General features: G+C 38.5%; 1 long non-coding RNA gene across 1 annotated transcript; it reads right to left on the reverse strand.

The window, feature by feature from the left end:
* Positions 1-16,015: 16,015 nt before the first annotated feature.
* LOC148189524 (uncharacterized) lies at positions 16,016-39,447 on the reverse strand. Its single transcript, XR_015776518.1, has 3 exons — positions 39,091-39,447; positions 17,280-17,366; positions 16,016-16,811 (listed from the first exon to the last, which is right to left on the reverse strand). It is a non-coding gene; the product is annotated as an uncharacterized LOC148189524 (long non-coding RNA).
* Between the last annotated feature and the right edge of the window lie 32,642 nt (positions 39,448-72,089).

Below are 72,089 nucleotides of genomic sequence, written 5' to 3' on the forward strand. Positions count from 1 at the left end.
TCTCCTACATAAGGGCTTTCTGATATTTCTATTTCTTTATGCATATTTTGCAGGTTTTGTGTCTCTTTGGAGTATTTTTTTTTTTTGTTTCTTTTTGAGTGTTTCTAGTCTCTTTCTTGTGGGTAATTTAATATTTGACCTTATTACAAGTGAAGGCCAGGGGGGGGGCCCTGAAACGTTGGGCCTCTGGCCCTGTGCCTGGTAGGCCTGTTCAGTAATCCATACATGCCTGAGGGTCTTCTGTTACCTGTGTATTTTCCCACATAGGCAGCATTTAATCCACCACATATCCAGCCACAAACATCATCCGTTCTTTGTCTCCTGTAACCTGCAGCTTCCCACAATTAAAACCCATTTTTGCCGTTTAGCTGTTGTAGGGCTGCACGTCATCTGCAGCTGGTGAGGGATCAGCTTTGGTGGGGTGTGTTTGAGCTATACGCTGTTGTGCTGCCATTGGTTGTAGAAGGTTTGAGGTTGTATTTTTTTCACAGTGGAAAGAGTCTCACTTCCACTACCTGCACAACATTTACATTTGACAACAATGTTGTCCATTTTCTGAGCTAACTTGCTGCTGTGTGACTCTAGTGAGAACAATGAGGAAAATGAATCCAAGGATGTGATCAATTTTTAGATTTCAGATCAGTAGGCAGGGTTGGCATCAAGAGAAAAAATAAAATGAAAATAAATAAATAAAATAATTAATAAATTAAATAATAATAATAATAATAATAATAATAATAATAATAATAATAATAATAATAATAATAATAATAATAATAATACAGTTAATATTACTGACATTATGTCAGTAATGCCCTGGGCTACTGATACTGGGGAAAGTATTCTAACTTGTTACTGCCCATCACCGGTTTTTGGTAAGTTATAATTATTTTGCGAGCTAAAAGTTTTTCACAGAAAATTCTGTAATAATCTTCATCATCAAAAAAATATATAAAACCAATTTAAAGTAGTTTGAATTGGCTCTAACTCATCCAGCTGCATTTTTAAATTGCCGTGCCTCTTCTTTTACCGAAATAAAAGATCTTCCATCAGGACTGCTGTGTTTCAGGTGTGAATCCATTTTCTCTATACAGCTCCAGGCAGTTGGTGTCTCTTCATTTCTGGGTAGATATAAAAGTCTCTGTTTCAGGGAACATTAAGTCTGTGTTCATTTTTGTCAAAATTGCATTAGAAGGTAAAGCAGTGCAAACATCGCAAACCAATTTGCGCTTTCACTGCATGAACTCAGAAATGATCAGCATGACAATGTAAAGTCTGCATGATTTGTAGGTAAGGAGCGATGCCAAGTTCCCTTTTTCATATTATTTTATTCTTTCAGTTTCGAGGAGAAAAAAAGCAACAGAAAATCAGCCTTAAAAAAAGTCTGAAAAATAAACATAAGTTTGAACTTTTTTCTTATTTTATTCTCTTTATTCTCGCTGATTATCTTGCATCGCCTTAGTTTCATCCTCTGAGCTCTTGAGTGATCCTGCCCCCACTGTTAGACCACCGCAGTATATACTACACATATAACCTCTCCCTCAGTGACCATGTTATGCTAAATAATCAATGTATCCTCTCCACCCCCTGGTGCCTTAGTTGCGCGGTGTCCTTCTCCTGTCTGTCTCGACTGGTCTTTATGGTTACGGCTGTCTGACTTTTCCTCTTGCCTGCTGTCTTTGTTTGAGGACTGTGCCTCTCCTGCCTGAGCTCAGGCAGCAACGGGAGCTGTCTCAGTAAAATGCTTTTATTTTTTAAAAAAAAAAGGCAATTAGATGCTCAAAATTGTATTTCAAATAGGTGCAGAAAATGTAGAAAAATATGTGTTTATAGTCGCTGAATGTTTGTTGCAGTGTAATTTAATGATTATTATTATCATTTTTTTTAATGATGTTCAAGTTGTAGACAAATTTCCTCTTATCACATTTTTTGTTTTGTCAATAAAATGAACCCAGGCTATAAGATCATGTGTTTAATTGGATTCCATGTGTCAGATTTCCTCCTCCAGGGAGAAATATGGATTGTCACCAAGCCACACTTTTTCTTTTTCTTTTTTCATTTTTGGCCAAAAAGGGCCATCCCCCACATATGCCACGACTACAAAAGGAGGAGACAGAATTTGTAAAATGATGGTTTTGAAGAAAATGACAGGCATTAAATTTTGCCGTGGGTTGCGTTATGAAAAGGAGCCAAAAAACATGTTTTTTTTTCTGCTTGATTGCTTGCATTTGAATTCGGCGTGTCTCATTCAAAAGCTTGTTTGGTAAATTAAAGCAAAAAAAAAAAAATGTTTTCTTACACAATGCTTAATTGCACTGCCTCTTCCTCTTTGTAACTCCACATTTGTGAAGCCTGTCAAGGAGCACAGCGTCTTTTTTTTTTGCAAATAATTAAGAGACCACATCACCACCTTAACGCCTTGACGACGTTCAAGAAAAACAATTTGCCTTCCCACGTTTCCTATTATCTCCTTTTTCCTCTTTCTTTTCTCTTCACTGCCACACTGAGTTTGATCTGGACATCTTGCTCCAGTCAGTGAAAAGTAACATCTATTGGAGGATGGGAAACAGCCGTGGCTGGTGGGTAAGGAGTGCTGCTGCTCCCTGGTAATAGCTTTGGACACAGCTGTGTGCATGGCTGACTCCTCAGCACTGCCGGGCCTTATCTCCAGAAAGGAGATTAGGTTTCTGGGGGTTCACGACGTACGTCTATAGTTGAGGGGAGGCTTGTGAGTTGGTCCACTGCGCAGTAGCCACAGATAAAATGTTTGAGGCATTATTCCAATTCCCTGCAGTTTTTGTTTACTTTGGCTATGTTGATTCTGAATAATAGTGTGGGACGCCAACCCCTGAATGTGGGCTAGTTGGAGCTGATAAGGAAACACAGTTTTCAGACTTTAATTTTCACCCTGTTCCACTCTTCTTATTAGCCTCATTCTGCTCCCCCTACTCTGCTGCTAGTTCGATTTGTTTTTCTTCTTTTTTTCCCATAAAAACATCTGAAGCAATGAAACATCTGAAACAACCCAAATTGAGGCTTGTTTACTCTTCGCAGCCCATGTGCAGAGTGGTGTAAATATAGAAAACAAATGGCTTTTTCCGCGTTTACTCCAAACTTCACGCTGTTTTCCCCCCTCTCCGAGCACTTCCTTCCTCCGCATCACGAGGGTCTCGATGCTTTTTGAGCCGTCGAGAACAAAAGCAGCACAAGGCAGCTCTTGACAGAGTGACGGAAATGATGGGGTAAATGGCTGCCACGCTGCTTGGAAGTTAAAAAGATGAAAACTCTCCTCTTTCCCATCTTCCTCTCACTGTGTATTTTGAGGTTTTCAGTTTTTGGATCAAGAGGAATTTTTCAGTTCGTCAAGAATTCTAAATTGAGCTCGTCTCCCTCAAGAGGAAGATAGGCTTCTTCCTTTCTGACCCATTTCCAATCTCCATCATCTCTCCAGCTCTGGCAGCCTCTGGATCCAAAGGATGCTGCCAGTTGTCTGTTACCTCCCTCAGTGAGACGGGAGCCAATTCTTTTTCTTTTTTTGTTCCTCCACCATGAATCCCACTTGATGCCTTTTCTCCGAACGTAACTCAAAATAAACAACAAAACCTGGGGTTGTAGGTACGCGTTGGGGGCTCATCTTTCTTGGCAGTGTGTGATTGCTTTCATGACGCTTCCATGCTGTGTGCTCATAACATTCATTCAAATCCCTTGACGAATTGGATAAACAAGCAATTTAGGTACCCGTAATGTTTTAGAGTTGTTTTTCAAAGACAGCTGTTTGAGAAGAAGTTTTTGGAAGCCGCGATGAAGAAATGAAAGGTGACTGAATTCTGTTTACATCTTAAAGCTGTGATGAAGGTGGGGTCGACTCTAATTTTGTAGCAGTTTGTTGTTTAAGTGACAGCGATGCCTGTGAGTGCACACTGAGGGAATATTGCTGCATAGGAGACTAACTTAAATATATCATCTAGTTCGTCCTGCATTCAAAAACATTACTATGTAACATAGGTTTCCACTCAAAACACAACTGGCACAGCAATCAGCAGCATATAAATTTAATTTCTAGGAGAACAGGTTGATGGGTTACATATGTACATTTTGCCTCAATAGGAGGGGGGAAAAAAGAAAATTAATTTAGAGTTTCAATATAATTCTAAAATCAATAAAAATAAAAATATAAAAAAAATTACTGGAATTTTTAACAACTATCTTTTTTATTGTCATAGTTATTGTGAAAATATATACAGTGCAGTGGTCATAAAATAATCTTACTGCAGCAGCAGCTGTGCACATATCTAGGAGCATCAAATCTAGGGTCATCGACTATATGATCAAATCTAGGGTCATCGACTATATGATCAAATCTAGGGTCATCGACTATATGATCAAATCTAGGGTCATCGACTATATGATCAAATCTAGGGTCATTGATTATGATGAAATCTAGGAGCATTGACTTTGATCAGATCTCACTGATGCACACTATTCTAATCACATGTAGTGCACAGATGTCTGAAAGTAATGTTGCACCTGTATTATTTATATGCAGTTTTTCTAATAGCCACCTGAGGCTGGCACCAAATGCAAGTCAATCCCCACAGACACCGACATTCAAATGCCCAATTTCACAGCAGAAAGAAACATGTTGGCCTGGTTAAAAAAAAAAACAGTTTCGGTCTCTATAGCTAATATTGAATTTTTATACATCCTACCCGTTTGAACTTTAACAAGGCTTTAAGTTACACATAACCAAGGGAGCTTCCGCTTTAAGTTACAGACTGTCTGTGATTCATATCCAGCCCTCGCTCTTCCAAAGCTTCAATCTCTTAATATAAAAATATTTGCATTTCTGACCTCAAAAAAACGAGATGCAATGGCCAAAACCATTGGATGATGTCACGTTAGCTACGTTCCTTTTTTTTGTCTATGATCTGAACCTGCAAATACATCAGAATTGAGAGTTTTCTGGGTTTTGGCGTATTATCTCAGTCACCAACTTTGTCACAGCTCTCAAGAGGGTTTGTGATGCTGTAAGTTTGTCCTATTTTGGTCATTGGTGGATAGTTTGGGAATGTATTAAAGGCAAAGAGGCAGGCGATGGCTTTTTCCTGGAAGCAGCATGCAACAGTGCATCCCCGACACACACCCAACTAGACATAAATCAGCACAAAAGTTATGTGTTTGTTTTTGTTTTTCTCTTTTTTTGCCAACACTAATCAAGTGGCATTCTTTGAGTTTAAGCAATGAACAACAGGCTTTTGCAGCTCGCTTTGAACATCCGCTCCAGAAAACCCTGTCACAACAGAAGCAAGAGAGATTTAGGATGAGAATGTAAAAATGTCCGAGGATGAGACCCAGTGATTCTTATCTCTTTCACTCAATCTCAGTATGTCTGGCATGCTCTCTCCTCAGGCAGATCATTGGAAATGAGTTAATCCAGAGGTGGCTAATTTGTCTGAAGCATTCACCTCCATGCTCAAAAGCTGCAGTAACAGCTCCAGTCACTGCGAATACTCCCTCTCATCACAATCCCTCACATCTTATGGAATCCAAACTGGGCGGGAGCAGCGGGGTGTGCCAACGAGAGAGAACTGGAGAAGCAGTTGAGGTTAAACACAGAGAAGGGTGTTGAAAGGCAAACTGAACTTTCGCTCCGACGGGAGATTGCAGACAGATGAAATGTTCATAGTTGTCAGGGAATGGCAGCTGTCTTAAGTTCTGAGTTCACGCTGAGCTCAGTAGTTGCGGTGCGGAGGGAAAAAAAAAAAAAAGTCGACTCAAGTGGAGAAAAACAAAACCAGTCATGAGGTTTTTGGCAAACATGTGATACAGAGTCGCATTTTTTGACAGCTGTTTTCTCTTGTAGCAAGGAGGGAAGAAGTTTTCTGCAGCACGATGTTGTCAAAGCATAGCCTCGTATCGAAGTGGTATCATTAGTGAGCGCACATCAAGGGCTCAGTCCACACAGGGTGAAGATATGTATGTTATCATATGGATATTTTTAGCAGTTACTCTTTTCCCAGTGATCCTGAGGACCAGATTTACATTTAGCATCTGTTTCATCTTGTTTCAGGAGCGTTCTCTGCCTGGAGAAGTGGCGAAAAAAAAGCAGCCTGGACCTATGTCCTTAATGCATATTCATTTCAGGGAGATTAGTCCAAATAACAACAGCAGATATGACGGAACGTGTGCATTCTGCTTGATTTACCAGCTTCATTTGAGAGGGTCAGTTTGCCGCCTCTGAAAAGCAGGTGCAGATTTGCGTAGGTATATTTAAAGAAGGTTGTGGTGGAGGAGATAAAATTTAATTCACCTGTTTCTTGCACAGATTACCATAAACCCACTGCTGTAATTACATAAGTAAAATATGCCCAAATGATTTTTTTTAATTCAGAGCAGTGACTGTTTTTTTTTTTTGAATGTCACTTAATTCATTAGCATTTCTATTTCAGAGGAACTGATTTATTTTCTGAGTTTACCTGCAACAAATCCCACCACTGAACTGCACCTTATGAGGGCAGTCCCACTCAATGATTGCATAATTAGCCGTCTGCATTAGTAAATCAGATGCTAATTTCTCACAGAGACTTAGGCTAAATTGAATGAAAAGAGCAATGTAAATTTGCCAGGTGCTTTTCTGTGTGTTGCCAGGTGATCATAAGTTGCATTTGGCCTCTCAATCCTTCCTTCATCAGGCTTTAAGCAAAACAGAACTACGTGACACATGCAGTTTCTTTTCTTTCTGTTGAGGTGTGTATTTAGTAAGCAGCATAACTTTTTGTTTTTGGTTCAGGATGGCTGAGATGGATTTGGGAGATTATTTGGGTTAAGATAATGAACTACATTTTAGTATCCATTTGATACGCTTCTTAAAGGGATAGTTCAGGGTTTTTTTGCGTCAAATGTATGCATATTATCTCATTTAAATTCTTGCAAATAGCACAGGAGTGCTGAGATCCTGTTTGTTTGGGTTGCATTTTACCCTTTGCAGCTTTGAGAATTAATCGGTTCCTTCTGGTCTTATTGGTGTAGGTTTGGCAAATACGAAGACAACTTGTTGTCACTGTGGTATGATTAGCACCTGGCAGCGGCAGTTTGTGGCATCACCAGAGAAAGCTCAAATAGGCACGGTTGGGTTAGACAAACACTGGACTTTCACCTAGTAGCCCACTATTTGCTTCCCATGAAAGTAATTTTGAACGGCACACAGTAGTGTCCATGGACACAATGTATTGTTTATGCCTTGTCAATTTATGCTTCTTCAATCTCCTCATAGTCTGTACGTCTGTACGTTACATTATTGTGTTCATTAATGCACATCACCGACACTGCTGCTGGTCATGTGGCACATCCACACCATAAAGTTGCACTCAAACCTGTATAAATGTGAATTTCAATGTAAATATCAATATATATCTTGCACTCCAAACATTCTTGTATATAACTTTAATTCCATGGTTCTGTTTCTTGCACTGTTACACTGTTACTTGTGTTACTTGTTTTGTTTTGCACTGTAAGACTCGTACTTTTTATATTTTATATTTTATATTTGTATCTTCTATTTTATCTGTTTTCTTTTTCTATATTTATGTTGCACCAACCCACCAGAACAAATTCCTCGTATTGTGTTAACTATACCTGGCAATAAATCTTTTTCTGATTCTGATTCTGATTCTGATTACAAACATAAACTTACATGTTGTCCTTGAACGTCTAAAACTGATGCAGAACGATATTTACCATATCAGATTTTGAATTTGACATAGCCACAGTATTTGATGAGTTGGCAAAAACTACATAATCTTTTTATGAATTTGCACCAGTGTTTAAAGCATTTTTGTTGAAAACTGCTGCTTTCTGTGGTTTTAAAACAAAGCTATGAGAGTGAGCCAAAACAGTAAAGTTGTGCCGGACAGCTGAAAAATGAGCTTCAGCTCACTATAAAGGTTTTTGAAACCAAAGAGAGCTGCAGATTCAGGTGATATTTATCTGTAGTTTCATCACCACGATCACCCCTTTCACACTGTCACATTGTGTCACATTCTCCTTTGATGCATTGTTATAAATATATCGATTTGAATCCAACTTTGATACATGATATGAAAAACACACACATATACAACTGCTGTTCGCTTTCTTTTGAAAAACTTTGTTAGCACAAAGTCAACAGAAATCTCTCCTGAATATTTTATTTCTTCGGGGGTAGACTTTGTCTGCCACTTTTCTGTTTCTCTTTTTTCTCGTCTGTGAACGTGCGGCGCATACTTTGCCGCTAACTGTTGACCAGACTAGAAGTGAATATCAATTTTTTGTAAAGGAATGGAAAGAGAAAAACACAGCTTTCATGCTAATGGTGGGGATCTAGTTGTCATAAAATAGAATTAAACTGTAATGAGTCTTTGTTTGAATTTTATCTTTTGCTGCAGGTTTACTTTGCATTCATCTCTAGTCATTTCTCCGTTTCATCTGAAATGAGCCTGTCTCAAATTTATCCTCCTTAAAGCCAACAAGACAGGGGATCTTGCCCGTGTAGTCAGCGGCTGTCGGCTGTCACCAGTTAAAGTCCTCTCTCAAGCCGGTGAATGTGTTCATTTGTGCTATATCCATAATCTACTTGTAGCCCACTGTAAGCTTGAAAGAAAGACGGTCTCGGAGGGCGACGCTGGCCTGCTTCCAGTCAGAACACCAGTGTCAGAGGAGCTCGGCTTTGAATCTGCGAGGGGTTCATCATTAGGAATAGTGAGCGAGGATGATTCCCAGGCAGGAAAAAGTGTCTAATGGAATTGAGTGGTGACTGCGGCCCTGTGGGAGATTATGCCAAAGTCTGTCCGTAATGAGCAGCGTAATGGCACGATTACAGCAGCACTTAATGACTCAGAAACGGCCACCACTGTTAGTGTGTGGACACCCTCTACTGTATATCCCTTCTCTTACCTCATTAGATGAAGCGCTGCACAATTACTGCACAGTTTATAAGCCATCATATTGACAGTTGTGGAAGAAGTATTTTTTTATCCTTTATTGAAGTAAAATTACTAATACCACACTGTAAAAATATTCTGTTACAAGTAAAAGTCCTGCATTGGAAATTTTACTTGAGTAAATGTAAGTAGATAAGAAAAAGAAAATCTCAACAAAAAAAAACAATACCCAAAATTGTAAAACACAAAACAAAAACAAAAACACCCCAAAAACTCAAAAACAATAGAATACATTATCAGAAAAACTGTTATTAAAAAAAATTGAAAAAAAACTCCCACAAAGCCTAAAATCAAAAACACAACAACCAAATAAATACAAAAGTCCAAATTATTAAAAAAAAAAAACTCTGCCAATAGACTTATTGATTAATCAACTTATCATTACAGCTTTATTTTGTATAAACTGTAATTTATAACAAAACATCATATTTTATAAACTCTTCTTATGTGTTTTTTAATGCAAAAATCTTAACTACTAAATAAATAAAACGTTCAGATAAATTTAGTGAAGTAAAAAGTACAATATTTACAAGTACCTCAAATTTGTACTTAAGTATAGCACTTGAGTAAATGTGCACCACTGCATAATGACAAGAAGCGGCTATCTTTTTCTGAGTGTTTTTTTCTGCCGTTGCCCAATTTTCTGCCTAAAAGCCCTATTAAAGTACACCAGGATTTAAAAGAGCAACAGTCTGAATTGCCATGATCAGCCGGTCTGCTCACCGAGGCACAGAAAATCCAGGCTTTAGTGACACAAAAACTCATATCATTGACAAACTGCAACCTTTTGGAAAAAGAGACCCAAAATGAAAAATCATATTAGCGGTGCCATGCATTCTAATTTTATACAAGCCTGTTCCGCTGAAGTATAAACTGCTGCACAGTAGAGGCATCGATTGCAGTCAGCCATGAGAGAGCAGTCAGTACATCTCTTGAATAAACTGTGTGAAGCTAGCTAGCCTGCTCCATCACCAAGTGTCAGCCCCAGTTATTTTTGTAAAGGAGGCACTAATTAATTTTGCAATGCCAATTTCTAGTTCTCTGGATGTCTTAACATGTCTCTGAATGAGTTTAGTCACACATGCACATATCATTTGGCACGTTACTTGCTGGTGCTAAAAAAAGGCAAAATCTGTGTCCAAAACTGTTCACTGAACAATTCAATTAAAAACCAAATAAAAGATGCAAGTTTAATTCAATCCTTCATCCAACAGTCATCTTTTTCTTCAATCTGCACAATGTGTGAAGGTTGTTCTTTAAGGCTTTATTAGCAACCACCATATATTGCACTATATATGGTAAGATGATTTGCATTAGACATTCAGAAAACACTACATAAAGTGTTAAAATACACTAAAAGACTGTAAAAAGCACAATTTTGGACACAGAGGAAGCTTGTCCTGCATATTGATTTGCTTTGCTTGATTAAATTACCTTGGGGATGTTAAGATAGGCTAATTATTATTGTTATTATTATTTTTTCAAAATGTATTCAAGTGGAAAGCTATACATTTTCAGCTTTTTAATTCTACCTCCACCAAGCATCCTCAAGTGGTGTTATTGTTGATGCCACCATCTAGCGGGATACCTTTCCATTTTCCTCAGAGCTTAGCAACTATCCATAGATGAGTGATCGACACTACACAACATCATCAACATGTAACATTGAATAGAGAAGAAATGTTTTTAATTCATTTAGTTATATTTTATTTCTTTTAAAATTAAAATAAACCAACAGTTTCTGTAATCTAGCGTTACTTCATTTTGGCTGTTGCTATAGCAAAGGCAGAAACATTTTGATTCCCAAATTGGAATAGAAATGCCAATTTTAGGTCTATTTAAGATGGAAGTTAAAAACAGCTATGTTTGCAGGGAGTGGTACTTAGCCATCGAACAGGAAAAATGCCAATTCATTGTCGGTTTTAAACCCTCTCAAACCCTGAGACTTCCTCCATTATATAAGTGCCCTTCTAAGATTCCCCTGCGTTGTACTCCGGTTTCGGTCATTCTCTTTTTGCCTTTTTTGCGTCCTCAGGTAATGGGGCTATTTTCCTCTCTCAGTATTTACTTCACTTGTTCCACCCTCTGCCATTTTCATTACTGTCCACAGTAGTAAACTGCAAAATCACTCGCTCACTGCAAAATGACTCCTTTGTTAGCAAGTGCTGGACCTGAAAAACAAACAGCTCATGCTTTTATCGTGCAATGTTTGATACACTTCCTTTTAAAAAAAAAAATGTATCCTTATTTTTCCATAGCGATTGTACCCGGAGGTAGGCAGAATTGCACAGTGAAAGCTAAGCTGTTAGCAAACCAATTTTAACACAGTTATTTCATTGTTCTATGGGCACTGCATTGTGCAATCAATATTAAGTTTACAATTAAATGTTTATACCAAAAGGTTACCTCTGGAGGCTTTAATTTAATTTCATCAATTACTATAAGTGGGCAGATGATAAGTGGAAAATTACAGTATTTTTTAAACCTTTTTTTAAGTTTAAAGTTGTTGTTTTTTTTCTCTCTCTGTCTTTTAAAGCCATGACAAAGGCCTACAGTTGTTGAAACATGGTGGTTCTTTTAAAGACTTAGCCATTACAATAAAGGCTTCTCGTCAATCTGTTTCTGGTCTGCCTGGATTGCCTTCCTGTGTATCCCGCTGTTCCCCATTTCCATGAGCGCCCGACATAAGATTTGATCTAGGTTTAATTATACTGAGCAACTAGTCATATTTTTTGGCTCGAAGACTTTTAGCTTTAACTTATCATTATGATGTAAATGTCAGTTGCACAGTATGTTGGTTCTAGAATAATAACACAATTGGCATTTAATTGGTTCCCTATAAGTCTCCATTTCACAATACAATTCTGTCTACTAGCGGGAATGATCTACTGTGAAAATAAAGGCTCAGTTTAGGGCACAAACTGACTGTCTCAACCACGTCATGACCAAAAGACAGAGAGGATAGTGCTTTGTTGTCTAGCTATCTGCTATCCCCAGTTACCAAAGATTATCGATAGAAGTTCTTTCTTTCTAGACAAAACCACTGTGGAAAACTAAATACAGTGTGGCCTGTGTTGTTGTTGCTAGGCTCTTTAGGAATTGAAATTAATCGAATTGTCTTTGTGACAGCGGCACCAATAATAATGACTTTAGTTATTAGTTATTATTTAGCTTTAGTTATTTTACAAATAAATATTTTTGCATTAAAAACACATAAGAAGAGTTAAAAGAATATAAATAAAATTACCAAAGAGTTACAAATACAGTTGCAACATTTAGTTGATTTATCATTCAGTCAATAAAAAAAAATATATATATATATATATATATATATATATATATATATATATATATATATATATATATATATATATATATATATATATATATATATATATATATTATATATATATATATAATTGCAAACTATTTTGATAGAAGTATTCTTTTCCACTTTTTAAATAATTTTGAGTTTGGGGTTGTCTTTTTGTTATTATTAACTTTGAAGATTTGGATGATTTGTTCTCATTTTTGTAAATTTTGACTTTTTGGATTTTTTTTCTTTTTTTAAATGTAATTTAATTTTTTTTTTGTATTTTTTTGGCATTATGCACTATTACTTTTAATACTTTAAGTATATTATCCTGATTGTTCTTACTTACATTTACTTAAGTACCATTTTCAATGCAGGGCTTTTACATGTAAGTCAGTATATTCACAGGATGGTATCAGTACCTTTACCTCAGTAAAGGATCTGAATAATTCTGCCAGCACTGGTCATCAACTACAACCACTAAATTTTGAAATGAATCCAAATCATGGGACAAATACACTAATCACTTGGTTCTTTTGCCAGATTTGCAAATTTGATATTCATAGTCTGGGCAATGAATGTCTGCACCATGGGGGGAACCCTGAAGGATGCGCATAACTCTTTCTCTGAAATATTCCTGCCACTGTGAGTTGGGACAGCATCCGCGGACTCATGCAATAAAATGTACACACAGCCGGTCTGACTACCAAAACAAAGAAAAGAGAAGGGGGAGAAGGGAGAGGACTGAGTGTGACTTCATTCTCTGCTCAGGACACCATCACTCCACTATATCTTTACACAGCAAATTGAGCTTTGCTGCTATATAAATGCTATGAATGTCGTATATTGGACCTTTGACATTGCAAGATGGTGCATTTGGCCTTGGCGGAGGCCTGCACTCTCCCAGTGCCCTGCCTGTTAGAGATTAGATGTTGCTTTTATGCAGCACAAATACAGGTACATGTGTTATGACGGGTAACATATTGCCTTTTAAATGTGTCGGCAGCTCTCTGGGGAAATCCACTTGACACTGCCTAAGGATTCTGCTCGACACAGCTAACAGGATCGGATGTGATGTCAAGCAAAGGTGCAATTTTCATTAACCTCCAGCGGTGCTGTGATTTGAATGTGCCAGCCCAGCAATTAGCTGATTGTGACTGATTGACAAAGCCTCTGTTTCTCTGCTCTGATGAGAGATGGGAGTGTGAGAACAAATGTACAGTTGTTCCCTGGGTTTGGGCCTTTAACATCACAACACTCTGATTTCCTCTTTTATGGTGTTCGTTTTTCTCACGTCCGTGAAAGCTCTAGACAGTGAAGACAGATTTAAGGGTGGCTCAGATGCATAAAACTCTAAAAAAAAAACAAAAAAAAAACATCTTTGTAGAGACTCATAACATGACAATATTATAATCAGCCTTGTGCTTAATGTCCAACAGCATATTTTGTATGTATACAGTTTTGTATATTATGATTTAGAGCAACTATCTAAAATAGAAAATGTCATTACTTTTTATTTTACATCACTTTTACAAAACTATGATCAGAGATAATTATCAAAATTACATATTTAAAATTATATTACAGAATTATTATAATGTCTAAGCATTTTCCAGGTCATTCCCTTTTATTCATCATTCATTTATTTATTTATTAAATAGTCTATTTTCTGGTAATTTTCTTGTACTTGTTTAATCATCTCTTTCTGTCTCTTTTTGCTGCTCATTGCCTTAATCTCATGTTTTTGAAAGAAATCAAGCCAGTTTGCTCAGGTTTCAAAGGGTTAAAAAGGTTAAAATATAATTATTAATGACTTTTAATTTAGTTTACAACATTGAGCCAATGCAAAACAATTACAGTAAGATGCAAAATAATAAAATAATGTAGGCAAAATAAAACAAAGCCAAAGTGAAAATAAAATGAAATGAGAATAATTAAAACATCCACCAAACAAAGGCAATTAATTCCCACTTGACAAATGTGCATTTTGTTTGGCATGTAATAGATTGCATGGACTCCAAAACATTAATACTCGCCCAGTAAAATGGGCTCAGCAACTAAAAGAATAATGTTTATTAATAAGAGACGCCATCATATTAGATCTTTTTCATTATTTATCTCTCACCTTATTGTTTATTTTCACTCAACAAAAATAAATGCATGCTGGTCTGCAGGATGAAGAAGGATGCTGCCATTCTCACTGTACATCTTTCGCTTATAAATACTGGTTAATGCATGTGGGAATGGAGTTTGCATTGTTGATTGTGCATGTATGGGGACAATACATGCACTTTGCTTGGCGTGGCAGCAACAGGTCATGGACTCCACTCTCAGATCTGTTTGTAGGAAAGGGATAATGATTGGTCTGAAGTCTCTGGCAGAAGATATTTATCCTGCTGATAAGCTTCATCAATGGGCTGAAATGCGGCGTGAAGTAGCTCATCAGACGAACCTGCTTGAGCTCTCCCTGGGTGGTCACTCTCCTCTCAATGAACTCCTCAGTCAGAAGCAATTGAGTGTATGCATCACATGCAGCTTCAAGAGGATACAGGGCCCTAATGTGCTATGATTTGCATACGCGGTTGTGCAAGACTGTATCGCAACAAGGGAGCCCGTCTAAAAATAGAGTGTCTATAGTGAAAGAAGAGCTTTAAACTCCAGTCCATTTATATTCGAGACATTCAATGGCGCAAAAGGTTGTAGAGGAATCCGGGCTGACATTTGAATACACGGACTGCCTCTCAATTCTCTCCTGTAGCCTCTTTTCTAGGGCATTTCACCAGACTTTATATTGAGCTCATGCACCTCTAACACGGCACCTGATCGATATGTTATTGCAGCATTGTCAGGGACATATCTGCCATTTAGATTCCACCCGGGCAGCCTGACATTCTTCCCTCCTTGCATCTGGTCGGCTGAGGTTTTTGCAAAATTGGAAATCTCTGGAGGTGACATCACAGGCGTATTAATAAAGCTACAGCCTCACGCTCTGTAAAGGTTGTCACCAGCATCACCTGGATGCAGATTTGCTGCAGGGGAAGGGGGCAGAAAAAAAGCAAGGTGGCAGAGCTGGCGCCCGCTCTCCCTGGGAACGAGAGAGTGAACACAGCATTAAAAATCCTTTAATTTGTTAATTGCAGAAAACGATTTCCCCAGCCAATTATCCAAATGCCACAGTGAAACATTGCAAGACTTTGCTGAAAGTGCTTGGTATCATGCCTCATGCATTGGTAATAGCAAAATCGGGAGTGCAAATTGCCTCCCCCATCCCCTCCCTTCTTCCCTCTTAGAGTTTTCAAATTGTTCAAGCTGCCTTTCCCATTTATCTTTAATGCCTGCTGATCCCCTATTGTGTGGGGGGAAAAAAATCACTCTTCAGCAACTGTAGATGTGTCTGTATAAGCAGGAAAGCAAACATGATGTCATGCTGGGAGAAATTACACACTGATGTAAAATGCAGTTAGGCCGTTGTTGGAAACCGTAACAGTAAATATTTTTACTTTCTTGTTTCTTATTTTTCTTATTTTTTCTTATTTTCTCTGAGCCATATAGTTCACTGCATGTGTCCAATAGCTGACCAAATTAATCTGATAAAATTACTTTTTTTCCCTCTGAAGTCTGGAAAATGTGTACCATTATTATTATTATTATTATTATTATTATTATTATTATTATTATTATTATTATTATTATTATTATTATTATCATTATTATTATTATTATTATTATTATTATTATTATTATTATTATTAACAGTTTATTACTGTAAAATGCTGAAAAATTTATTTTCAAAAATGTAAAAAGTGTCTTTTATTCTGTCATTAGAAATTCTCTAGACAACGAAGCCATTTTTTTTCTTCCCTCCTTTTCTTTGTACCCTTGGTGTCAAGGGCTCCTGCAGTCATATTAGCTTGTCAAAGCAAGCCTTTTGATCTATCTCCCCATTTTAAAATAAACAATTTGAAGGCAGGTTCTGGCTGGGAGAGAAAACGCTCCTAAATCAGCAGTAAGATGATGTGCAGTGCTGTTGTGGTCCGGCAGCTTTGCACGGTGAGATTGACGGCGCTTAGATTGGGGAAAACATGTCTCATTTTTGATTGGCATCATGACAAAACATTTAAAGGCTTTTTTTTCCTCCTGCTGCTTCCCCTGAAAGCTCTTTATATACACTGTGTGGGCTCCCTCCCCAGCGCTGCAGGTCAAACTAATTCTGCATTTGTTATATTTGAGGAAATTGCTGGCGGATTGGAGGTAAAGTGCTTGTAGCAGGAGATCAGGAATGTGATCCTAAGGGCAGAGGGTAGAGGCTGAATACAAAGGAGATTGCGGCACCGTGTTGACTCAAATTTGAGGTTTTAGTGTTTGTCCCATTAATCCGTGATGCCGATAACCTCTGATCTGGGCCAACTCCAGCCTCCTTATCGAGGGCTTTGTAGATGTTAATCTTCACAGTGTCTGTTGGTGTTGTTGTCACATTAAGGAGAGCAACAGGATATGTTAAAGTAACCTTTCTGCAAAGGCTGAAATAGAAAACAAATGTAAGTGCATTAGAATAATGTCACAGAACAGCTGCAGTTTGAGAAGTAATGGTAATCAACCCATAGTCCATGGGTCAAGCAGGTTCAGTTAAGCTTACTAGAAAGAGGTTTTGGGTGGGTGGTAGGGTTGGTCGACTCAGATGCAAAGAGTATCTTGTAGAGATAATGCACTTTTTACAAGAACAAGTTTAATTAGAGTAAAATGTATTGATACAAGTATTTGTGATGAAAGAACATAGATCTCAATCTTGATCCTGAGATTGTTCTTTTCAAATAATCTGATCAAACCATTTCAATTGCAGATTGGTTCTTGAATTATTTGGTGTGAAAATAAAAATTAGATTTAAAAAAAAAAAAAAAAAATCTTATATTATTATGACATAGTTTTTATAGACAGTTAGGAAGATTTAGGGGATAAAAGCAAGCTCCATGAGGATGTAACAGACTGACCTGAAAGAGTGATCAACAGATGAGGGGGACACTGCGGTAGTGTTGGCATCAGATGAGAAAGAGACCACCGTGCGTCCCGCTGCTTCACTGTCAGGTGAGGGAGAGAAGATGGTTTTGAACAGTCACTTATCCATGTAGTGGTTGTATGTTCATTGAAAAAGCAATTGCATTGACACTTGAGTTTAATTTGGTCACAAGGCATGTGGTCAATCGGATCACAATCCTTCCTCAATGCGTTTTGAGTGCATTTAAACCTGTGCTTTTATGCGGTCAAGCAGTATCAAATGGCAAACCAATAACCCAAAATGCATTTTAATGCAGGTGTAGAGGGGTCTTATTCACTGAATCTTTTTCCATTGCACTTAGTTACATTGACTTTTATTGATACACCCCCAAGTGTTTAAACTTTTTTGCAATATATTAAGATTTCTTCCCCCGCTCAGGTTTTTATTATGCACACATTGAAAAGATGCATAAAACAGTTGGATGGAAATGCACTGACTGTCACTCTCGCTCTCTATTTCAAAAACACGCATGCCCTGGAGAGTGCCATGACACTCAGTATTTATCTCAGTCCTGAAAATTATGCCATTATAATGCATAAAGTTGGCACTTTTGCACTGAGAAACTTAACAAGAAATCACCCCAAAAAACAGCTAAAAAGTAAATGAAAATTAGCAAGGAAAGAAAAATAAAAAACAAAAACAGGAAAATGACTTGGAAAGAAAAGTGCTAAAATTAAATTTGACAAACATACGTATAAATATATTCTGTCACATAATTTTAAACATAATATTTTCATAATCATAAATATATATTTTCTGGACATTTTTGCCTTTTTTGATATGTTTCTCATAACTATCTCTCTTTACCTCTTTTTTTAAAACTAATTTTGAGGTCGTTTTCTTGTCACCTTTTACCAGTGTCTTGCTCACTGCCTTTTTTCCAGGTCTTAAATGTTTGCTTGTGATAGGCATCTTAAGGCAGCACAAAAAAAGTAATGTCGATCCAGGTTTCAAAGGGTTAAAGGTTCAGGTTGGTGCAGGTATTAAAACCTTGACCCATACATCATTAATGAGAAAGTTATTATTTTTTTGTTTCTGGTTTCTTTCTATCTGCAGTATATTTTTACAATAATCATGTGAAGCCAGAGGTGTTTTTCTGTTTTTTAATTTTTTAATTGCCCAAACTCTATTTTATCTGGAATGCACACACACACACACACACATACACACATATCTATTTTTTTTTGTCCACCGTTTTACTCCAGGTTGAAAAAGTAAAGCAGCAACAAGAAGCAGATGGTTAGGAAGAGCATGTAGTTAATTATACTACATCAACTTTTCATTTCTGCAAGAAAACTGTGGAACTCAGGCAGAGTGTTTCTGATACTTTTCACCCTCAGAGCTCTCTCTCTCTCTCTCTCTGTCTGTCTGTCTGTCTCTCTCTCTCTCTCTCTCTCTCTCTCTCTTTCTTTCTTTGTGCTCTACCATCTGTAATGAGCTAAGCAGTGGAGTGTAAGCAGCTTCTTAGATAATGAGGCACAGTTCCCCAGGGAGTCAAGCTGGGCCCACAACTTTAATATATCATTTCTTCATCCTTAAAATGAAAGCCATCAGAATGGAGAGACGGAGCGGAGATGTACATGCAGCTCGGGTGTCAAGAGGAGCCTCACTATCTCTGTTTGGATCAGTAGCCACCATCCGCAAATACGATTTAGGATTCGATAGCCCAAATACTTATTGGTATTGCCCAATTGAGGGATACAAATGCTTCCAAGTCTGGCAGATTCAGCCTTTTTTAAAACAAAAATGCTCCAACAGGCCCTCAAACCACAAGGCATCCATTTTTCATTAGATGCTGTACCAAGTAATGATAGTCACATTTGTGCATCTACTACTTTACAAATAGCACCAAATGCATTGGGAAAAGTCCCCAGCTGCAATGCATTGCGGATACATAAATGCTATAGTTTGTTTTATGGTTGGAGATAGCCGCTTGGCAATCTACCTCAGCACTGGGAGCCGAGACCTCTCCAGCTTTTCTTGGAGGATATCTCCATAATAGCCTCATTATTCAACTGTGAGCCCAGGAACACTCAGGCTGAAGTAATGAGCCCCTCACTAGTTGCTGAGTATCACCTTTTTGCAAGAGGTTGCATGGTGAATGCATCCCGATTAGAAGTGCTGTTTAGCCAGTTTGTAGCAGAAATGCAGTAAAGGTCATGATCTTTATTTTAATTTTTTTTTCTTACCATTAAAATTGGGACCCGAAGATTCAAGAACAATCACTCCAAGTGTCCCAGCCAGGAGTCCTAGATTGCAGACTGCAGTGCAGTGTAAATAATTCAAGCAATGGTTCAACAGGATGTGCCGCTGAAAGTCGCAGACACTCATTAAGAAATGCCCTTCTGTGTTTTTCTGCCTCGCACAACTGACCGGAGCAACCGATGCCAGCGAGGACCAAAAGTTAAAAAGTTCTCTCAAATATGCGCTCAGTGTAAAATATTTTGACTGGCAACATGATTTCATGTTTGCCAAGTTTGTGTGGAAAATGTGTGTTAGGGAAAAAAAAAAAGGTCAAGGATGTTTATACTTCCTAACATTTCAGAGGGCAACATAGGGTTCCTTTATACATTTGACAGTCAGTTACAAACGTTTGCTGATCATTATTTTTACATATGCGATTGAAAAATGTTTTGCTGTTAAATGTTCGGGATATAAGAATCTGTTACTAATGAATAGAAAGAATAAGTCAAATCTGCTCCACCTCCTTCAACTGCATCCTGGCAGAGTGAGGCAGCTTTATTTGTACAGCACATTTTATATAATGGAGGACTTCACAGTGCTTTACATTAGTCCCGCCCTTAGTGCAAATTGAGTGAGTCTCATCATGGTGCTCATTGGTTGTTTTTTTTATGTTAACCCTGAAAACTACAGTTTAACATTACAATGTCAGACCAATCAAACTCGAACTTGATGTAGTAGCCGAATTCAAAGGTCTGGACTCAGGCAAGTTTAGAGGAGCTGGAAGGCGGGTTTGTTGCCTTTGAAGAGAATAAACATAGTGCTAACAAGTCCTGTAATGTCCAACTTCATCTATTTTTGCAGTCAAAGATCATGTTGAGTTTGTGTTTTTTTAATTGTTGTTCATTGCTTATGTTTTATATGGAAAAGAAGGTAAAATCTTCAGTCTCTCAGCCTCTGTGTAGGCGGTCCGTCTACGTGTCTGACTGTCTGACAGGACGCAGAGAGACAAGTAAACAAACTTTTTCCGGTAGCGTTCAAGCCATGAAGGACATGCTGTGTTTCGCTAGCTGTGATGTCTAAGATTAAGACCCACTTCATCAGCTTCCTCATCCCACAGCATTTAAACTAACATATGTTGGCATTTACAGGTACGATTTCAAGGTGTGCTGCTGACAGCTAATTAGCTAACTAGCCTGCACACTGACGCTAGCAGCGCTCTTTTCTCTGGAAGATGATCGGTTGATGTCCCTTTTAACGAGCAAAGATGCAACAGATGACATGCGACCGTGTGTGTAGATAAGACTTCACTGTTGCAGACTAGTGTCACCATGAGCCAGTTATACAACTGCAACATTGCTGATTTATGCATATGCAGTTATGAAATGATTTGTTTGACTATAAGACAATGAGTTCCTCATATAGACAAATGAAGAACCAACGTCATTTTGACTTAATAATGCGAAGACAGAGAGTGCCATCATGACATAAACAAATATGAAATATACATTTCTTCCTTTTGGGTTCTTTTTTTGTCAAATGGCAACACAGGCAAAAATTATGCAATTTAAGCTCAACTGAATTTAAAATACAATATCATTAATCACAGCTGTAGCTTTTAGTTACTTTGCAGACTAACACCTTGCACACAAAACATATATACAATACAAATAATCTTACAAATACGATGCGTTGTTTCAGATTAGCCCACATAATGCTGCAAAACAAATGCTCTGCCAGTGCTTGCATTAGTATTTTCTTTTATTGTCATTTTTTTTAATATTGTCAAATGCTCAGTATCCCTAAAATCTGTTCAACTTAAGCTAACAGGTCATGCAAGTCCATAAACCATATAACTGATAAATGTATTTGCAGTGCAAACACGTTTTGATAGTTTCATCACTTATTCTGCTGGCAGCAGTGGAGTGTTTTTGTGTGGTTTTGCACCACAAGTAATGACTGATGTCATTACAAGTTTTATAACACGATGACAGAAACCTTAGCTTTCTGCTACATAAAAAAAAAAAACTCACATATTTTGGCTTTTTTTAGTTTTAATTTTAGATCAATGTAAAGGATGTGGCCATTACAGGGAAATCCAGCTTAATTCTGGTGAAATAGTCCTTTTCACCACATGTAAGGTGAGGCTAAGGTGATGACGTGATGACCAGAGAGACAGAAACCTTAGCTTTCTGCTGCATTAAGAATGATTACTCTAGCTATTATGCTTTATATTGGAGATTTAAGCAGAATTATGCAAACAACGATTTCCCACAGTCATGCACAGGATGTCTGTTTTAACCCTATACCTTTCATGCCATACAAACTTGGTATTTTCCTTAATTACTTTATTTCCTCGCAGTTTCCATAGTCCTTTATATATTGATCTAAAATTTAGAAAAAGCATAATAGCTAGAACATTCTCTCCTTTTGTTGTAGAAAGCTGAGGCTTATGTTTCCTGTAGACAAGATGGCGCCGCGGATGGCTGCCTCGGTGTGTTGGTGCGCACTGTTTTGTCTTGTTTTGTTTGTTAATTCTGCGTTTTGCCAGTTTTCTGAGAGCTCCTACACCAGAGAAGAGTTTATGCGAACATCATCAGGGCCCCAACCCCTGATGATTTATTCCCAGAGTTTATTGCGCCTTCCGTAGATTTATTGGACATTCTGGTCAAAAGTGCACTCACTTTGGCTCATGCAGTGAAGCGCCGGAGGAGAGGGAGACGCGTGCGCTTGTGCGCTCCGTAAGCGCGGACGTCGCACACCTTTACCTGGGATATTTCTCTCCAACGTGCGCTCACTGGGAAATAAACTGGACGAACTTCAGCTACTGTTGGGGAAGAACAGAGACTTCTCTTCATCTTCTGTTCTGTGCTTCACGGAGACGTGGCTGTGTGGAACGACACCGGACTCTGCGCTGCAGCTGGCAGGATTCCAACTCCTCAGAGCGGATCGCCACACGGAGCTGTCCGGCAAGATGAAAGGTGGAGGTATCTGTTTTTACACGAACAGTGGCTGGTGTAACGACGTGACAGTGATCCTTCAGCACTGCTCTCCTCATCTGGAATCTTTTATTATCAACTGCAAACCTTTTATTCCCCGTGAGTTCGCGTATTCATTCTGGTTGGTGTTTTACATCCCACCGTCCGCTAACGTGCAGGACGCACAACGCACGCCGCTGACCAGATTCTCTGTGTGGAGCGGACCTTACCGACTCTTTTGTCATTGTGCTTGGTGACTTTAATAAAGGTAACCTCTCACATGAACTCCTAAATACAGACAGTTAATCAAATGTCCCACCAGAGAGGAGAACATTTGGATCACTGTTACACCACATTGGCGGTGCCTATCACGCCGTCCCCGTTGCTGCACTGGGACTCTCGGACCACGTGATGGTCCATCTGATTCCTGCATACAGGCAGAAACTGAAGCTCTGTAAACCTGTTGTGAGGGAATCAAAACAGTGGACCAGTGGAGCAGTGGAGAATCTCCAGGCGTGTTTGGACCGCACTGACTGGGATGTTTTTCAGGACTGCTACCAAAACTCTGGATGAGTTTACAGATGCTGTGACGTCCCCACATCAGCTTCTGTGAGGACAGCTGTATACCAACACGGACCAGGGTGGAGTTATAACAATGACAAGCCCTGGTTCACAGCAAAACTCAGACAGCTCAGGTCAGACAAAGAGGCAGCTTTCAGGAGTGGGAACAGAGACGGTTTCAGAGAGGCAAAGTATGCTTTAGGCAAGGAGGTGAGAAGAGCTAAATGTTTGTACTCTGAGAAACTCCAACACCAGTTCTCAGCCGGTGACACTGCCTCTTGTGTGGAGGGGGCTCAGGCAGCTAACCAATTACAAACCCAGAGCCCCACAAGCTGCCAATGACATGCGTCTGGCCAACAGCCTGAATGAGTTTTACTGTAGATGAAAGACAATGGGACAGTCCTGACTCCATCCCCCATCACACCTCTGACCAGCCTCAACCCTCCACCTGCACCTCCCCATTCAGCAGGAGCCACCACAGCTGCCCACCTCAGAAGCTCCCAACTCATCCCTCCCCTCCCCTCAGTGACACCTTTCTCCATCCAGGAGAAGGATGTCAACAGACTGTTCAAGAGGCAGAACCCCGCAAAGCAAGTGGGCCGGACTCTGTCTCCATCCACCCTGAAGCACTGTGTTGATCAGCTGTCTCCAGTGTTCACAGACATTTTCAACACCTCACTGGAGACATGCTGCACTGCCTGCTTCAAGGCCTCCAAAATCATCCCTGTTCCCAAGAAGCTGAGGACAACAGGACTCAATGACTACAGACCTGGCCGGCTTGACCTCTGTGGTTATGAAGTCATTTGAGCGCCTCATGCTTCCACACATGAAAGACATTACTGACTCACACCTGGACCCCCTACAGTTTGCCTACAGAGCCAACAGGTCTGTAGATGATGCAGTTAACCTGGCCTTGCATTTCATCCTCCAGCACCTGGACTCCCCAGGATCCTATGCCAGGATCCTGTTTGTGGATTTCAGCTCTGCCTTCAACACAATCATCCCAGCTCTCCTGCAGGACAAGCTCTCCCAGCTGAACGTGCCAGACTCCACTTGCAGGTGGATCACAGACTTCCTGTCTGACAGGAGGCAGCATGTAAAGCTGGGAAAACACATCTCTGACTCCCGGACTATCAGCACTGGATCCCCTCAGGGCTGTGTTCTTTCCCTCTGCTATTCTCCCTGACACCAACAGCTGCACCTCCAGTCACCAGTCTGTCAAGCTCCTGGAAGTTCAAGGGCGACATTTATTCTCATCGGGCTCATCTCTGATGGAGATGAGTCCTACAGGAGGGAGACAGACCGTCTGGTGTCCTGGTGCAGCTTGAACAATCTGGAGCTCAACGCCCAAAGACAGTGGAGATGATAGTAGACTTCAGAAGGAACACAGCCCCTCTCACCCCCATCACCCTGAGGGACTCTCCAGTGGTCACGGTGGAGTCCTTCTGCTTCCTGGGCTCCATCATCACCCAGGACCTCAAGTGGGAGCTGAACATCAGCTCTCTTACCAAAAAAGCCCAACAGAGGATGTACTTCCTGCGGCAGCTGAGGAAATTCAACCTGCCAGTGAAGATGATGGTGCACTTCTACACCTCCATCATTGAGTCCATCCTCACCTCCTCCATCACCATCTGGTACGCTGCAGCTACTGCCAAGGACAAGCGCAGGCTGCAGCGTATCATCCGCTCAGCTGAAAAAGTCATCGGCTGCAGTCTGCCCTCCCTCCAGGACCTGTACACCTCCAGGACTCTGAGGCGTGCAGGTAAGATTGTGGCCGATCCCTCCCACCCTGGACACAAACTCTTCCAATCACTCCCCTCTGGCAGGAGGCTCGGTCCATCAAGACCAGAACCTCACGCCACAAGAACAGTTTCTTCCCGTCTGCCACCGACCTCATAAACAAGGCCCAGGTCCCCCACTGACGCACTCTCCTCATAGACTGTACGTTACATTAACGTATTCATTAATGCACATCACCGGCACTGCTGCTGGTCATGCGGCACATCCACACCATAAAGTTGCACTCAAACCTGTATAAATGTGAATTTCAATGTAAATATCAATATATATCTTGCACTCCAACCATTCTTGTATATACTTTAATTCCATGGTTCTGTTTCTTGCACTGTTACACTGTTACTTGTGTTACTTGTTTTGTTTTGCACTGTAAGACTCATACTTTTTATATTTTATATTTTATATTTGTATCTTCTATCTTATCTGTTTTCTTTTTCTATATTTATGTTGCACCAACCCACCAGAACAAATTCCTCGTATTGTGTTAACTATACCTGGCAATAAATCTTTTTCTGATTCTGATTCTGATTCTGATTCTGATGTTTCATCATGTTGTACACTCATAATTACGTCAGCATGTTACAGTACCTGTGGTGAAAAAATACACAGTGGTACCAGAGGAACAAATGATCAGTCCATCGCTACACATTTGCACTCTGCTCATAAAAAATAATATAATTTTAAAAAACTATTAATGTGCATAGTACAAAAAAATTGAGTGTTAGAAATATTTTGCTGAGATTTTTCTACATTTGAAAATCTTTAGGATGAGTATGATCTGTTTTTTTTTTCATTTTGTAAACGTTATATATTTTTTAAAATTTTCTAATCTTTAATGACAAATTTCCAAAACATTTATCAATTATCATGTTTATTGATATACATATCCTTTTAGTTTAGCTTGTAATTAATTATGGGTAGATACAATTTGAGCTTTTAATTGGGGAACTTTCAGGTTTGCCAGGTTGTGCAAAATCTATGACCTCTTCGTGCCTTTGATGTTCTCAGTACCTACAAAATTTTGCTTCTGCTGTAGAAGAGTTGCAATATGAATGAAGGGCTTTTTACACTTTGTTATTGCTTCCTTTTCTTCTTCTAAAACTGGAAGTTTTATGACAGTTATTATTCGGTTTAATGGCTTTCAGAAAGTTAAGATTTTTCCTCCAAAGTTTCAATTCAAACTACAAATGAGCATCTCCAAACTGGAAAGAAAAGTGTGGTTGTTAAAATTCAAGAAATTAAGAGAGGCCATTATCAGTGAGTTTGCAGACGCTGGATCTGAATCCATTGCAGCTGGGCTATGACCAAGATGGCACCAGCCAGCCTGCTAATGCGATGCGCAGCTATAACGGCATCACAGTTTAATTAATGATCATGGTTCTGTCTTTCGGCTTTGTCTAATCCTCAAGAGAATGTCACACGCTGTTACACTTCCCACATAACAAGAGATGCTCAAGTCATCTCACATTACATTTTTTCCCTTTTGTATGACTTAAAGTGCCAGGAATTTACATAATCTGCCCTCATGTAAGCATCCATTAGCACTCTTCCCTCTGTGTGTGTCATTGTGTGGAGGCCTAGCTGTCTTGGAGCCGTAGTCCCTGCATGCCACCTGTGTCCCGGTATAGCAGGAACATGACGGATAGCACCGCTGTCAGGCCCCGGGGCCCTCTCAATCCGTGATAGATACCCTAACACAGACTCCTGCTTGTTGTGCCTTGGGTTACTACCACAAACCTGGGGGGATCCTAATTAGCCTGTGGTTGGAACACTCTCCGACATGAAGTGTATGTTTACAAATGGAAGAGCACGATGTCCCACTAGTTCTCTCAAGTACATATCTTGTACTGCTATGTATATATATTAAAATTTTTGCAGCTCTTATAATTTGGGGGATATTGGGGGTGTTATTCCAGGATTCAGCCTGATACCAGTCAAGCTGATATCTGACTGTAACGCCTTCACAGTGTAAGAAACAAAAGAGATCCCTTAATAGATGGTTCCTTTTCTGTTTGTTTCCATCCCATTTTCCTTAGATAATGTATCGAGTCAATGTCTCAAAGGGCTTTGCAGATACACAACAACATCGGTTCATGACCTACCCCGAGCTCTTGAAAAAGACAGAAAAACTCAACAGAAAGAAAAAAAAATAGCAGGACGTAAAGAAAATAAATGGAGGTAACCTCAGGAGAGGCAACCTGGAGACAGACGGCGGGGTGTGCAGTCGAAGTTGTGGGTGGATAAAACAAACAATGTGTAACTTTTCTTTTTCTTGTTGAACAGAAAAGGTCCAATAAACTGTTCACTGAGATGGGTCCAGTGAAATGTCCACTAATGAGTCCAAAGTCATTCAGGTCAGAGGGCTCAGGTAGGCAGTGATGCACCAGATAATTAATCTACCAGTTTTGATATAACTTTTGTTTTTTAGTTCTTTTCTATTTTGTCTCATTGGTCTTCCTAATGCTGGCTCAGTAACGCTGCTGTAGGCTCTGGAGTCATGATGGCTGACTCAAGTGAATGATAATTTTTACACCCTAGGCAACCTACTTTTATCCTCTTTCTACTTCCCCTCATGCTACTTCTCTTTTACTTTGACTTAAACTTTCACCATCTTCCTATGCTCAGGAGCTTATAAAACATGGCAAAAACCTTCATACTGACGTCCTGTTTACTGCAGACGTATGCGTCTACATATTATGCTCAAAGTATCCTTCTGCATCTGCTCTTTACATTCTGGGATGGTGCTACAGTGATGTCAACACAAGCACATGGTGGGATGATGCTGCACATGGTTATGTCTCAATGGCAACCAACACCAGGATGTCAATGAATGCAAATGATGGCATGGTTGGTTAGCATTAGGGGAAGGAGACACTTCGTAAGGTGTAGAAAAACATCACATTCAGACGGGAAGCGAACATCAGATTTCCAAATGAAAGTCGTGGGTTTGTTAGATTCTTCCACGGCCCGAAGGCACCCTTTCGCTCCTTACATTGCCTTGCTACTGGCAGCGTTTCAACCTCACACTGTGCTGCTATGTTTCATGCAGACGCAACAAGATCTGTCTGGCCGCATTCTCAAGTGACACCACCCATGTGCATATCATGCTCATGTAGCAGGTGGTGTCTGGCCATCCACAAATTCTGTCCGACCGAATTCTCACCTGACGCCATCCGGCAGCATTTCATGCAAATGCAAAAGCTGGCTTTTAGCATTGCGATCTTACACCAAAAGCACTGTTAAATCAGTGGTATAAAGGAGTTTGTCATGAGAATGGGCTGGATATTAACATGCATCCTGATTGATTGGGGTATGTATGTATATAGTATATGTATGTATATTTACCAACTATATATTTATATAAATATATACACACACACACACACACACACACACACATATATTTATTTTTATATGTATATATAATTTTTTTTTTTACAATTATAATTAACCATTTTATTCTATTTTTCTAATATTGTTAGTTATGTGATGTTATTGTTAATGCTATTGTTAATTTTATTCATTGTTGTATTGTAATTGTGCTTGGGCAACGCTTGTCGAGTGTCCTCCCAGTAAAGCCTATTGAATTGAACTGAGAGAGAGGGAGGCAAAGGGGGGCATGTTAACATGCTGTGCACAGCCCACAATTATATGAGATTTTACTTGTAAACAACAACACATTTGGTCTTTGCAAATGGAAATTATTCAAGTGTTAATTTGCATAAAAAGAGAAGTGAGATCTATGCACAAGTGGTCACTCATGACATGTGGAGATGTATTAATAATGGCAAGTGGGAACAGATGGACGTACAGTTGTCAACTTGTGATTAGATCACCTGAGACGCATGATAATACCAGGTGTAAACACGCTCCTTGAGATGCGCCAAGTGTTATAACACCCTGCTGTTGGTGGCACGACAAACACAAGACAGAATTTTACATTTCCAAATTATAAATTTCCAATTTATGGCCATGCTCTCATCGCTCTCTATGCCATGTTTTGTTTATTCATTGAAATGTGTGATAGTTTGGCACAAATGACACATAGACAAGCTGTTAATCCATAAATTATATTAATCATTAGGATCTTACAATATTATAAAATTAATATTTGCAAGTTGTGTTTAAACTTGTATAAAAAGTATATGATACAAGTTTGTTTTTAATTTAATTTAAAATTATCTTTTAATTGAAGTGATTGTTTGATTTGCAACCTGCACAAGCGGGGCACAATGACATTTTCTTATAATGTCCTGTGGTGTTTTCTTTTAAGGTGTAGTGTGTAGGACTCATGGGGACATAATGGCAGAAACTGGATTAATAACTATGTTTTCATTTCTGTATATCACCTGAAACTTGAAACCTGAAACACACCTTGTTGTCTTTTCTTCAACTTGGAATAAGGCAGTTATGTCACATCCAGGGTGAGTCCTCATCCAGAGAGTCCACCATTTTGTTTCTAGAGCAGCCCAGAACAGACAAATCTAACACTGGCTCCAGAAGAAATTTCAGCTGGTTGCAGTCTGTAACCCTATAAATGACAATAAACCCTACATGCTGGACCTGTAAACAAAGATTTACTTTACATGCAGTGCTGTTTATTTAAATGCATCATGTGAATCCTTGGGAACATACTAATATGATGAATACAGTTCCTTCCTATCAAATATCTTCAATAACTTTAATGGGGACACATCTGTAAAAACATTGCTATACTAGTGATTAAAAAAAGCTACAAAATACCTTTGTGATATACCAGTCCATTTTCACTCTAAAGGCGTAAAATAGCGCTGCTGTGATTTCTTTGTCAGACACCAGTGACAAAAGCCACCTTTTACGGTGGTATGATAAACTGCAAGGTGGCATCAGTTTGTAATCCAGCTGGATGGAACCTTATTGTGGTCTTAAAATATGCCTCCAGTCAGCTGGATGACACCTGTCACAGCAGTATAATATGAGGACCTTTGACATCAGTTCATATCGCAGCCAGACGGCACCTGTCACGATGATAGGATGTGCCACTGGATGGCATCAGTTGGAAATGTTGCTGTTTATAACGTAATATATGGAGCTGGAAACTCACTTTAGAGTGGGAGGGAGTGGAGATGGAAGGTTGCAACATACCCAGGACTTTCACCCACAAGCCCTGTGTTCCCTTTCCATATGAATGTAAAACCAAAACATGATTATTTTTTTTTTAAATTCTAAACCAAAAGACGTTCTTTACTTGCCTCAACCTGTATGTGATTTGTTGACATTGTGGTGTTGGCTGAAGTGTCCCGGACCGTCAACAGCAAACACAGGAGGACACTTACTATCTAATATGTAAATATGAGGATCCACTGACAAAGCATCAATATGTGATATGAAGACGTTGGATATCGCAGCTTTGCACGATCTTCTCACCACCACATGAATAGCATGTTTTAACAGATAACATTCACATTAAAGAATGTAAGCCACCAATATATGAGGTCTTTGAACTGCAGTGTGAACAAAGCCTCAGAGACAACAGCTTGCGCACGCACACACACACACGCACACACACACACCAATGCGCACACACACACACACACACACCTAATCTCACAAAATGTATGCTCAATCATGCATCTCTGTGCTGTCACATACACTTAACAATGCAGCCCATCATTTATTGTAGATTAATCCTCGTTCCATATAGTGTCGGGACCTGCACTTTACCTTGTTTCATCGTCATTAAAGGGAACCGATTGAAGAGCACAGGAGTGCGCGGGACGAGTGAGGACAAAAGAGCACGGAGGCGAAGAAATACCCACTAAATGGCGATATTGCATGGGGAGGCAGGGAAAACTGGGTGAGGTAAAAAAAAATGAATTAACCTTTGACAGATGAAAGCAACAGTGGATAAGACTGGAATACGAAAGGTGAAGACAGACACAGAGAATAAGATGTTACAGGTAAGATTTTAACACCTCTGTGTTCCTGTAATACCGCAATGTGTGATGTGAGATAGTGGTGTAGGTCGTAGGAAAAGAGTGAAAAAAAAGGGTTTCAACCAGTTGTATGACAGAAAAAGAGGAACAGGTGGAAGGGGGGGATAAAGATGGAGAGGTATAGAGAGATTGAAGCTTCCTGTGTTAATGAACCCTACAGCGTCGGCGCTCCCCTCCATGCTGCAGCCTGTAGCCTCTGCCCTCGCTGTCAAGAGCGTGTCCGAGCCACACGGAGCAGTGGTGACAGCTGTAGCAGAGCCCACTTTGAAGTCCGGAGTGCAGCAACAGGGTAGATAATGACCCCGCCAATCTCCTCCCACCGCTCTGTCTGCTTCCTCTGGCCTCTGTGCGGGCCACAGACGGAGGCCTAATGAGCATACTTTTCTGAACAACTTTCCACTGAAGGCAAATGCATTAATTCTTGATCCGCTTTATAGTGCTCGGCGTTCCGAGGGAGCGAGGATGAGTCAGGGTGAGGGAGAGTCGCTAATGCATGTTTCAGACAAAACAGACAAAAGTGGGGGAGACAGAAATGGAAAGTGAGATTTGCATCTTTGTTGTGTGACAAAGCAAGAGGTTTAGGCGCACAAATGACTGCCGGTTTTAATGACATCGAGGTAAATAAGCGTCTGTCTCCGTCCCAAACACTTACAAAAGGGTGGCTGTCCGTTATCCGGCGTGATTAATTAATGTTTACCCGCTTAAAATCCCAACCCAGGTGCTGCCCAAGGAGAGATATCGAATGCTTCTTCATTTGGGCTGTCAGGGTTACAAAGAGGAGAGGTAATCCAAATCAGCTCTGCCAAGGACAGCTGCTTCATCACAATTATAACAAGGTGTCTGCCTGCTGCATCCATACCTGCGGCTCTTCAAACAGGTCGAGGCTAATCAATGTGTAGCCCTTCCTGCCGGCGGCAACAGCAGCGGTGGCGGCAGCCTCGCTTTTCATTGGTTAGATGTTTGATGTTAACTAAAGTTCCTGCCATTGTTCCATTATCGGGATCAGGTTCAATATGGCAAACTGGAACCCTCGTAGTGAAATGATTTCTCATAAGAAAAGCTTCGGGGAGATGCGTGCAAAGAGAGAAATCAAGTTATTGGTGTCAGAGTTGCGTTTAAATGGTGACAGATAACAGCAATTTTTGTAGGTTTAGGCCGAGCTCATTTTTACTCCTATTTCCTTCGGGTGCACAAAAATACAATTACAGCCTCCACCACAGAGGCAACAATCATTTCATGTTTTTTTTTCTTCTTTTTTTTCTCAGTGGTTTAAACTGTCTGGCATGTTAGCATATCTTCAAACAACAGGTTATCTACGTTATTTCTGTGGTTTATTTCCATGTACTCCAGTCTGTTTTATCTGTGGGAGTTTTTCTCCTGTACATCTGATGATGAATGGTCTGTTGTTGCCCTGAGAGATCTTTACCTGCAAGACACTGTATATCACATCAAAAGCAAACACAAACACAAACGCGCTATCAACTCTACCAGGAATTGTACCGTAGGGTCCATACATCAAGCTATTTTAAGGCACACCCATTTCAGACAGAACAAATAAAACCGAGCCCCGAGGGAGGAACTAATATGAAATGTCTCAAAACAGCTGCTGCTTTCATGCTCACAGTAACCACTGTTTATCTCCTGCCCAGCATAAATTAACAACCCCCACTGCTTTTACGTGAAGGTAAGGGTGTTTTGTTTGAGACACAAACATGCTATCAGGACAACGACTACCCTGTCGCGTTTGATTGCCAAAATATAACATGCCAGATTTCAGTTAGTGTGTATTTATGCACCCGATTGGAAAAGTCTCCCGCATCTTTTTCTTAAACTGCAGCCACTTTTAGGGGTCAGTACACACACACACACACACACACACACAAAACAAAATCCCCCACCCCCCACCACCACCACCACCTACCGGCACAGTTTTGGTTTTATGTGTTCGGGCTCTGAGATAACCCAAATCTGGAAGTTGTGCCGGCACACTAACATGATTGCACTGGACGGAATTTCATTTGTGCTGCTCAAAGCATTGAATAACAGCTTTTGCAAAACCCAGTGGCAATGTGTCCAAAGACCTTCCTGTGAACAATTTGGCAAAAAACAGATTGCAAAGAAAATCGTACACAGTTTGTTCTGCAGAGAGACTGGGATGTTATTGCTGGGCAGTCACGTTGCTGTTGAGTTTTTCAAATGTGAATTTGGGGAATCTAATGGGATTCTTTTCAAATACATCGCATTAATATGAGACATACATCTTAAATTAAGTGAATAAAAAAAAAAAAAAACATCCATGGAACTATACCCTGTCTACCCTGTCACTTGCTGTGGCAAAAAGGCAACCTGATCAATATGTGAAATGACCCACAACCTCTTAACACCACATTGTGTAGAACAGATAGAAATGGTTAAAAAAAATAATGTTCAGTGTTATGGCCAGCCATATTCATATAGTTTTTGGCATAATGTTTTTAGAGGGAAGTGACAGGTGTCTTTCCTTATGAGAATTCATGTGTTGCCTGCCTACCAGTTTTCAGCAAGGATTGGGCTGCAGATTGGCTGATCCAGGGGCTGGTCTGCTGACCATCAGGGTTTTCTGGGATGACTTTGGGGTCAATGCTGACAGCATAGCATTTCCTCATTTTGTAACTTTGTAAAGCTCTGTGAAATTGTGTTTAAGAGCGCTGGGATTAGACAACCCATTTGTGTGTTAGTTTGCTTGTAGTTTTGGCTGTGAACTTTTCCTTGTACACTAAATTTAATTGTACATATGCAATATTAGATAATATTATACTAGATAACACTAACGGAAAGGTGTAGGGGTGATTTTTTTTTTTCTGTTTAGTTTGAGAAGTCAGGCCTAATGACTGTCTTTTGGTTTGCTTCCTTGTTTTTTATGTGATTGGCTAAACTCTGTTTCTGCCTTTGGTTCACCTTTGGTTGGTCAAGCGCCATTTACTGTAACTAAATTTTACTCTGTTTAATTTATTTTACAATAAATTTAAATCCTTATGTGCTCTTATACACCTGGACTAGAGTAAGGTTTAGCACAGAACAAAAGTGTGTTACAACTTCACGCAACTATGCAACATAAAGAGCAGGTGACCTTTGGTTTCACATAGGACACAAACAGCTGCCTCCTGGGTAAAAGTCCACAGCCCCACCCTACATGGACTGCATTCCATCATAACACTACATATTGCCTGACATAATCCAGGGAATTTGTGTGACCACTACAAAACAGGATCTCTCCGCTGCCATTGTTTTTGTGATGCTGGAACATGATATTAACCCAATATGTGCCACCACCACGTAACGCATTGTTACAAGGTTGTGGTCATTTCATCGTCTTAATGTGAGACAGGGCTGCAGGAAACAGTGTGGGGTAGGAAACTTGCACAGATATCTGGCTAACAACAGCATTCTGAAGATTGTGAAAAGCCTTTTATAAAGAAATCCATTGTCTTTTCCCTCCATTGTTAATTTGCAGTTATACAAGCAAGAATGAAAACAATATTTTCAGAACCATTCCCCCTTCAGTCCCAAATTGGCAGGGTATTGGCAAGCCCTGCCGTTTTGTAAGTCAAAGTTCAGTTTAAAGATTGAAGATTGACTCTGAAGTTATTGAGGTGGGATCTATTTGTGTCTGGAAGTTAATGTGGCCCTTCTACGTTGAAATGTATGGGGAGTGACAGTAAACATGCATACTGTGATGGCCCACTTTCTGGCCTTTTGTGGCGCTCTGCTGCCTTGCAGGAGCCTAGAGGGAGTCATCAGAGCAACTGGCTGCACCTGAGAGGTGGGAATGGCAAAAGGTACTAAAGGACTGCTCTCCCAGGCTGAGCTCTGTCTCCCTGAGCAACCTCAACATTATCCTCTCTGTCTCATGGTCTCCATGTCTTTGCAGTTTGATTAAGGTTTACTTATTGTATGGCACTCAAACACAAACTTTGATTTATCCATGCCTCACACCATTAACTCCCTCTTGAAACCCCACTTATTTTACTATAAACCAGTTTGGCTTTTGAAACTTTAGTGTGTGGACTCCCTCTTACAAGCCTATGTCTGTTTGTAACATACCTATGTATCTTGTGCTCTTAGCATGAGCATCTTACCAAAACATGGCCCACGAATTAGCAGGACATTAGAAAAAAAAGTTACCTGAAAATAAGGGGGAAAAAATAAAAGTAAAAAACTAAAACAAACAAATGACCCAAAAAAAGTGCTGAAAACTATTTATTTATTTATTTTTTTAAATGTGTTGGTTTTTTTTTTCCTGTAACACAATTGTAAATATATAATCATGGTAAATGTATAGATTTTCTTAACATTTTCCCACTTTTTTAAATTTTTCAAATATTTTTCTAACCCCCCTCTCTTTTTTGCAACTAATTTTGTGGTCATTTCCTTGTCACCTATTTGTAATTTCTTGAAATTTGCGAGACATTTCTTGCCAAGTTGGTCACTACCTTTTCAAAGAAATCAAATGAATTTGCTCAGGTATTAAGGGGTTAAATTGATTGTGAATGCAGCACAGGAAAAATGATGCTGATCCAGCTTTCAAAGGGTTTAAATCTAGTGGTGCGCTCAGTAACAGTTGAAATGTCACTAGTATCATGCATGACCTGGAGCTAGATGACGGCAAGAATGTCTAACAAGCGAGTAAAAGTTAGCAAGCACTAGCAGTTTGCTGATCCGCAGATGCCTTGGAAGTGCATGTTTAATAATGTATGTCTTTTGAATGACATATATTTCATGACTCAAGAGAGAGTTAGACCCTGGTCTCTCTGGATGTATACAGCTCTGGACAAAATTGTTTGACATTGGCAACATCAAGGAAGCGGAGCTGGTCAGCTATGCTTAAGAGAAAAAGCATCAAGACAACTTAAAGACCACTAAACATACTGCCAGTGTATTATACCGTATTCTCTTCCACATTTTTATGACAACGCCTATCTTAGCACACTAGAGTATGAACTTTCATGATTTTGAAAATACTAGAATTGATTTAATTTTTTTTTGTCCACCAGGCTGGAACTGTCTTCCACCAACCAGACACAGAGAACAGCATAATAAAAAGCAGACAAGCAGTTAGTAAAACAAAAATTAGAAACACTTAACATATTAAATCGGTTCATACTATTATCTGGCTATGGTTTAAAACATATGATCCCTGTAATGGCCTAAGGTTACCTAATTTAAATACTTCAAGTCATGGAAATGGGGTTAAAACATGTGGGAACCCTGAGGTTGTTTGGGAGATATAATGTTTACCATTATCACCATTGGCACTTAATGCACCAAACGGTGAGGCTGATGAGAATGCACGTTTTGAGGTATTAGAAGTTTAAATTTAAGAAATTTGAAGAAATGACCTGAACATGTTGCTAGAGGATCACCAGTGTAATAAGAATTCTTCCTCAGGGGAATGCAGTCCATCAAGGAGACATTTCACTCAAAACCACAAATGTCAAACTCATTGTGGTGCTAATGAAAAAGACTGAGAATCACCAAAATCATTAAAAAAAACATTATCCTCTTTCCATCATCGATATCTTCATTAAATCTTATGCAATCCTTCCAATTATGTTGCGACACATCACTAAAAATACCTGATGGTGGAAGAAGATGAAAAATATTGTCCAATCCATGTGACCACATAAGTCTTTTTTTTTCCATCCCTCTGATGCAACCTATAGGAACATTTCCTGGGATAACATTTCAACCTTTGTCAGACCTAATTGACAGAGTAGGTCATTTATGGCCTTAAACTGATACTGTTTTAAACCAACTCGGAACAGGTTGTATGATATACTGTGAGAATGCACGCACAGCAGTTTATGTGATGTGAATTACTGCCCCACGAATGACGTTGGGTGTTAGGTTTATCATGTGTCGAAGGCATATCTTAAAACGACTCAAAGTTCACATAGTTTTTAACATGCATCTGACAGGGAAAGTCCCTGGGGAGTCAGATTTTTGTGACCCATCCACCACCCCAACCTGTCTCCTTACAAGACTGCTCAGGACTACTTCTTTGTGTCCAGTCAGTAATTAGCCACATGATCCCAGCCTTTCAAAATACATAGAATATGTACAAATTTGAGCACCTTGCCCTTGGAAGGAAAAAGTTTGTAAGATTAGACTGTTTAGACACGTGGTTTGCATTTTAAAACAATCATATTTGCATTAAAACAACTAAAGGTCATGGTTTGGGAGACATTGTGACATTAGTTCAACACAAACTTATGTTTGTGTTGAACTAATGTCACAAAACAGGACATATGTATCGTGGCATACATCTACTATGTTAAGAAGTTAAAATAACTCATCATTTTCTTTTGGTTTCACATGGGACACAAACAGTGATCTCCTGACCCAAAGTCCTGTGTTTTTGACATATCCACTAACCAGACGTTGCTGTGACTTACTACAGCTACCAGAGGTCACTGCCTAACATTGACATTATTATGGATCGCATTGAGTTCCTTGTACAAAAGACCTATGTGGTCTTAATTTGGAGGACAGTCTCCAAATTCCATGGCAATCCATCAAGTAGTTGAGATTTTTCAGTGTGGACCAGAGGCGTGGATTGATTGATGATAGACGGGCAGGCCACCAGCTAGCAACTTAAAAACCCAATTACATGTAAGGTCATATGTCAGCCAGAGAACCTTGTTTTAAACGCTTGTTTAAGCAGACATTGACACCTCTAAGGTGTCCTTGAGCAAGGCGCTTGATCCCCCCCAGCTCTAGCTACACCTGCACTCTCACCTCCCTTTGGAATATACGGTGAAAAGAGAATATCCCAAAGGGGATCAATGAAGTATCACATTGTTATTATCATCCTCACACACTCCCTGAACACAGTGAATCTGCAGCACGGCCTGAGGGAACCAAGAAAGTGTTTTAGAGGACATACAGCAGCTCCACAATCATCTCCACCAGCAGGCTAACGTCCTTATCAGAGTTTTAATTTGTTGATGTGCAGTTGGACAGACTGCAAATGCTCCGCTCGATGGCTGGAGCCGGAGCTGGAGCCCTCTGGAAAGCCTTCTGCTCCAGCGTCTCAACACTGCTCAGCATATGTGGCAATAGATCAAGCACCTGTTTCTGCCCGTCACATCTGCGCTCAAACCTCTGTGGCTCTTATCTGGCCGACAGTTACAGATGACCATGCATCCGGAGGCTGATGCAGATGATGAATGAGCAAGTCGGCTCTGCGTGTTACTTTCTCCTCTCTTTCAGTCTTGAGATGAGCGGTGCAGGGAGTTATTATTAAACCGCGGCATCTCTGCAGCCTGTCCAGTGGTTGAGAACACTCTGCTCTCATTAAATAAAGTGAGGAGCATCACACACGTTTCCCACTCTCGCTTCATTTCCTACACTTTCTTCTCTTTTGCGCTCGTCTTTGTCATAGTTTTCATGTTCTCTTTTCATTAGCCATGACAACCAAAAAGTGAAAGCTAGGCTCGGGATCTTCAGAGCTGGCACAGCACCACTTTGCTGTCTTGACAAGAACTCAGAGAGGAGAGCGCAAGGAGGAACGTTTACTCATTCTGTTTGCAGCAAAGGGGATGGGCTCTCTGCTCTTGCTCCCTTTGATTGTAATCCTATCTAGGCCAGCACAAGACACTGGAGACTTCATTCCCTGAATCTTCGTTTGCATGGATAAACAGGAGATGGGGTACAACACTATAGAATGTTTTTGCCTTTCAGCAAAATTTGCAGCTATGCATCCTGCAAAAAACTTGTTGCAAAAAGTTGTTTCATTGTTATTTTGTTGTTGCTGCAGGGCATAATGTTGTTGCAAAGCCGTATGCTTCTCCTTCTGCTTGCCAAAATGCTATCTTTAAATAAGTGGTGTTCATAAGTTGTTTTTCTCCCAATGCTACAGGCACAAATGCACATGAAGGAGTGGAAACACGCATCTTTATGTATTCTGTTTAGACAGCAAAGCCTCATCTCTATATGGATGATCCATAAACAATCAAAACCAAAGTGAAAAATAAAGCAACCCTCCCGTTCTCACCCAGAGACATAGTTTTAAAAATCAGTCTCAGCAGCACAATTTAGCCAAATTCCACTGTGGTGTATTTTGATTTAATTTTTTTGCGTTTTTTTTTTTTTTTTTTTGTACATTTCAATCAAATCGAAAACCAGAGCAGTGTGAAATGAAAGTATGAATTATTCATAAATACACACTTAAGGATCACAAAAGGCTTCCATGGCTGGGGGCCTGTGTACTCACTAGACTTGCCATTCCTCTCACTACCAGCATTAGAGTCCGTACATCAGCATTACATGCTGCTCTGTGGCGCTTCGTTTTAAGTCAGGTCTGTTCACCAAGTCCAGTATTTTTGACGTAACTGCGCCTGGCATCAGCACAGTAGATGCCACAGCATGCGTCAGGCAGCTGCCGAGCTCTGAGACTTTGCCAAAAATACAAGCAGCTTCCTCCTCCACTCCTCAGTCATTTAAAAAGTAATGAAGAGAAGATGCATGCAAGTCAATCTTGCGCACAGCAAGCGAGCGTGATCACTGTAGCGTGGTTCCATCATGCATATGCAGCCTTCGTGCAATCTCTGTGTGCTCTCCTGTTGGAGAAGTGTCTTCATGAGTGCCATGGCGGTGGTGCTTTATGTGACATAGCTGTTCGTCACATTTGCCCTACTTAGCTTCAGCAAAGACACAAGTTATATAACACTCTGAAGAGCTCACAATGACATAATCTAATCCAGAGTCATTTTAAAATCCCTTAGAGGAACAGACACCGTATATACGCTTTTGATGATGTCAATATGACATATTTTCCCTAACAGCTGTTGAAGTTGATGTCTTCTCTATGAATCAGTTTAGTTTATTAAATCACACTTATTTTTTTAAATTAGTGTGAGAGAGTGTTAACTGATAGAATCAGAAATAACGACCCTGAAAAGCGGGTTTGTTTGTTTTGTTTATTGTAGCTGAGGGTTGTGTTAATTATGTGTGTAAACACATAATTTAAATGTTTTTATTTGTAAATAAAACCCAAGAAACAGTTCCGATTTTCAAATTGCAATGCGAACAATTCTCAGGAGTTTTTGCTCCTCTTTATCTTGGTAACTTAAGCAAAGCCTCACAACCGGCAGTAGTATATTGTGATATATATGCTTTGTGTTGGGCCAAACAAGTTTCCTTACCTGTAAAATGATAACACTACATCATGGCCTAGAGTGAGCCATTGCTTTTATGAACATTTTTCCAAGTTTGGCAATATTAAAGTTAGAAACACCAATTTAGACCTTTATTTGCACAGCATTGTTCTTATAAAGACTTTATTAGCTTACTTATCTCCGCATGTTGTCATTTAGGTTGAGCAGGTGATTTCGCCAATATGCACTGCTCGACTTCTCTGTAGTAAGACCAATACAAAGGTTCCCTAAAGGTTTTAGGGATTATACTAGTCTGAGTACCAGTCCAATAGCATATAGTTTAATTGATAATAAACTAAAAAATAGTTTCATACTTGGAAAAAAATAGCAGTTTTACTGGAAATGCATTATTCTTTTCTGCTTTGAAACAGTAGTCTACATTGCAGGTTGTGCTGTGCAGCTGGCAACTACTGTTTTGTAGCATCGAAAAATGATTTCCGGTAAATAGTTTAATTTAAGCCAAACTGTCAGTAATATTAGAAATATTCTTCACTGAAAAGTTCCACTAGTGAAAAGGCCTATATGTAGGTTTTTTTAGTGTCAGGGTGAGTAGTGTACAGCTGACTTGTAGTATCATACTAGGTATGGTTGTAACATGTCAAGTGAATTTAATTTATAAAGACCATTATCACAAAACACGGTTTGCCTCAGAGGGCTTTACTTTATACAACATCCCTCTGCCCTTAGACCCTCACATCACCTAAGGAAAATCTCCCAAAAAAGAACCCCTGTAACGGGGGAAAAAACCTCAAGAAGAGCGTCAAGTTCAAGTATCAGAATCGAAACGTAAAATTTGTATTGGAATATCCCTTGTTTGTTTGTTAGGCTTTTTTTTTGCATGTGTTTCTTGTCTCTGAATATTAAAGACTATGAGCCCAAGGTCATGCTACCAGCTCTCTGAGGCTGTGTTAGATATAGTAGTGACTGGGGCAAACGGTATTGTTAGCATGCAGAGATGCTCACAGAGGCAATGCTAACATGTTGCTGCTTTGCAGGCATAAAGTTTATCATGCTCACAGTGTTAGTATATTCTGTCAGCAAGATAACATTTGCTCTACACACAGTGCTTATTTGTAAAGAGTGGAATCAACATGTTAGGACCAAAAACAAAGTGCAGAGGATTTTTGTGGTTGTTAATCCTCACAAGAACTTCAATGATTTCACAGTATTTTAGTCGTCTAACTATCCAGCATATCCATTGATCCAAAATGATAACTAATACTATTAGATTCTTTCTCTACTTCCAAATGTCCAACTGTGTCCCACAGTGCATCTGAGTCATGCTGCATTCCACACTAATTCTTTACCCCTGTGAGTGACAGCCCCCTGAAATAAAGACAGGAGAAGAAAAGCAAAGTTAAAAGCTGGGGAGTCTTTCAGATGCATATCACTGAGGCAGCAGATGAAAGTTGAGTTGCGAGGGCTATCATGGTCGCTGGAATAAAGAGATGAGGAAAACAGCTCAATAACATATCGACACCATCCTTTAATGTCTGTCAGAGTACAAACAAGTGCTGCAGCCCACGGGGGCACGCTCCCTGCAGTGGCCCATGTTAAATGGGATGCCTTGACATTTTCAGCTTCAGTCTTAATTTCAAATGCTCTGTGCATTATTGAGAAAAAACCTTTGTCTTCTATGAACGCTAAAAAGACAGTTATGTGCTGTCTCTTTGAATCCTATGGATACAACTACTTACTAATGAGCTGCAGTGTCCATTAGTTTCAATCAAAAATGCTAACAATGTAAAGCCCCCTGCAAAAAGAAAGCAATAATTCCTAATTAAACCTATCAGCCAATGAAAACAATTGATATTAGCTTATCTTGCAGTGGTCATAATCAATATTCTTATATAAATAATGAATCAGGAGACAACTTACAATAACAAATCTGCAGAGATGAATCATCTGCAGACACATTTTCACTGTGTTGTTTTACTGTGACCCCTCTCATCAGCAGTGTTAGGTGTTACAGTACTGGAGTAATCAGATTACTTTTTGTTGCAATGAGTAATCATACGCATTAGTTTACAATTGAGATAATTAGTTATTTAGTGGAAATTTTTTTGAACTGTGGGCTATACAAGTTAATTTTTTAGATTTTTGTTTTCAGTGGTCTCCACCCCACCATCCATCTGTCCATCCATTATCATAGCCATTATTTTATCTTGGCTTTTGTTTTATTTTCTTAGCCACTGTTTTTATTTTTATTTTTATTTTTCTTAGTCATGGTTTTTATCTCTTAGCCACTGTTCTTATTCTTAGCCATTGTTTTAAATTCTTAGCCATTGTTTTTAGTTCTTAGTCATCGTTTTTATCTGTTATTGCCTTATGGTTTTATCTGTTGTGTGTTTCTGTAAAGCACTTTGAGTTGAAAGCGCTATACAAATAAAGTTATTATTATTATTATTATTATATTATCCATCTGTCCATCCATACATCCATCCATCCATCCATGCAACTATCAGATATTAGGGATAGGCGATTGGATTATATACCAGCTATTAGTGATTGAATGAGTACATTGCTGGGCAATTTTTACCATTTTATTTTTGGCTAATTCAATGATCTGCCTCCAAAAATTAGAGCCGCTGCTTAGCTGGAAGAGCTATGGCAAAGAGATACTTACAGGAGAAAAACAGTGTTCAGAGCTAGCATATTTTAACGTCTAACTCTGAGTATTAAGGGCATATTTTGACCAAACCAGAATTTGTGATTGTTGAAACAGTGAAGACAAAGACAAACCAAGCAATTTTGGTGAGTTCCAGTGTGTCTCTGTTGAGTTTGAATTTTTTTTTTTACGATGAGTAAGAAAAGTAATTAAGTTGTTCTAGTCCTGAATTTTGTCACACGTCCAAGAGGCTTCATCAATATGGAACAGATGAAAATGTCCGCCAGACCAAACAGATAAAGTCCACTTGCCTTAAATTAAGGACTCCACTTGTGCCGTGTAAAACTACAGTGTTTATGCTTTAAGGAGAGTATTATTTGTTTTAAAAATGAATTCAACTTTTTTTATTAGTTTATAATTTTTTCTTAATGTAATAACTTTTTTGAAGTGCAAAACTGTTGATACATAAAGAGCTTGTGGTTTTCCGATTATGTGCTGATTATTACTTCATGAGTGTTTATTACATTTAATTCACTGAAAATGATAAACCTGAATTCTGAATGTATCGACTACAGTTGTATTTTTCTGTTTAGTAACAGAAATAGGAGTGAGACTGTTTCCTTTCAAGACAATATCGACATTGTGCAAGGATTTGCAGTGGGTGATTTTTTTTTTAAAAAAGATACTACTTCAGTAGGTAACACTGTAATGCAGCAAGTTATTCACTAATCAGCAGGCAGACAAAGTTAGTTGGTGACCATAATTGAGCATTTTGCACTTAAGCGCTGGACATTCATCTCAGGAGTCAGGGGAGAGCAAAACAAGCAAAAACATAATTTGAATATTTGACGAATTAAATATGCTAGAATGTTGGTCCATATTTGTTTGATGTGTTATTGTCAGCTGATATGCTCGCCATTACGACTTTAAGGCAGCTACAGTGTTTAAGTTGTGTTAACTTTTTTTTACAGCTTTCCCCAAGTGACCTAAAAAATCATTTATTAATGTTCTCTATTCAGAATACATCTTCTGAGTTTGAAACAGTCCCAGTAGGTTTCACAGATGACCCAGTTGAGTTTGCCAGCAGGTTTGTTTCTTTTGCGCCTGCTCTTCCATTGATCAGAATCACTCTGTCCTATATTGAGTAATTGACTCTCAAAAATAACATTCTGAATGGAGTATCACTTTAAAGCTGCACCACACATACATGATCTCTATTTCTTTTTCCTTCTTTATAAATCATTCAAAACATCGCTCCTGTTGCATGAAAATTCCATCGAGTCTTTCCTCCTATGTGTCTTTATCTACAACAGAAAGGGGAAACTCTGATTGATCCAACATACTGCACATAATCAATCTCTCTTAGTGTTTTTCTAGACTCCAATGGTATCATGAAAATTTTATAGCCCATGAACTGATAATCCTTCAATTCAAAACAGCAGGAGGCAGTTGTTATATAAAGAGAATACATGCACTGTAGACTTCAATGAATGGGACTGCAATACATTTGAGCAAATCACTGTAATAACTTCTCGGGTGTTAAGGATGGTTACTAGTGGGAAATCTTGCAATAGTGAAGAGCTAAATTCAAAAGCTCTTGCTTAGTACAAAGTGTTACCTAAAAGTACGCAGTGAACAGTCTGCTTATCATGAGCCTCCCAAAGTTAACTGTCAGACTTTACTGCATCTCTTCCATTACCAAATGAGATGGTGTTTGGTCACTTGGTTACTTTTCAAAAAATATCCATCCATTGGAATGGATGATGGATCTGAGCATCAATGGAAAATAAATAAGGCAAATACAATTTAAATAGGGGAATGCTGTTTTTATTAGATTTTCTAATAACACAATCAGCTTATTATGCATCAAATTTATCATGGTTACAGAGTAATCATTTCAAGAAATCATCAGAAATTGAGGATGTTTTTAGTCATGATGACAAATACAATACAAGATATACATGCAAACCCATTTTAATGCCAGTTGGTAAAGAAAAATGTTTGAGATGCTGTTTGTCATAAAATAGACCAAGTAAACATAACTAAAAGAAATTTAAAAAAGCAACAATGCAACCATACAAAAATGAATGAAACTTTTATTCTATACTCATGGAAAATATTCAGAAATCCTCGAAAAGTATAAAATTCATGCCATTTGAAATAGAAAAAAAACAAAAAAAACAAGCACATTTCAACAAACTGTCCAACAGTTTATTAAACAAAGCTGTCATAACCCATATCAAAACAAGAAAGTTAGTTAAATGTTGATGTCTGATTATGTGTTTTACATTTAATTGTTTTTAGTTTACTGGTCTGTTCCTGACAGGGTGTATATATTGCCACCGTTTGCTTGTTGCTGCTTATTTGCTTGCAGCTTGTTGTCTTTCAAATTCCTAATTCTAATTCATCTAATAATTTCACCCTCTTCCTCTTTGAAGAGTCATCATATTGCAGTCATGCTGTAAATGGAAGAAAAATGTGTGTAAAATATGAGCAGACAGTCATACACAAAGTGCACTGTTATAGTAAACTATACAGAGTCATAGCCTGAACTTTCACAGAACTAAAAATATTAAACTGATCTAGGTTAATTTTTAGCATTAAAAAGAAAAGTACTGTGATTGTTATTGAACAGTATATAAAACAAAATTCACAATAACAAAACTTTTCATGGTGGGATTCCTTGATGCTAAAACACTGCTTCAAGCCAACATTTCCATTTTAATAGTTTTCTATTACTTATCACAAAAGTACATTAAACAATTAAAAATACAACTTTACTTAGAGGTTATTGTGAATCTTTTTTTCCAGATTGTAGAATGACGGGGAAAAAAAGAAAGAAAAGGTTTCAGACCATTTTTATGGAGAGAGTTGATGGAGTTGCACCATTCAAAGAAGGTCCCACAAACTCAGCATGGCCTCCAGAAAGTCATGTTACAATATAAACAGTGCTCTTTATTTCCTCGGGGCCCTGCTCGTAGTATTGTATTGCAACATAACTGGGAATGTATTGTGTCAGCAAACAAACAAAATGAGCATGTTACCTAGAGGCAACACCATACCATAGAGGGTTAAAAGCATCACTTTATTCCTTAATTTGAGTTAACCATGCATGTAAAATGAAGAAACTTAGTAAATGTACTGTATATATATTTTTATGATAAAGGTCTGTTAAGACCATTTATTGTAATTTTTACTATTCTGCATTAAGATTCTCCATCCATTGGAGACAGAAAAAAACATGCATGAGGTATCCTGTTTTTGTTTTTTTTTGGGGTTTTTTTTGTGCTAATTAATGAGTGCATTCAGAGTCAGATCCACCATTGCTGTGTTCTTTTATATGTTTGGAACATAATTACAATTGTGAATGGGTTAATTAAATTGCATTAACCTTGGGCTGTAGCCAGCATGCCCTCAGTCCCGACATGATTATTTCTGAATTGGAAAATCAATCAAGAAAAAAAAAGTCCCTCGAATAATATGTTGGTTAATTTTGACCTGTGATGACTACTTGAGCTGGGGAGTAATACAAGAAGTATTTTAATTGCTGTTGTGCTTGACAATTGCCTATTTTGTTATAATTTGTGATTTGCCAGGGTCCAGACCAGTGACGTTAGTCAGTTTCGTTGGGCCTCAGCCTAGTGCACGCTAGTTACTTGTTATGAAGCACACACACCATAATGCGTATATATTTCACCAACTTTACAGTCCAATGAGTTACTCAAGTTGAGAAAGGAGAGGTCAAAGAGTAAGCTATCAGTACCACAGATAGCACTCTGAGGGTCAAAGTGCTGAAACCTAAAAACAAGCATTAGAGCATGAGAGCAGAGGAGCTGTCTATTTCACTGTGGTGCTGAAGTCTCCACTGACTTTAACAAAAGGCAATTTTTTGGTGCTGGAAACGCACGAGTACACTTAATATAACAGGCTGATAGTTAAATGAAGCCTACAGTGCACACACCAGACTGAAGAGAGCTGTAATAATTAACAAAAATCAACACCGTGTCCTTAAAAAAACTGGCCATCCACCACAGTCAGCATAAAACCATTTACATGATGGTTTTTCTGTACAACAAACAGCCTTATTTCTGTTATATACTTAAGCGCTATATATTGGGTACTGACATCTGGACTCCAGACGTTGGTATCCGACCACTCTACTGAGTTGACTGATTCCTCCAGCATCGTGACATGAAACAGCGGCTTCTCATTATGAGGCTACTTGTTTTACTTTGCTCTGCTCCACCAGCAAAACAGGTATTTTGGCATGCATCAGTGTGGACTTTAAATGATGTTACATTCAGGTGGATATGTTTGTTTTTAGTAACTGGTTAGGGCAAATCACCCTCCCCCACCGAAATCAGTCATAGTTGATTCATTTCCACCCCAGTTGCCACAATCAATGCTGGTTTTGTATGTTTCTACAAACCAAGGATACATTACATTATATAGCTGATAGGCTGAAACTTCCCCCTTCTTTATTTTTCAACAGTGTTAACAAGTTTAATGGTGTGTTAGGTATAAGCACAAAAAAACACTTGGTTACAGTTATGAAAAGACAATGTTTTGGCTTTAAATATTCAGTTTTGGTGTGGAAATGCAGCTATTAATGTTAGCAACTCTGGTAGAATAAACAGTGACAGGTCACTATAAAAATGATTCACATTTGTTAAGTAAAAAAGCTACTAGAAATGCAGCCATGACTCACCAAAAAATAACCAGTGATGTTGTTTGTGGGTCTTGAACAGTGGTCCGTCGAGGTCTGCAGTGCCTAGGTAACACTCCTTACCCATCTACCTTACCCTTCACTTCAAAATTAGCTTATATACTAATACTGTGTCACTTTTTAAATGCATAAATTTAACATCTGTGATTAGCAGAAACATATGATTGCAAACATTGTGAATGGGTGACTGGATTGAAATATCAGACTGAAGATGGAAATGGAGTGTAACAAGTTGACTGTTCTGTCTGATATCTAGCAAGTATAAGACCTTAGTCAAAGGGCAGTAACAGTTTGTTGCATGAAAAAATTTTGAGAGTGAAAGTGTGAGACAATTAAATATAATCAGTAGCGTTCATCATCATTATCAACAGCAGCCCTGCTCTGCCTCTGTCAGACATTTATCTCCTCCCCTGTTTCAAAACTCCTTCAAGTGTTTTTCTTCCCGTCTCATCTTCTATTGTCTGTGTATTAATTTTCCATTATGAAGCATGGAAGCATCACTAGTCACTGTATGCAGTTTTACAAAAAACAAAAGGACCCCTCGTGTGTCTGATAAATAGGGGAATGTTAGAAATTCTAATATAATATATTGCCACTTTCACTAATATCTATTACATTACAGTAAAGCCTCATATTTACATCTTTGGTGCCATAGAGATTCGAGTGTTAAATGTGTCCAATTTATGCTACAAAAACTCATTGATGAGTAGAATAGATCAAAAGCTCATTATGCACAGAGCACTGAACACTGCACTGAGCTGGGAAATGAGTTGTGCCGTTTGCTCACTTGCTGCATGTACAGTGTAACAATTAGCCAAAAAACCCATCTGCAGTTGCACACTAACTGCTTCTTTTTTTCAGACATAATATGTCCTTGTTTATTTCACCTTGGAGGTGACTGCTCATCAATATTGCTGAGTTCAAAACATTAATATCACACCCAACAGCCACATCAGTGGAAGGTTTCTGTGGATGAACCGCTGAGTTCCTGCCATGATGTACAATTGGGGAGAAATGTGTCCCCACAAATATAATAAAACAATACACATGGGGAGCTGTTTTTCTATGCTGTACCACAGGCAAGGGTGTGTTTTACCTCGTTTTATTCACTCATCTCCTCTTGCCGCACAGCCACTCTACAAGGATTCACATTTAGATTTAATAATTTAAGGTGCTGTGTGTTTTTATCACTTTTTTTTTTCGAGGATCATTGGATTTTTCTGAGGTTATTATATTTTTTATGAACAAAAGTCTAAAGGGGTGGCAGCCTCCCAGATTGCTTTATGTTGGATGGAAAGATTTCACTATGGCATAGCTTAAGTGCATTGACTGTTACTGTAAAGCAACTGGACTACATTTTACATTTTAAGATCTATAACGTGCAGGGATGTATTGCAAGGTATTGCTAACATACATACACAGCAAATGTTTAGACTGTAATTTTTCTTACTTACTTACAACAAAATAGACCCTCTGATTCTAAAACAGAGTATAGCTCTGCTGCACACCCGTTTTCTCACCTCTAAATTTAGAAATGGACTCATATTGACATTATTTGAGAAATCTGACATTTCCACAACAGCTTATATCAAGTTAGGACTTCATCCAATCAGTAGCGGTAAACTCAAAATCAACCCATCAAACACCTCTGTCAGTCATCTCCTTTTGTAGCTGACTTCAAACACACCTTATGTTGCCTCAAATCGTAAACTTTGTGCAAATATATAAATGAAATGATAGAAATTATACATATAAGGGCTGGAAATTACATTGATACTATATTGTTATGATGATATGACACTAGATATTGTCCTTGATTTTGGATATTGTGAGTATTGTAGTACTAGTAATGAGGGAATATATCTTTATCTGTAACTGTTTAACCACCCAAATTATCTGTATCTGTATATGTTCCTGTACCTGGAAGGGGCAGAATTAATTCAGGAAGTATGTGTTTGTATCATTCTGTGTCCCCGAGGGTTTTCTGGTCCATGAATGCAGCGCTGAACTCTTCATGACTTCTTTTTTTTTCTTTCAGCAGCCGTCTGTAGATAATTGATGAGTCAATCCGATCAGATCAGATTGACCCAGCGCAATAAACTGTTAACTTAGGTTTCGCTTTCACTGCTCTGTGGTGTATGCCCTGCACTCCAAGAGTGTGCCTCAATGAATGGTATATGTATTCCAACAGCGCTCCTATCAGCCCAGCTCCAAAAAAACCCAAAAACAATAAGTGGCAGCAGATGTTATTGTGGACGGCTGAATATCTACTCAGCCCTGTTTATATGTATTATCTTTTCCTGGTTTTAAAGACTCCATTACAGTAAATTGATGTACTTTTCTGAACTTACCAAAGTGTTCTTGCTGTTCTAGCTAATTTTTGCTTCTGACCACTTAGCCATTATATCCACATTGCTTAGAATTTCAAAAGAAAGATAATAAATCCTATTTGTGAAAATATTTACAGTCAATCATACAATATTGTCACAGTATCCATTTCAAGGTATTTTGTCAAAAATACCTATATATTTGATTTTCTCCACAATGCCTTGTCCTAATACAAATGACACTAGTTTATCATCTTCTTAAATTTGTGACTTGGCTTTTCTGTGACTGTTAGAATACAAATGACCATATTGAAAAAAAGTGTCTAATTTTGGGGGGAAAAAAGGGTCAACCACAATTAATACGCTGCATTCTGTGCATTTACTAAGCTTAAAAACTACAACTACTTAAAGGTCAACAAAGGCATCTATTGCACAGAATTAAAGATCGAAAGCTCTGTTTCACCTGTTATGAAACAGCACGTTCATCTGAAACTGTCTTCTCTTTTATGTAAATTTCCGGTACCACAATGACGTGTGACTTAAATTTAGCCTAAGAGTAGTGAAGAGCCCTGTGTAAAGGGATATCGGTGTTTGAATGAGGATGCCTGATTGTTACTAAAGACAGAAAATGTAGCTATCATCTCAAGAGAATTTAAGAGCACCTGGCCCTCCGCTCCTTCCGAGATGCGAGTAAATGACCTTTTTTCCACATAAGATGGAGGAGCCCGCTCATTGTTAGCAATTTCATTGAAAATGCTGCATAGTAGTATTATGAGACAATTGGGTCTGCGCTGAATCTGGGGAAGGTTATCAGGCGAGCTGAGACTCAGCTGCTCCATTTCGAACATTAATCATTCTGATTATTTCTCAACAAAGAGTTTAGGTTGAAGACGTGGTGATATGGGGCTTTGCCTCTCATTAGCTGAGGAGAAATGATGTCTGCTCTGACGGAGGAAAAAAAAAATCCTTTCTCTCTTGGTGAACCTGCGTGAACGTCTGGACCGTGAAAATTGAGCAACAACAATGGTGCTCCTGCCAAATGCCCACATTTGTTCGGCTGCACAACATTGAGCTGGTGATTTCTATCCATCTGTTCCCCAACACAGCCTGATATTCAAGCTAATCACCATGACTGCTATCATCAGCACCGGTCATTCAGTGTGGCCGATCTGTTGAACTCCACACAAAGGCAAAGAGCTCAAACTAAGTGTTTCATAGGCTGTGGTAACAATGCAGCAGGTGTGCATGGGGTGGAAAGGGCTACAGAAAAGTAGCAACAGCAGCAGCACTGTCTCTCTGGGGTCCAATTATGTCTCCTTTCTCCCTGTTTGTTGGACAAACAGCACAAGCAGATTGGACATTATTGCATTTGTATGAAGGCAAATTAATATCCTCACATTTCAATATTCATGAATTGAGTAAGGCATATTGGGAATTCAGTAACCTTATCCACAAGCACATTGACAGCATTTACTTAATGGAAAGTTACATAGACTACAGGTTTTCAGATGAGCAAATATTTCTGCTATATGAATGGAAATGGGAATGTGACTCTGCATTAATTTGAAAGATTAATTCATCTTTACATGCAGCTATTCATGGTGTTTTGCATTTGTGGTGCTGAAGCTTTGCAAAGGTTCACTACTTGAGGCTCTTTTAAGACTTTTTTTTATTAACCCTGGGCCTCAGCATCAGTTTTCTTGTGCTGTGTTCAGACACAGCTCACAATCTATTTAGGTCTTTGAAATGTGAGAAAACTGGTTTGATTTCTTTGTAAAAATGTGGGGAAAATGCAATGACCCTTGGCAAGTAATGTCTGACAAATTTCAAGAAAATAGAAAAAGGTAACAAGAAAATTACCTCAAAATTAGTTGACAAAAAGTCTAATAGTTTGATTTTGATATAGATAAAAAATAATAAATTTAATTTATATTTAAAATTATGTTACAGGAAAAAATAATATATTTTTTCAAAATAATTAAAATAAATTAAATTAAATTATTATTATTATTATTATTTTTATTATTTTTTTTTTTAAAGAAATTTCCTGCTAATTTTTTGTTCACTGTTTTGTAAGTCGCTCATTCTTTCTCCCGATGGTTTTTCACAGAAATAAAACCAGTCTGGTTAAAGACCGGGTTAAAGACAATGAATGTATCAAATATGCAGTTGTTAAGATCATATTTAAATGTTTTTGGTGCAGTATATGAATGCACTGACATTTTCATTTTGACAGTGAAACCTTTATAAATTCCCTTTAAGACAATGAGGGGGGAAAAAAGACACTGACCTTAGAAGAAATAAACTAATTAGTTGATATTTGCAGTGAAAAAAGCAGACAGTATGCACCCCCTACCTCAAATTTCAAAAGCAGTCAAACCATTCAGGTGTCTGCAAAAAAACAGGCTTCCAAAGAGAAAAAGAAAACCTTTCTTGACAGCTGGGGTCTGATTCCCTTTCAAATATCCTTTGCTTGACAGCACACATTACGCTATTGTTCCTCCCCTTATCTGTCATTCCAATCGGTCCTTCTGTCAAATTTTAATCCCCCTATCTGTCGCAGGATAGCTAAATGGCTTCCTCCCCGTGGGTTTGATGTCATCCCTGCCCTTTAGAAACAGAACGAAACTTCCAAAACGGAGCTGAAACAGAGAGCAGCATAAACGCTGATTGTGAGTGCTGCTGACATGTCGGAGGCTAGCCGAGGCCTATCGCCTTTCATCTTTTTTCATTTTCATCACAGGCTCCTGTGTGTTGGCTTTTTGTAAAGGCCTCTGTTGGAGCAGTGACTACACTGCCCATTTACAGCCATTACACAAAACACTGGCCCACTTTTTGTTAGGATGTTAGGATGTTGGGACATAATTAGTCATGTTTAATAAGTTGCTGCCCAATAGCTGTTGATCTTTTTGCTAGGCTAGTTTCTTTCAAAACCAGGATAACTCAGGTAAAACATTGATTTTGCTGTCAGTATCAACAATTATAAATGAAATCAAATCATGTTACTCTTGATATAATGTTCAATATAGTGCAGCTAAGAATCTGTTAATCTTCATATAATTGTTGCTAGGCTGGCCACTTAAAGCTACAACCCACCTACAATGCTTGCAGAAAATACATTTCTACTTTTTTCACCAGAAGAAACCCTGGCATCACTACCAATATGCAAGTATGACGAATAATAATACCCCGCTTTTTTGCAGTATTTCTCTGCTGAAGAGATGGTCTTTTAGGCAGTCTGTGCAGATGCAAATACTTTTGTAATTGGTGCTACATGAGCAGAGAGAGCAGACAAGTGGCTTTTACTTTTGCTTAAGAGGTAGAAAACCTACAACTACCAGAATGCACTGGACCAATAAATGCTTTGCAAGTGGGCAATGTAATTGATATTCAGATTCAGAAAACTTCATCATCTGTCACGACAGACAATTGTGGCTCTACGTGGCTACGAGGCAAACGTGGCTCTACATATGACATACAGTTTAAAAACAAATTTGGAAAATAAACATACAGCAGAAAACAATATGTCAGCTGGCTATTGACCAACGATTTCGTGTAACAGTTAAACATTATGCGACAACATGTTTCGGAAAAGACATTTAAGGCAAGAAATATGCAACCCAGCACCAGAATCTTGGTTCATATTTGATCAGCACTGCCAATTTTTACATCCTCTGTTTTTTCACAATACAGCAAACAGCATGGCATCCATTTCCTGTTCACACACTCGCATTACAGATTAACAGTGCACTAAAATAAGTTTCTGAAAACATTTTGGGCAAGATATAGGTCATACAGTAACAGAATCTTGGTATTTATTTCATCAGCTAGTTTTAAAGTTGGGTCCAAATTTGAGAGGGATGGAGAAAGAGGGGCGAGTCTCTCAGTCCGCCAATGTAATCTTTATGTCCTCTTTGGTGGTGGGTATACAAGATATAGAAAAATATAAGATAAAGAAAGTTTAACACAGTTCTCTAACACTAAACATTTTTATGATACAGAGCTAGTTGAAAATCCACTAAGTATGCCTTTAATATGGTACTAAGCAAATATTGAGTTTATTGGCAAGTAAACCTCTTATTGTATCTCTAAATAACCTAAAATTGGAAAATAAAAATAGACATTTTTTCGTTGCACTATACATCTGAATTGATCTTTCTAACAAAAGCAGAAGCAGTTAAATTTTTGCATATAGTCCAATATAATAAGTTCCATGCATAAACAAAGACTTCATGATTTAGATTGCAAATGTAGGATTGTTTTACTAGAGTTTGCAAATGCAAAAGAGCACTGCTGAAAAAAATTTATAATGCAAATTGTAGGATTTTCTGATACACTGTGGAGGCAGCTTCAAGAACCTCAAAGCTCAAAAAATTGTTCAAAGAAACACGGTTCAGACCCCCGGCTGAATGAGTTTATTCTGAAAATACTGTCTTCTCTAATTAAGACACACTGAGGGAAAATAGTTTCCAATCACTATCAGTGGGAATCATCTGTCGAGTTGGAAGCCCTCTCTTCACTAGCAAAATGAGATTCCAGCAGCCCGGCTGTGTGGTCATTAAAGGATCTGGACCTGGATCTGTGTCGCTGCAGGTGTGAACGCTTGTCATGTCTGGTCCCTGGCTGTGTATTTGAATGTTGGCAGGCTGAAGACAGGTCCATGAGCTAAGTGACTGGGCAAGCTGACCTTTCAACCACCCTGTCACTTTGACTTTAATAACACCCAATAGTGAGCTCATTACAGTGTCTCACATGAATACAGTTTGTTCTAGTTGTTACTTTGTACATTTCCATATTTTTGCACAACTGCCTGTACATATTATAGTAGATATGATCTGCACTTAAATGCAGTGCAATATATTTTTTATGAATTATTGTTTTCTCTTTAAATAATTAGCATATTTTGACTAATTGTATTATTTATCTAACCCTGGTTACCATTGGTTCTGTACAACCAAAGTGTGATGATGTGTCTCAAATCAGATGCTTCTGTGAGCATAAACACACGCAGCACATTGTGTGCGCTACTTACATGCCTAGCGCACAAATTTTGACATGGTAGGGTTGTTTCAAATCAAACATTGCTGTTGCGCGCTATAGCTACCAGAAATGATGGCTACAAGATCTGACGGCTTTTCTTCTTCTGCTTGGCAAATTGCAACTTGGCAAAGCTTTATTGCCATTATTCTACAGGGATTGTGACTCGCTAATACTTGCTATATCTGCTTGTTTGCTCACTTGTCCACTATATTTATTTATCTAATGCCTTAAAATGAACATGAATTCACAGCAACTTCTGAATGTCCATGGCTGATGCTGGCCGCCCCTATCATCAGCTGATCTACCAAGTCAGTGATAGCTGCTGCTAGGGTAACACAGCTGACCAATGTTAGAGACTTGAGGCAACAAAATTCCAAATGTCAACTTCTACACAAATGCAATTTGTCTTTGTGGATTTTATTGATGCCAAATTAACAGGGATGCTGTCTATGTGTGACAGCTTTTCTCCTTTGTTTCCAGAGTTGTGTTTTTTTGTGAGCTTGTAAGGAAATCGTTAAATGTCATATTTCTTAAAGGGAGTTCGGTGTAATATTATACAACAGGAGCAGGAAATAATCTCAGAAGAAATGTAGTTGTAGTTTGTAAATAGTGCCCTATGAGATCTCCAGTCTTTGCAAAGCTTTTAGTGTGTGACTGAAAGACTCACATTGTCTTTGAATGAGAAGCTGTCACACTTCAGTCTTTTATACGTTCTTTAGTGTATGGTTGGCATGAGTCTAAAAATAAACAGCCAATGTTGACTCACATGGGACTTAAACCCCCAGTCTCCTGGGTGAAAATCCATTAATCCTCCATGACTTCCTCCATATGTTACCTGATTCACTCGCAGTAAATTATAAGTAAAACAATTCTCTTTTTTTCTAGTAAATTGATGATCATAATCTTGAAATAAGTAAACACATACATAAGATAGCTGCAAAATTTTGCTAGTATTTACAGCTTGTGAAGCATTTGACCAAAAATCAAATACCTAAATGCTGCATTGAACAATGTAATGTATGCCTGATGATAAATTCTTAGCAAGCTTGAAAGCTAATGGTAGCTTTTGAGTTATTGTTTGCAGTACCAAATTATTAGGGAATTAATCAAATAAACAAACTGATGGCGTATATCCAACAACAGTGTAGTGATAGTAGAAAAATACATGTGTATTTGTAATATGAGAAACAGTGTAAGACAGGGGTTTTCAAACTTTTTTAGTGGGGGCCAGAATAGATAACGTAAAAATACTTGGGGGCCAGCTGTCTTTTGCATCATATTTTTTTTTTTTTTTTTGTTTTGTTGTTTTTTAAATCACATACAAACTTTTTCCTTTTTTTTGTTTTAGTGAAAAAGTATTCAACTTTCCTCCTTCTGAAAGCAGTGACCCTCACTGGCAACTTAATGCTTCTTTGCTGTGGCCATGACGGCTACCATCTATTAATGAAGACACATTAATCGCACCTGCTAGGTGCATGTCTACAAACTATACGATAGTCCTGCTATCAAGAGGAAAATAGAGAAAATGCAAAGTGATCTTGCTTGATTGATTTGGACATGCCTGGCAGAAGTCTTATGATAAGCTTTCTAAAATTATCATAATTTCTTAAGAAAAGTAAAGAATTGATTAAAACAGTCTTTTCTGCACCATAATAATCTCAACTGATAGGTCAGCAGAACTACTCTGTTGAAGTGTTTTTCAGGCAAATAGGCTGCACACATATACAGGTGCCAGGATGAGTGTCTATATCCCTGTGTATTTTCATTCATATTTGTGTGAGAGTGTTGCACTCAAGAGATATTATTTTGCCCTGCAGAGCAAAATATGCTCTTACTCCGTAATGGTTGGCATTTTAGTTTTAATTAAAAACTCATTAAATCAATGCCTTATTGTGTTTTAGTTAACCATAAATGAAATGAGGAAAGCAGCTGGATGCAATAAAACATTTGTTTCATTAAATCTTCACTGGAATGCGTTCTGTCCCATTGTTTTATATCATAAACTACTGTGCGTATTTGTTTTTGTCAGTTCATTGTCATTTTTCATTTCCATGTTAACTGGGATATTATTTTCCACTTTTCTCAAACTGTGACCTGCTTGGCAGGTGTAATCAGCATATGTTATCCTTCCATCTGGTTCTGGATAATATCACAGCAATATTGCTTTCCTCTCAGCAACTGCATGTCATGGGTGTCATGTAGAAACCTTCCTTCTCAAGAAAGTTAACTTTTTTTCATGAAAAAAAGAGACTGATTTAGCCCATTCCCATCAATCGTTTGGCTCAGCTCCAACATTATGAAACCTCTTTTCTGCACACGGAAGATAATGTCAGCTGTCGAATGCAATAAAAGGGAAATAAACTGCCAAAAATTTCAAGATATCAGGTTTTTGCAGGACACCAGCGATGATGACTGTGGGGCTGTTTGTAATCTTCCACTGTGAACCTTTCAAGCCATTATTCATCAGCGCAGTTCTGTGGCTTGAAAGAAATTGCAAGTTATTAACTCCGCTCTCAGAGAAATGATTGTGTCTTACTCGGAAATGCTAAGCCACGAGAAAAGTTTTATACAAAAATCACAGTTTAATCCTCTTCTCAGATGTAATCAGTCAAATGGCACACATCTGAAATCTGATGCTGGAATTGGGCTCTCTCCAAAGTACACCCAATGCTCTGGACTTCTCCTCTGATGCCAGCCAGGCAGCTGTGTGTTCTGCACATTGTGCCAGATGCTCTGAGCTCAGCACATGGTGGCCCCGGATAGCACAGGATATGGGGCATTGATTAGGTCTAAGCATGCTGCACCATACTACAGACACATTGCTGGATTTGGATTTTTTTAAAAATCATTTCCCCCTGCTGAATTTAATCCATATTAGAAAATTTCAGTTGTTCGATATGCTTCCTTTGGCCTTGACCAGTGCCATGAAACTGGGCTTTTCATGGCCTCTGGCAAAACTGAATTTCTCTACATTTTGAAAATCAAAGGAAACATGGGATGTGTTTCAGAAAGCTGTTCTCATTGAACACACTGTGTGGCTAAACTGCAAGATGAAAATTAATTTTTAATTTATCATTCATTTATCATTCGTAGTTGTACATATACCTGTGCTTGTGTTGGTGACAATGGGAGGTATAAGTGATTAAAGGTGGACATCACTAAAAGGGAATGAGGAACAAAGAAATGTCACCAAAGTATGGAAGCCCATTTCTACCTAGAAAAAGAACAATGTCAGGTCAGAATTTTGATTTGCCAAGCAATAATTATGATATATTAAGCCAAAATCAAGTGGTAGTGATACAGATAAATTCATAAATTAAATTAAATAAATAAACAAAAAAAAAACAAAACATTTTTTTCACAACGTTTTATTGTGACCTCATAAGTCAGATAGTAGGTTGCAGTAAAAACAATATATTTTTTTATTAACAGAGTTAAAACATTTGCCTCTCTATCTCACAATTAAGCCAAAACCATGTGATGGTGAGAAAAATAACAAAATAAATGTATTTATTTTTTAAAATTAATTGCTACCTAGTCAAGTCAAAAATAAGTTGTGCTAAAAACAAAAAACAAAAATTATTAAATGAATTAAAACATACTTCTCTATTTCACAATAGTGACTTACAGTGACAATGCTGACTTACTATGTCATAGTTGTGAAAATGACAAAACAATCTTAATCTTTCTACAAAATTTCATCACTCATTTTCATGGTCATCCTCATAATCATCTTTTTGCTTATTTATTCATTTATTTATTTTTGTTTATTTTTTGTTTTTTCCTGGCAGAAATAAGCTTCCTTATCCTTTTTTCCCCTCAAAGATGCAAACACACAGTTTGCAGGTGGTTATTTAAAATTTCATGCAAGGACTATCCCTGACCCTGAAAATATTTTCCCAACAGCTGCAGCCGCACACAGAAAACCACGCTTAGTTTCGATGTGATTTGCAATGTCAACTACAATAATTATTTCAAGCGATAAACCACGGCAACCCAGATGTCACTTGTGTTCAGCATGTGGAGGGGACAGGCAGAGCTTTCAAAAAGAAAATCCATTCTCTGATATGCCGTCGTGCATCATCCGTCCAGAGGTTTCATCTCGTTTGAAAAGTTATTTTGTAATGCAGTGTTGACTGACCTTTTCTGTGTCCAGTGATCTCTCCGCCTGGCTTCTGCTTCAATTTCCTGAACCTCTATGAACTCAGATTTGGCCCGCACATGTCGGTTGTGAGGGAGATAGCAACAATATGGTAAAGAATTTTCTTTTTTTTACTAAAATAAAGTGTAATTAAAACAGTTTACACATTGATTTACCATCTGAACCATTTGGAAATCTGCTTTTTCTGGCCAGTTGGCCAGCGAAAAAAAAAAGTGAATGAGCCTGTCTGGTGTTTACATTCTTAGGCAATCCAGTCTTAGAATCCATTATCTAATAAAACATTAATTGGTTGGCCCCAGAAGATTTTGTTAAAGGATATTTAAAGCTACACTTGGTTACTTTTAATCAAAAATAAATAGATAAATAAATAATAATTGCTAAAACTGTCACTTTATTCACACAGCATTAAATGAGATGATAATCTGAGAAAAAAAATCAAAATCCCCCACCTACTTTGTTTCCTTGTTTGGCTTCTAATGGCCTTACTGCATGTGAACGAAACAACCAATCATAGCCAAGGGGTCCCAAACACAGTCGTCAATCATGTGAGTTACAGCAAACGAATTGTTGTCAAACTAAGTAGCGCTGATCAAATATTAATCAAGATATTCTTAACTGCATTGCATATTTCTCACATCAAATTTTTTCAGGAATATTTTTAATGTACTATTTAGCTGTAAAATGAAAAAAAAATCATTATGACTGTCAAAATGAAAATGCTTGTGACTCTTTTATCATTTGTACATCTTTATTCAATTACGTATTACTGCTTAGTCTTGAAATTTTGATCAATTATGCAATTTTTGTTTAATTTTTTTGTCTTTATGCATGATTATACTTATTCAACAGGGGAAATATCTCCATGAGTCATTTTTGACTTCTAACCTCTCCTGCACAGTGTTTAAACTTTGTAGTTTTCTTGTTCTGTCTTTTCTATACATATGAATGTACAAATAAAACTAAACTAAACTAACCACGACAGCAATGTCAGATACCGTTTAACATAGTACCAAGCATCGCCCACCAGCCAGGCCAAATTTCTCATTTTACAGCTAAACAGGACACTAAAATATGTTTCTGAAAACACTGAGGTGAGATATGGGCAATGCAGTAACAAAATCTTGATTCACACTTGATCAGCATTGCCTAGTTTGACAGTATGAGCGCAGTTCACAAATTGAGTGAGATGATAGCCTGTTAGAGACTCCTTGGCTCTGACTGTTTGTTGCTGACCCTCCGTGGTCTCATTCTAGCAAATGCCTTAGAGGCAGGGGAGGAGGGACATATGTGCTTTACTCACTTTCTGTCTTGTATACTTCTTTTACAAAAAAAGTGACAGTTTCAGCAAATATGACAGAGTTATTTTTAACAAAAGTTACCAACTGTAACTTTAATGTTAGGATCAATATGCTGGGACTCCTGTGTGAAGCAGAAATCTGATAGTGGTCACTGACATAGTTACAACTGTTAATGATGCTAAACTATCATCTGTACAGGTTGTCAATTGGGTATCAAAAAAAAACATAACAAAACTTGATCATCTTCCAAACGATGGCAAAAACTGCGCAACCCTTTCCATTTGGACTCAAACTATGTGAAAGACATGTTTCAGATTTTCATTGATTGCAAAGCGATTGGTGCATTTCTGTCATTTTAAATGGTGTTGAAACTGCCAGCAATATGCCAGCTTTGTTAGTGTGTGCCTATTTAACATCATTGACTCACGTAGATAAGTTGACTCTATATCAGCAAGACTGCCAACTCTTGGCAAGCTGCTGAGCAATTTACCTTAGCAATTAAAAATAAAAAATACATTTCAGACAGCATTATATAAATGGCACCCTGCCTGGATTAGACTGCTTTAATATGCATTTGCCAATTAAGTGAAGAATGCCTCACACAAAAGTAGTCATCATTACTTTTTTTTCAAAATACATTTATTATGTAAAAATGAATTATGCTTCCTCACAAACAATAAACCTTTTTTTCCAATCATGTTTGCAAAAGGTTGGGGCTAGTAAATTTGGAGTTGGTTTTTTTTTTGTCTTGCCATTTTCATAATGAATTGTAGAACAGTGTGTTTTCCTGCAAACATTATGTTAATGCTAAGAAAATGTGTTAGCATCTGAGGGTTGTTTGTGCACCTGTATGAGATTTTCAGCTGAGCAACTGCCAGAAATAATCACAATTAGCCTACCTCCTTTGTATTACCTAAAAGGAGCAGCAGAGACTAGGGTTTGTTGGTTGTTTCTATAGTAACCATACAGATATACAGTACCTGCTATATATTCCTCACTGCAAGGGTTGTGTTCTGCAGGGCTTTCCCAAATCTGCCAAGGTGTTATCAGTGTGTGACTTAGCTGCCATCATCATCTCATCTGTTTCATACTCTACCATTCATAAACAGATAAGCCTTTTTTAATGAACACCTGGAAGTCAATCAACACTACAGGCTCTGATCTATCTAATAAAAATCGAGCCCACAACTACCAATCAACATTGCTTTAGTAAATATGCAAATGAACTGTGAGACTTAACACCACCAGCGCACATTTCAATTAGTTTCATTGTCACTGGTATTACATTTGTCATCGTGAATAGCACCATATGCTCACACCACTTAATTCAAGTTGGGGAGAGATGATGAGCAGATGATTTAGCAATTGCACCGCTCCTCCATAGTGATGTGATACTGGCTGATGTGAAGTGAAATGAAGCCAGGCACTCGAATGAGTTGAGGGCACCATTTCCCTCCCCTCTGATTGACTAAACATTTAGCTGTGATATAATTGGCTTGGTAACAAAGTGACCATGGGGCGTGAATAAATTTGTAACAAGCCCTTTGATCAGACTCTGAGGCACATTGGTGTCTCGGGCCTCCCTCGACATGGCGGGCTGTCAGCAGTGTTTGGTGAGTTGTGAATGGCGGAAATTTCAACACAGGCTAAATGATGTGATGGCCCCGTTAGTACGCTTGCCTCTTGAAACATGTTTTCTCCATTTCCTTCCACATTGCCCACTGTGACTAATTAATTTCTTGCTCCTTTTGTAGTTTACAAGGCTAAACTTTATTAAGGATTCAGGTTTGAAACTTGAAAATAACAGCAAAAAATATTTTGAACAAAACTTATATTCTCAGTTGGGAAAAAAAGGAGAAAAAAAACCCACGAAAAACAAAGCATGTAGCAGAATTACAGTCATTACATTTACATGCACAAAATTGTCCTTATTCCAAAAAAGACAAGGTGTTTATATGGTGAATAAAAATTGATATTGCACTAATATTACTTTTCACATGCAGCTGTGCTCTGATTAGCATGTCATCATCACGTCTAAATATGAAAAAGTTGGAACGGCCATTGCTAGTTGAAAAACAGCAATGCGCAGAACTACAAGCATCTTTGATAATGTAAAAGAGGTGCAAAGTTGTGGCAAAGATCAGAAAACGAATAGAACACCAGCAGTCATAGAAAATTCTGTCCTTTTTGTTTATGGCTGTAGCTTTTGCCAGGATGTTTTTCAAAGTGGCCAACTTGTTGGACTATGCAAACGCAGTCTGCCTTTCAAGAATTCATCCACCCTCTTGATAAGGTTGGCATTGTGATATTTGTTCACAAAAACCTGTTGATATCCAAGTTTTGAATTATGTTTAAAAGAGTTGTGTTCCTCCTTCTGACCTAGCCCATTTTCAGTCCCAACTTGTCAAGTACTTCCATTTGGTCATTGATTTTGGCAATTAAAAAAAGCATGTTTTGCAGCGGTTACTATGCTGGATGGTATCAGTTTGAAACATTGCTGGGGTGGGGGGGGGGATGCGTCCTACATACCCCGACTTTCACCCAGAAGCCTACTGTTTGTTTTCCATATGAATTAAATTTTTTCTTTGCCCAACCATGTGCTTTTATTGCTGAAACCTAACCACATGCTTGTAGCACAACACAGTAAACAAAAAGGTGTTTTACTAACATAGTTATTTTTATTTATTTAGTTTAAAGACTGTCTGCTTCTAATGAGCAGAAACTGTCTATTTCCTGTGAAAACAGACGTGCATTTTGAAAAGACACAATGCATGTAACAAGCATTAATTGATCTGGGATCCTGGGACATCAACAACAGCTGCAGGAGGTCACATGGTGCATCATATGTACACATAAACAGTACTGAACAAGCAACAATATTTGACAAGTTGGGGTGAGAATGTGTTATCAGACGAGAAATGTGGGCTTTTCTTTTCACCATGCATGACAATCCCAGCCTTGCAAAGTGTTGGTGAGTTGGCTTGTGAACAATGTATCCATGACAACACATAGGAAATTAAATCCCCAATTAAGATGAATATTCTTAATGTGCTATATACATGAACACTCCTAAAATTTAAAAAATACCAGCACATACCACATGCCTTATTCAGAAAAAGATACGTTTGGAAAAAGACCTAATTTGGAACATCCAAACAAAACTTGCTGTTTACATGACCTATATCTAATTTGGAGTATTAATATTTTTGGAATAATAGTTGAATAATAGTGTGCATGTTAACATACCCAATGCAGAGAAAGAAAATCACAATTTTCCAACTAGAACAGTAAATTATCAGAATAACAGCATGGCAATAAAGGCAAAGTATTTCCCAATTTCAGGGAACGTAACCTGGCTTTGCTTTTTAGATTAGATTTTTTTAAAAACTTTTTTTATTTCAGATAATTTCGCAGCTCTGTTATATAAAACAACATTTGAAAAACCAATAAAGCAACTAATAAAACACTCAGTAAAAATGCCACATTTTCATCCTACCATGCCAGCTGTTGGTGGGCTCATCCCAGAGGTAAAATTATCACCGGGGTTTAACTGCAGGGTTCTCACCAAGCCAACTATGGTTAAGGGAAATCAGGCATCTCCAAGCAGCATGGGTGAAAACTGTCAATTGCTGCGGCTGGAGAGGGAGGCAGTGCGGTTGCCCCCACCGTCTGTCCTGCTCCATCTCGCGCTCCATCAGAGACTCACCCTCGCTCACCCTGCCCCCTCCCTCCCACTGCTCTACGAATCAGCAGATCTGTAACCTGTCTGCGGTGATGAATAGAGGGCGTCTGCAGCCGTGGCTGCCACCGCAGGCACAGATGGATGATAGTGTGCTGTTAAAGTGCTTCCTGCGCCACAGTTGCCGACATAGTCAAGGCGAGCAGCAGTGGCCAATGTTCGTGTTTTATTTGTCTCTTTTTTGAAGTGATGTTTGGACTGCAAGTGGCAAGAGATGAAACACAGTCAGAGCACCTGGTGTGCCAAGTCAGACATTTACACAATTAGGTTGCAACAGTGACATTTTTCTCCTCCTTCTTACCTCCTCCACACAATATTTTTCTGTCTTTTATGTCAAAACATTTTTTGAAATATTAACTACTTGTGTGTTTCAGTAGCCTGGTAACCAGCAGCTGCTGACACCATGTCTCAAACTGCAGCACAGGCTGTCTATGTAATTCACTTTTGTGTGGTGCTATATAAAGTAATTGCATAGCTAATTGCAGGCCTAATTGAGAAGTATTCAGAATTAATTATAAACTGTTCTCCCAGATGATGAAAAAAAAATTGCTTCAATTATATACACTTCTAAATCCACCCCTAATCACACCACTTAGCCCCAGCGAGCAGTCAATAAAGAGAGAATGGATGCAGGCAGCTTATCAGTTTTTGCCACATGATTCAAAAATTACTACTCAACTTGTTTTGTTTATGTGTTCATACGCTCACTGAAATAATGAAACCCTCTTCCTTAATGCACAGAGAACATCCTAATGGATTTTTTTTTTACTATATAAATCTGCCTCCGCTTCTTTGTAAAGTTGATTCTTGGAAAAAAAAAACACTGACCTCCTCACTACTCTAAATCCTATTGTGCAGCTGTCACAGACATTAGACCCCATAATGACCCTGGGGAGGGATTGAAGCATGAGCAAACATTGGAAAGAACATAAACCATTAGATGCGCTGTTACAGTGTTACACTGAACTGTGTGGTATCCACAGAGAGCTCAGTTACAGCCATGGAGGCATCCAGCTGAGTTAAGCATGAGCCCCAGCCAGCACAGTGGCAGTGTTATTGTCATTAGATTAATACAGCAAGTGAAAACACGCTTAACTCGTGTGCAGCATGGTTATAAATTGCCTTAGTCCAGCAGAGGCTAGTTATGCGCCACACATACACACATCTATAAGAGGAACTGAATATATCACAAAATGATTTATTTTCTTAAGGTATGGGAGGAAAAAATCAAATGGCACAACATCAGTTTATGCAGGGAATGTGGAAATGAGGTTCTCTGACAAACTCCTATACAGTTGTTTATCAAACAATGTTGACATTTTGGGATGGATTTAACTTGCAAAGCTTATTTGCATCACAGACCTACCGCTGCATTTAATTTTCTCACAAGAAAACTTCCACTTCCTTGATGCTGTCTTTTTCAAGCCCGTTCTCATTCCAAACTTGTCAAATACAGCTGCTTGGTCAGTGATTTCAGCATCAGACACCGACCAACAACAGCACCAATTGTGGCAGTATGATAAGCTGCTGACGGCATCAGTTTAAAATACTGCCCAACGGCACCTTTTTCGGCAGTATGACATGCCGCCGGGTGGTGTCAGTTTATAATGCTGCCAGACAGCACCTTTTTTTGGCAGTATGATACACCGCCAGGTGATTTCAGTTTATAATTCTGTCCAATGGCACCTCTTTTGGCGGTATTATATGTCCCCGGGTGGTGTCATTTGATAATGCTGGCTGACGGCACAAATTTGAAACGCTGCCAGTAAAGACAATACAAGTTCGAAAGTCCCTATAAGGCACATGGGAGGGGATGAGGCTGGATTTAACAAACCCTGGACTTTCACACAGGAGCCTGCTGTTCACTTCATGTATCAATGTTGAGCCAAACCATGATTTTTTTTTTCAAAATCTAACCACATGCTTCATTGCCTAAACCTAACCATGTGCTTCTGTTGTACAAGGGGAAAAATATAAGTACAAGGTGTTTTACTGCTGTTTGCAATTTATTTTGAAAAAGACTGTATGCATTTAAGAAGCAGAGACTGTACATTTTCTGTGAAAAGGGACATGTATTTTGAAAAGACATTTAACAAACATAATTTGACATGCCTTCCTGGAATGTCAATAACAACTGCAGGATGATACCTAAATGTAGACTTAAACAGCACTGACCAAGCAGTGATATTTGATGACTTTGGATGAGAGTGTGTAGCTTTTTCTCAACATAGACATGAACTTATACAACCCATATGGATCCTCAAGCAACACTGTTGGTAGTGCATGTGCTGGAGAGCATGTTATAGTTGCAGGGTCCTGAACTTTTGGAGAAAGCTGCTTAGGAAACGTTGCCCTCCAACCACTGACCTCTCGGCCATCTCAGATGCTGCAGCTGCAGATAAGACACTGGTGCACGGTTATTTTTCTCCTTTGCTGTTTCACACATACAAACAACATAATCCTCAACATTTTGAATCTCTAATCCCCATTAATTACACCAGTGGCAACTGAGAAGCTGGTAAGAATTTTGTTATTGTGTTAAATTGGCGGTTGAATGTGGCTCCACACCTCTTCCCTATTTGTGCATTTGGGCAGAAACATCAGTAGAGCTTGAGCAGCCACCGGCTTACTGCTGTACTTGAGGAAGTGTTTGTCTGAAGTTTACAGAAATCATGAAGTACATTCACAGTCTGGTTTCTTTTTCGGGGAAATGAGCAAATATGCACAAAGAAGAACCACTGATTGGATGAAATAAAAAGAGAGAAAAGGCCTTCTTGGCTCTGCTAGCTGCCTCGAGGGCAGTTCTGCTTCTGGAATGCAGTTGAGCATTATACAGCTGTGATGCACTACAGTAGGTAACAGCTCTCATCAGAGACATGGGTTCACAAGGGGTCAGATGTGTCAGGTAAGAGGTGGAAAATTATACAGTTAGCTGATATGAAAGAAAACACTTGCAGTTTTGAGACAGAAAAGGTAGCAAGATGGTGACAAGTAATAAGTAGCTGAGTTGGTGGAGAAATTGGGCTTTTAATTTTCATTCTACAATTTACTCTCAGTTCAAAATTCAGTCTCTAAAGAATGCTTTTTTTGTGCATGCTAAGCCAGTTATTTGCTACGGGTGTACCCTGCATTCATGTAGTATCAGAATAATCTGTAAAATGAGATCTGAACTTAAAAGATTCACTAACATCTCTAAAGGCAGTGAATATTTTGTTACACTAGTTGCCAAGTTGACGTCAAATAATGCAGAAACATGGTGGGCAAAAGTAAATGTTCATTTGATGGTGGTGAAGTTTTATATAAATTCACATATTGCATTTTTTATTTTTTTGCTCACATGTATGTAACCAGTAATAATAATAATAATAATAATAATAATAATAATAATAATAATAATAATCTTTATTTATATTGTACTTTTCAAATGTAAGCACAAAGTGATTGCCAAGTTAAACAGATTTACAGAATAAAAAATAAATGCAACTAAATTAAATACAATTTAATAAACAATAATGTACATAAATTATGCTTTGGAACAGCACCACACAAAGGCCCCCACAAATACAAAATAATTGATTTCTGAATGAATATATATTTGTTGTTATTTTTGGCATTAAGAAAATATACAATAAATTACTGTAAGCTTCAGAGGTGCAAGTAAGCAGATTTTTTTTTCTTTTTTTCTTTCTTTCAACAGAACATGCTAGTTGTTCCCCCCACAACACTGAGCTAATGGTCTCCTGGCTATACCTCCATTATTGGCATGCAGATACAAAGCGATATCAAGCTTCTCCTCTAAAATGTTAAACTGTTCCTTTAAGTGGAAGGAACGATAGCAGCGCTGCCCTTGGGGCTCATAATCCAAACTGTTCCAGTAGAGCTGCCTGATGTCATTGGGACGCTCTGAGGGACACAGCGGCTGTAACCTTCCATCTCCCAAGAGCCACTGTCCAATTGCGCGAGAGTCGCTTCAGGAGGCAATAAGTCATCTATCACATCTATTGAACGCTCTCAGTTACCAGTAGGAACTGCAGCAACATCAATTTAAGTTAGAACCTTTAACACTGACATTCTCTCCACCCAGTGACTTTGGCCTGTAATATACACAAACAACCATTACACCTTTGCAAAGAAAAATGCTGGAATGCTTTTTGCTTTAAAAATGTGATTAAGCTTCAATAGTTGAAAAAGACACTGGTTTCTTACTTTAACACCTTTCTTTACAGGACAGTTGTTGAAAAAGCAAAAATCTAGATTTTATTTCCCTGAACTTAAAATCTGACATCTGAGGACTGACTCCAAAACAGTGTTGTATTGACAGGTAAGCTTCTGCTCGGGGAAGTCTTTTCCCCGAGTTCACATTTCAGTGATGTGCAGACTTGTATGGATGTATGTAAGGATGGAATAAATTCACATTCGATCAGGTTTGTTTGAGAGGTCCATGCATATATTCTACACTGAGAACATTGCTGTGGGTGGTGGCGGAGGAGGGGTGTCATGGTATTCTAGGAAAAAAAAATATCAGTTTGACACTAAAGACATCCCAGCATGTGGACGAATAATCGTCGAGTAACCACTATTGATTTTCTATCCTGTCACCCATCCTCGTCAATATGGTCATTCTGTGTTACAAGACAGTAGAGCTGTGACTTCTTGCACCCTTGGAAGTAACACAAGTGCTCAGCAAACTTCCTGAGGAAAAAAAAAAAAAGATAAAAACAGGAAGTGACAGGTTTCAGCTGAGTGACCTGTTTGAACTTTACCTTGGCAGGCCGACAGTGAAGGCAGATGAAGCCTGTTTTGACCTGACCCGTCCATTCTCTGGGGAGTCCCGTCTCTAGGACACCCTGCTCGCTGTGATGACACGCCTCAGAAATCATCTATTATTTCCAACGGTGTGGACACTACTGTATCAGCAAGAAGGAGGAAAAGAGAGCAAAAAAATCTTCCACACGCAGTAGCAGTGAGTGTGAGTTTTTCAAGTTATCCTTAAAAAGTAGGGATGTATTAAGATTATCAACCAATATATATTTATATATATATATGTGTGTGTGTGTGTGTGTGTGTGTGTGTGTGTATCTATATATATTACTGTTTAACTGTTATACAAAATCAATTGTCACCAGTCGGCCACCACTTTGTCAAACAGATAAGTCTGCATTTCGTCAACTACCAGTGGAAGCAATTATTGGTCAGATGCGATGCAGTGCATTCTGGTAGTTGTAGGTTTTCTAATTATCAAGCAAAAGTGAGGGCCACAGCCTCTTTTCCTCTGTTGAGCATTTGGATCTTTCTACTGCATAGATGGTCAGATTTTATTAAAAGACCATCTTCCAAGATATCAGCATATTAATGTAGTTACTTTTTTTGACTAAAAAAATAAATAAATGAAAGCCAGTATAAAGTTTAATGGTTGACAGGTGATAGCCTGTGGGCTCAATAATGGCATTTCGGCCAATGTGCTGCGCCTCTCCAGACCTGTTTACCTGCCAAACAAACATGATTGGTCAGCAATACTACTACAGTATCCAGAACACATCAGATACCAAAAGCATGTACTATTCCCCTCAGATTCTACATTCATATGCAGATATCTTTTTATTGAGATTAACTACATAAATACACATTATGCATCTGTGTTGTGTACAATCAAAAATACAAAACAAAATAGAATACAAATATCAGATGTGTATCAGCAGATATTCAGCACTAAACAGATTGGAGGCAAAAACCTGATCAGGCCATGTTTTTGTTGTTATAATAACATCTTTTAGTTACTTCCAGAAAACTGTGGCATGTAGCCACTCTTTTTTAAGGACACCATCTGATCATTATTTCTCAGTTGAAAACAAACATTGCCCATTTTTTGGTCTAAAATCTGGTTGTTGGACTTCTGCATTAATTTCGTGCGCAATGCCATAACACACATCACATCTGTGAGCATATTTGAATACTGAGGACTCTGACTTATGAGTAATGCATCACCGCTTGTACTGCCTGCTCTGTTTAATGAAGTACATTCAATATAATTTTTGCCAAAAACTTATGAATATGAAACACAACCTGTTTATTCAAGATAAGTAAACAGCATCCATCCAGAAACGAGGCAATTTTATTACAAAGCACATTTATTGCAGTGTGTAAAATAAGTATGATAGTTTTAATATGATTCACACGTGCGCGCACACACACACACACACACACACACACACACACACACTGTTAGAGCATGCTGTCTGTTGCATTAAATCAAATCAGCGGAGAGAGAGGTCCAGTCTGAATGACTGACAGCTGAGTCCAAATCGATTCTCGTTGAAATTTTGAAACCTTTTCATGCAGCAAGGCTTGATTGGACAGCTCAGCTGAGTTATGGAGGTCAGGCCATCACTCTAATAAAGCCAAGGTCAGAGTCACGGTTCTTGGTGAACGCATCAAAAATTTAAATCAAACACCAAATTTTCACCTCATTGTAACTTAAAATCCAAACTGTAATTCAAGTCAGTACTGTATGAAGTCTTTTATGCATTGTGACTTTAATTGCGAATGTCGAGCGTAACTGAACTGAGGATGAATCTGTTTTTTATATAATATGCATTTAATATATTTTTGCATGGAGCTGTCTTGTTTAAAAGCATGAAGGTGCCCAGATTTTCTCTGAAGTCTGACCTTGTTTAAAGCAGATATTCCCAGTGAAGCTAAATGGGCCGGATGGGCTGCATCAGGAGAAAAGAGTTGAGCTCCTTGAAAAAACAAAAAACAGTTTCCCTGCTATTTAATATTTTACTAGTGTATTTTTACTGTGTTTGCGCTCTGGAAACATGGCCAATAAGGCTGCATTATTCAGAAAGGTTTCTATGTTTGTTTTCTGAATTTCTGTCAGCAGTCATTAGTCTTCATTTATTCTCCTCTCCTGGTCCCCCGGAGCAAAAAGCTCAGGAAAATGACCCCCACAGTGTGTGACTCACAGAGCACACAAAGGCCATTGCTGAAGTAAATATCCACTTTTACTTACTGCCAGATTTATTTATTTATTTTTTTAAAAAAAACATGGCTGTGTTGACTCAGATGCTCGACACAGTAGGTGAATTTCCGGGCAAAGTATCAGGACTTTGTGGAGAATGTCACCACATTTAGATGCAGCCAAATCAGTCTATTGTTTGATTTTATACTTCAAGCCACTAATGTGTGTTATTAGAGTTTGCAAAAGGTCATGAGGAGGCACAATCAATGTTGGCATTTTTCTTTCTTGCATTTGAACCGAAAAACAATTTTTTTGTGGCAGAAGTTTTGACTTTGTCGTGACAGGAAAGCACAAGAAGTGTAAATAATAACACTGATAATGAATGTATTTAATTCACGTGTGTCAAAGCTAAGGCAGTCAGCCACTCAGGTGGCATAAGACAGTTATGACAGCTCCCCTAGTGCATGCTAGTCACTAGTTATGAAGCACACACACACCATGTGTTTGATTGCGTAGTTTGCTACGCTGATGTTACCTGCTCTATGGCTGTTGAAACACCACTGATGGTAGCATCATCAGCTGCTAGGCGCGGGTTAGTCCCAAGCTGATGACTTTTTTTTTTTTAAATAAAAAAAAGCCAACGGAAACAACTTAATCTTTTAAAACCTAAAATGATTTGAAAAAAATAAAAAAAATAAAAAACATTGAAGAATTGACCACAAAAAAAGCAGGAAATAAGTAAAAGAGTACCATTTTTTTTTTTTTTACAGAAATTTAAATATGGTATTATGGTAATTATATACAAATATCATATATATCATATATATGATGTAGATGAAGAAAATAATGTTTTCATTATTTTGGTTCATTTCCTGTTTTATTTTGTTACTAACCTTAACTTTCGTTTCAGATCCTCACATCCTGCCCTCGTGTGTTTCCCACTTCTGTGATTGTCTGCCCTGCCCTAATGTGTTTCACCTGTGCCCAATTATCCCCACCTCCCCCTGAGTATTTAGTCTGTGTGCTTCCTGCTCCCTGTGACAATTTGTCTTTGTAACTTGAGTCAAGCGTTACAGCATTTTTCCCCCCATTGTTAATGTTTCTGTTTTTCTAGATCAGTGTTTGATCTGTGCTCATGTTTTTGACCTCGTCTTTTGCGTAGCCCTTTTGGATTGTTTGCCTGTCTGTCTGGCTG

Source organism: Plectropomus leopardus, chromosome 5 (assembly GCF_026936395.1).
Source record: "Plectropomus leopardus strain MGB_pleo_1.0 chromosome 5, ASM2693639v1, whole genome shotgun sequence".
NCBI lineage: Eukaryota > Metazoa > Chordata > Actinopteri > Perciformes > Serranidae > Plectropomus > Plectropomus leopardus.